This window comes from Phascolarctos cinereus, unplaced genomic scaffold (genome assembly GCF_003287225.1).
Source record: "Phascolarctos cinereus isolate Bilbo 61053 unplaced genomic scaffold, phaCin_HiC Scaffold_6;HRSCAF=336, whole genome shotgun sequence".
NCBI lineage: Eukaryota > Metazoa > Chordata > Mammalia > Diprotodontia > Phascolarctidae > Phascolarctos > Phascolarctos cinereus.
In genome coordinates this window covers 610,353-682,441 of record NW_027556069.1, presented here as the reverse complement: position 1 = coordinate 682,441, position 72,089 = coordinate 610,353, and the positions used below count along the sequence as shown (strand labels likewise).

Genomic DNA, 72,089 nt, shown 5'->3' with positions numbered 1-72,089 from the left:
TATTTATATATTCATATGATGACTGCTCATATATGTCTATAGAGGGAATAAATGAATACTTATTTGCTTACTACATAGATAATACATGACAACTCATACATGTGTAGAAAACATTCACATACAGAAGTAATCTTATTCTCTTTCTGTATATTATATGAGTGCTCATATATCCACTTGATATTCATTTATAATAACTCATGCATTCTACCTCTTAATAGATATTAGTAATCATTCTCTTCATATATGTATATATGAGTACTCATATTCTCTTTCCTTATATATAAGCGCTCATGTTCTCTCTCTCTATTCATATGTATATAGACATATATTCTTTCCATATATTCATATACATGAGTTCTCATACACCTCTGTATTCCTATGAGAATTTTATCACTTCTCTCCCTGTGAGAGACTATATGAGGACTCGTATATACGTATTGAGAGAGCCCATGAATACTCATATATATGAATATATAAAGAGATTATGAGCATTCATATATATAGGATTAAAGAGTGAATGAGTACTCATATGAAGAGATAGAATATGTGTATATGAGTATAAAAGAATATATGAGCACTCATATATATAAATAGAGAGAGGATATATGAATAATCATTTATGTGAATAATAAGAGAGAATATATAAGTACTTATATAGGAATAGCAAGGGATTATATAGGAGTATTTGTATATATGGATCAAGAAAGAAAAGACATCAGTTCTCAGATATAGACATTGACAGAGAGAATATGTATGAGAGTACTCTTCTATGTCAATATACACAGAGAATGTAAGAATACTTGTCTATAAGGAGATATGTCTGAATCCTCCACTATCCTTTTCCCTAAGATTTTACATATTAGTTAATATTCTAAATCTGTTTTCCCCATGGATAAAAGATCTATCCATTCTCTAAGTCAATCAGATGTTTCTTCGGGCACTTTTGAGAACCTCTTTTATTCCATCAGTATAATAACTAAGTTATATCAGTGAAAATTCTTTAGGAAATGTTTTATTAAGGGTGGGAATACCAAGACAAAAAAAAAGATAGCACATGTCCTCAAAGAGCTTACATCTATCGGTGGAAACAATAGATACATCTGTCAACGTATATAAAATACATATCAACATGTATCAACGTGTACAAAGTCATTGGGGGAGGGGCTCCAACCACTGGGGAGATCAGGAAAGGCCTCATGAGCACTGACCTCATTTTTTAACGAAATCAGGGTTTCTAAAAGGTAGAGGTGAGGAGGGAACACATTCCAAGTAAAGAAGACAGCTCTTTCAATGACACGGAGATACGCAACAGGATGTTTCTAGTGAAGAACACGAAAAAAGTCAATTTGCCTGGGTGGGAGAGGAGGGGGGGCTAAGGCTAGAAGGCTGGTAGCCAGGTTAGGCATGGCACCAAATGCCAAAAAGAGGAATCTGCAGTTGTTCCTAAGTTTATTGAAGAAAGGATTGATATGATCATACTTCCCCTTTGGGAATCTAACATCACTAGCACTTATATATTGCTTTATGATTTGCAAACAACTATAAATTTCTCATTTTATCATCACAACAGCTCTGGGTGGTAGGTGTTATTATTATCCCCATTTTACAAGTGTAGAAACTGCAGCAACTAAAGGGTAAGCAACTTTCTCACAGTCATAAAGTTACCTTGTTGTTCAGTAGTTTTTCAAGCTGTGTTTGACTCCTCATGACCCCATTTGGGTTTTCTTGGCAAAGGTTTGCCAATTCTTTCTCCAGATCATTTTACAGATGAGGAAACTGAGGCAAATAGGGTTAATTGACTTGCCCAGGGTCACATAGCTAGTAAGTGTCTAAGGCTGGATTTGAACTCAGGAAAATGATTCTTCCCGACTGAAGCCTGGGACTTCTGCTTCCGGGAGCCAAGATGGCAAAGTGAAAAGGTAGCCACTCTCACTCTCCCCTACCAACCTCTGAAAACCCAGAAAATATCACCTCAGGAAAAAACCCTGGAATAGCTGAACTAGAAGAAAGACGGGGAGCAGCTGTGCAGCAGCCCAGCAAACGGGTCTCCCTGTGCCTCAGGAAAAATAAGGGAAGTAGAACTACAAGGGGCCCCAGGCTGATAAGTAACCTGCGGCATTCTGAAAAGAGGTGAAGAAAACAACCTGAAGTCTTCCTAAAGTCCTTGCCTTGCTGCTTCCAGCCCAACACCAGGTGAGCTGTCTGAGCCCTGCAGCCTCCAGTTGCAAAGAAATCCTGAAGCCCAGGTGGTAGAACAGGCAAACAACAACACCTGGACCTCCGAGTGCCTCAGTGAGGGTGGGGCGGGTGGGGGGGACAGGTGGAAACCAGCTCAGAAAACCGCTAGGTGCATCAGCACTCTACCTCAAAGAAATCTCCCAGTGCATTAGCAGAAAGGACGGAGACAACACTGCAGGGGGCCCCAGGCACATAAACACCCTGCAGCACCCATCTAAAAGGAGCTGAAGAAAGCTAAAGGAAAGGAAAGGCAAGGCAGGCAACCTAGGATTGCCTGAAAGTTCCAGCCTTGCTGATTCCAGCCCAACACGAGATAAGCTGCCAGAAACCTACAGCCTCCAAATGCCAACATAAGAGGCCCCAGCACACAAAGCCAGTGACCAAGACCTAGGCTCCCAACACAAGAAGCTTGGGTCAGTGCCCTCTGATCCCCAGCAGGAGAACTCAATCTCTTTAAAGGCCAGGGAATAACAAAACATCATGAGTAAAAAGAAACGTACCATAGATTCATATTATGAGAAGAGTGAAGATCAAGACAAATTCTCAAGAGGACAACATTGTTAACAAACCCACATCTGCAACAACAAAAGGGAATATGAACTGGTCTGAAGTGCAAAAAGCCTTCTTAGAAGAGCTTGAGAAGGATTTTAAAAGTCAAATGAGAAGGTAGAAGAGTCCTTCAAAAATACAGTTGGCCAACTGGAAAAAAAAATACACTGAAGAAAACAAATCCCTAAAAACAATAATTGGCCAATTGAAGAGGGAAGGACAAAAACTAACAGAAGAGTACATAGAAGAAAACAAGTCTGACTGAAGGCTGACACTCTATTCACTCAGCCACCTAGCTGCTCTAAAGAAAAAAAAAGCTGTCTTAGGCTATATTTAAACTCAGTTGCTTTTGACTACAGGTCTGTCATTCACTCTACTGAGCCACCCAGTTGCCTTTCTAAGCTTGTGTGAATGGAGAGTAAAAGGGAAGGATGCAAGAGCTAGTGTGGAGGTAGTGATGACAAAACTAGACAACTGATGGGCCATAGGGACTGAGGGAGAATGGCCACCATGAGGTAGAGCTGGTGGCTTGGGAAGTGGGGGTGGGCTCAGGCCATGCAGATGGAGAACGGAGTTAGGGTAAATGGCTCTAGGATGGGTCAAAATAGTTTCGTGATATTACTAGTCAAGTACAGCTTGGTTATGGTTATGGTCTAAGGGATTCTCAAAAGTCTTCTCCCACACCACAATTTGAAAGTGTTGATTCTGGAGCACTCAGCTTGAGGAAGGTAGCATAAGTATTATTAACAGTATTTTGTGGAAGAGAAAATTGAATCTTGAAGATTGAGTGTCTTACCCAATGTCACAAAAGGAAGAAAAGGGAAGGGAATAAGTATTTATATGTGTTAAGTGATTTATAAATATCTCATTTTATCAAAGATTTTTTATGTTTTAAAAGTTTTTTGTTGGGGTTACAAGCAGTGTTGGAAGGACATATAACTAGAAGTCAGGGGCTGAAATTAGGAAAGGGATGGCCCCATAAGTAGCCTCTTTTGGGCCTTCTGTCAATGAAAGGGACCAACGAATGTAACAGCAAGGTGCAGGGCTTTGAGAGGATAGGCACCCTGGATTCTAGCCCTGGTGCTGCCTCTCTTTCACTCTGTGGCCTTTCACATGTTACTCCCCTCCCTTGCCTTAGTTTCACTATCTTGACTTTATGAAAGGCACCCAGAGCCCTGACCTCTCTTCCTTCTTGAAATTGCCAGACCATTTCCCTTCTTCCCTCCAAGTGAGTTGAAAAAAAAAAAAAGATTGATTTTTCAACCGACAAGAAAGGAGGAATGTTAAGTTGCATATCCAGGAACATTTTCTAAATAGGAGACCAGAAAAAAGGCTATTTGGGAAAATGACAAAAAGAGTTTCAAGATGATATTTTTAAAATGTAAGTATTTGAGATTGCTGGTTTAGGGGAAAAAAAACTACAGAAAGTTTAGGACCATTTTTTACATGGAATATGATTTTACAAATAAAATAGCAAACAAATTGATCTCTCTGGTGGAGCCAGCTCACCAGCACCAAGCAACCTTCCTGGCCCCCCTGCTCCCAGATCCAGTCACAAAAGAGCCTTAATGCATGGAATCTGTTGTAGAATGGCAACTGTAGTTAAGGTGCAGACTGTGACAATCCTAAGAAGGATTTGTGGACAATAACTTTAGCAGATGAGCCTCAGAGACAGACTTCAGATGCAATCAAACATAAAGATATTAGAAATGCTGCAGGGAAGATTCACTGGCTCATGGTTCAATCTGCCAGGGATGGACTGGCAGCGAATCATGATGTGTGTCACTTTTGCTTTGCCATCGTTACTCTTGCCTTTAACAGCCCCTGTGTGGACACAGAGAACAAAGTCTCCTGGATGGCTCTGGCTTCCCATACCGGGAAGCTTCCATGTTTTCCTTACTCAGTTAGTAATTTCTCTGCTTCTTTCCCAGAAAGGTGCCTATAAAATCACCTTTCCAAGGTATGATCTGCACAGTTAAGCAGGTATTTGAGCTCAACAATGTTGCCATTCTTTTCTTTCAACTATCCATGACACTCCATATAATACTTCACTAACTCAGCCAGTACAGCAAACTTCTCCCCACCATACAGGTCAAGAAAAGTCAGAGCTCATATCCAGGTCTTTTGATTCTGAATCAAGTGTCCTTTCTACTAGACCATGGTATTCATGCTATAGGTAACAACAGCAACAGCAACAACAATAATAAATGATAACAACTCATTTATGTAGCATTTTAAAATTCTGCAATATTTTTTACAGTCTATACGCATACATTTACAATCATTTTTACATACATTGTCTCATTTGAGTCTTAAAACAGTTCTGTAAAGGGGCAGCTAGGTGGCACAGTGGATAGAGCACTGACCCTGGATTCAGAAGGACCTGAGTTCAAATTCGGCCTCAGACACACAACTTACTAGCTGTGTGACCCTGGGCAAGTCACTTAACCCCATTGCCTAGCCAAAAACAAACAAACAAACAAACAAACAAACAAAAACAACAGTTCTGTAAGGTAGGTACTACAAGACCTTTCCATTTTACTAATAAGGAAACTGAGGTTTTAAGATATTAAGTGACTTATCCATGGTTGCACAGCTAGTAACTATCAAGAATATATGGGGTATTCAAGGAGGACTAGCACATGTGCTGTAAGGGTCTCTCATCTACCTTTGGTGCCACCCAACTCTCACCTGTGACCCCAAGAAGCTGTAACATATGCAGCAGCCACACACCAGTAAAACCTTCCTGATAGATGGGCTAAACCAGGTTGAGTGTAACCAACAGGCCTCAAATCCGTCAGTGAGTTGGGGGAATGTCTACCCCAAGTATGTGAAGACATTCCCCAGTGGAATGGGTGGATGAGAACAATTTGTTGCAGTGACCATGAAGATGGCTGAATCAGGTGCTGTGGAGCTCCTAGAGCTTGGTTACACACCAAGGTCATCTACTGCATCCCAGACTATCACCAGTCATCCTGACTTTTATCTTGCCACTGGGCTCCAATGACTCTGGAAGAGAGAGTGAGGCTAATGACTAAAGACTCCATTCAACTCTGCCTCACTTAAATTCAAATTGTATGCCCGTCGAAAGGCATCCACCGTACCATTTTACTATTTCGTTATTTTGATATTCAATAATTTTATAATTTTATTATTTTACAATTCAACTATTTTACTATTTATTATTTTACTATGTTATTATCTTACTATACTACCTACCTCAGAGTCCTGTGGCAATGGGCTAGTAATGAAGCAGTAGGTTCGGATACACTGGAAGCTGTAGTCACAACCCTGCACACAGGCAGCCCAGGTCACAGGTTCATCTCACTGGAAGCAGCAGTGGGATTCAGCAGCACCCATGGGTGTTTGAGCAGCCTTTTAAGGATCACACTGCTCACCTCCTGGTGTGAGGAATGGGCTAGAATAGGTGCCCTAAAAATTGTTTGCTTCATCCAACCCTGGCCTGCTTACTGTGGCAGGTGGGGATCCTACCCTGTGGTCAAAACACAAAAACACGTACAAAACTTTTGTGAAGATGATTCCACTCACCACATTCTTATGGACAACTAGAAAACCAGTAGACCTGAAAGACAAACAGCTCTTGTTGCAAGAGAACCCAGCAGGTATCACATCCAAATAGCAGCCCTGAGTGAAACAAGGCTGGCAAATGAAAGCCAGTTTACTGAAGTTGGAGTTGGATACATACTTTTCTGGAGTGGCCACAGTGAAGGGGAGTGCCATCAAGCTGTAGTAGGTTTTGAAATCAAAACTAGTCAACAACCTTGTATGGCTACCAAAAGAAGTGAATGGCAAGTTCATGACAATGTGATTGACACTTGCAGGAAAATGCCACACCACCATCATCAGTGCCTATGCTCCCACCATGACAAACCTTGACGAGGATAAAGAAAAATGTTATGAAGACCTAGAGACCTTTATCATCAATGTGCCAAAAGAGGACAAGCTTATCATTCTGGGCAACGTTAACTCCAGGCTCAGACTATCAGATATGGCAGGGAGTACTTGGAAGAAATAGAGTTGGAAATAGCAAGGATAATGGTCCCTTACTAATGAAGACTTGTGCATCTCATGACTTTCTCATCACCAACACTGTTTTCCATTTACCTAAATGCAATAAAACTTCATGGATACACCCTCACAGCAAGCACTGGCATTTGAAAAGGCAGGATGTGAGAGTTATGAAGGTGATGTGTGGCACAGAGTGCTGGACTGGTCAGAAACTTATCTTCTCCAAGCTAAACATTGACATAACAATTATCAGAAGACTCAACATTAACATATTAGAGTGCTTCTCTGTGTGTGAACAATTTGTTACTGACCTGGACAGAAAGCTGAGCCAACATACTGTTGGCAACAGTGTAGCAGAAAGGGAGTGGGCAGCTTTCAGAGACTTGGTGTACAAGCACAGCATTTATTCATATGGGCCAGAACACTCACAAACATTAGGATTGATCTGATGAAAATAATGGAGAAATTCAGAAGCTACTAATGAAAAATGAGAACTCTATAGGATTTACCAGCAGGGTGGCTAAACAAGCTGTGGTATATGCTTATAATGGAATATTAAAAAAAGGCAGTATTTAACTCCACCAAAATTAAAGTGCCACATATATAACCTATATCAAATTGCTTCCCGTTTTAGGAGGAGGGGAAGGGAAGAAGGGAGAGAGAAAAATCTAGAACACAAAATCTTGTGAAAATGAAGGTTAAGATTATCTTACCATACAATTGGTGGAGGGGTAGCTAGGTGGCACAGTGTATAGAGCACTGGCCCTGGATTCAGGAGTTCAAATTTGGCCTCAGACACATGACACTTACTAGCTATGTGACCCTGAGCAAGTCACTTAAACCCATTGCCTAGCCAAAAACAAAACAAAACAAAAAAAAAACCCTTACAATTGGTGGGAAAATGCTATTTAAAAAAAAAAAGTAAAGTGCAAGTAAAGCCCAGAGAGATACAGGATTCTTGGCTCAGTAAGAAGGCAGATGAAATTCAGTTTTATATTTATAGTAACAATCCAAAGCATTTTTTCATGGTAATGGTATTTACTTTCTTTTGATATTTAAGCATTTTTATTTAGTTTTAACTCCCAAATTCTATCCCTTCCTCCCTCTTCTCCCCTCTCTCAGAGATGGTATACAAACAGATACAGGTTATACATGTGGAATTGTGAAAAACATTTCCATATTAGTCATTTTGTACAAGAAGACTCCAATAAAAGGGAAAAAAAGAAAGAAAGTGAAAAATAGCATGCTTCAGTATATACTCAATCAATATCAGTTCTTTCTCTGGAGGCAGATAGCATGCATTATAATTAGTCCTCTGGGCTTTTCTTGAATCATTGTATTGCTGAGAATAGCTAAGTCATTCACATTTCTTCATTGAGCAATATTGCTGTTACTGTGTACAATGTTCTCCTGGTTCTGCTCACTTCACTGTACATCAGTTCACGTAACATGAACATTTACAGGTTTTTCTGAAATCACCCTGCTTGTCATTTCTTATAGCACAATAATATTCCATTATAATCATATACCACAGCTTGTTTAGCCATTCTCAGACTGATGGGCATCCCTTTGATTTCCAATTCTTAGCCACCACAAAAGAGCTGTTATAAATATTTTTGTACAAATAAGTCCTTTTTCCTTTTAATCCAAAGCATTTTTATTGTTCCCTGGAGGCTATTAATGTCCCAAAGACATGGTGCATCTCAACTACTTAGTGTTGATGGAGCCACACTAATCAGTGATAAGGATATGATCCTGGAAAGATGGGAAGAACACTTTCATAGTGTTTTCAACATATCATCATCATGTTGAAGCTATTGACTGTTTACCTCAGGTTAAAGTCAATCTCTCCCTAGCAGAACTTCCAACTGAAGAAGAGGCTTTGAATGCCATCAGGCTCCTTTCCTGTCTCAGAGTACCTGGTGCTGATTCTATTCCAGCTGAGATTTACAAGGTAGGGGATTCACTGCTCATATAAAAGCTGACTGAAATTTTCTAGGTTATATGGTTGGAGGAGGTTATCCCCCAGGAGTTCAAGGGTGCCTCCACTGTCCATCTCTATAAAGGTAAAGGAAATAGATTGTCCTGTGACAATCACAGAGGAGTCTCTCTCTTTGTCATTCCCAGCAGGATTCTTCCCAGAGTCCTTCTTAATAGGCTGATCCTTCACCTAGAATATGGTCATCTACCTGAGAGCCAGTGTGGCTTCAGAAAGGGCCAAGGGATGGTTGATATGGTATTTGCTGCTCCACAACTCCAGGAGAAATACCAGGAGCAGAACAGAGGTCTGTACACAACATTTATAAATCTGACCAAGGCCTTTGATACTGTCAGTTGTGAAGGCTTATGGAAAATTATGTCAAAATTTGGTTGCCCAGAGAAGTTCATCAGCATTGTACATCAGTTTCATGCTTATACAAGTTCTGGATAACGGATGATGCTCTTGCATTTTCCCAGTCACCAAAAGAATGAAGCAAAGTTGGGTGCTTGCTCCCTTGCTTTTTAGCATAATGTTTTCATCAATGTTGGAAGTCTTCAATAAGATCAAAATACAGCAGTAAGATCAGCTACTACACTGATGGTAAATTATTTAACTTGAAAAAGCTACAAGCCAAGGTAAAGGGAGGGTTGGTGAGTGACTTTTTGTTCACAGATCATTGTGCACTCAATGCAGCGTCTGAGGCTGAGATACAACAGAGTATGGATTGATTCTCTGAAGTTTGGTTTAATTTTGGCCTAACAATTAATAACAAGAAAACAGTTTCTTCACCACCCAGCATCATGCCACCCATATGTGGAACCACTGGTTACAGCAAATGGAGAAATTTTGCTTGCTGTAGAGAAGTTCACTTACCTTGGTGGTATACTTTCCAGGGATGTACACATCGATAATGAGGTTGATGCATGCATTACCAGAGCTAGCTCAGTATTTGGGAGGCTTTGAAGGAAAGTATGGGAGAGAAGAGGTATTAGACTAACTACCAAACTGACAGTCTACAGAGCTGTTGTGCTGACCTCATTGTTGTATGCCTGTGAAACCTGGGCGGTATACCAGCACCATGCCAAGAAACTGAATCACTTCCATTTGAATTGTCTTAGAAAGATTCTGAAGATCACCTGGCAGGATAAGATATCAGACACTGAGGCCCTTTCTAGAACTAAACTGCCAAGCAATCAAACTCTACTGTAGGGAGTGCAAGCTTGATGGGCTGGCCATGTAGCCTGAATGCCAAATGTACATTTACCTAAAAGACTATTTTATAATGGGGCAGCTAGGTGGTGCAGTGGATACAACACCAGCCCTGAAGTCAGGAGGACTTGAGTTCCAATCGAGTCTCAGGCCAAACACTTGATACTTACTAGCTATGTGACCCTGGGCAAGTCATTTAACCCCAACTGCCTAAAAACCAACAAAGCCTGTGGGATGCTTGACTCTATAGGCCCAGGAAAGTTACCTGAACTGGCCAGCCTTACCTATGAAGCCCTGATGCACCCTCTTTAAATAAAGCAGCTATCTTGTATCTAGAAAGAGCTCTTTTTATATCATCTATAGAACATTTTAGCTTTTAAGCAGTGAGTTATGTACAAATTACCTAAGGCAAACCAGAAAAGCTAAGGTGGGAAAGATGGAATGAGGTGCTGCGTGTGATGGCAGTTGACTGTATCATTTTCTCTGGAGTGGGATGCATGCTTGAATTCCTTCTGACATAGGTTCAGTGCCCTGGTTGGAGCTGAGGCAGTCACCTTGGTGTTGTTGGGTGAGGGGCTTTCCCGGTCTAATGGTTCACTCCATCCCCCCTGTGGTTTGGCAAGTACATGGGAGAGGGGGCGATCGTATCATTGGTGCTCAGGGTTGCCCTCATTGTCCCACCTGTCAGTGTGTTGAACTTTGTGGCCTAAAGCTGTCTGGCCACAGGCCCCATGGGTGTTAGAGAATTCCACTGCATCACTATTCTCTGGTCCCTGGCCACTGTGAGGATAACCTTAGAGGTGGGGGGGAGGATGCCATTGGAGGCCATTTCTCTTGCCCTGCAGAATGAGACAAAAAGACTAGGCCATGGCTTGTAGGTGTTGTGGTGAGGGTTCAAGGGCCTATAAGGGCAGCAGTTCAGAGTACAGAGTGCTCCAGGTACCATCTTCATCCACTTGTGGGTCCAGTTTCCACCTAGAAGTTTGAGCAGGGTGGATTTTAAGAGTTCATTATGCTTTTCAATCAGTCCAGTAGCCCAGAGCCTGTAGGGCAGGAAGAAAGAACTCAAAATCCCATTGTGCTCTGCCCATTACTGCATGGCCTGGGCTGTAAAATATGTGCCCTGGTCCAAAAGGCACAAAGTTTTCCTCTGATGGTCTAGTGATGCCATCATGGGCTGTGGGGTCCTACATAGGTGACACAGCAAAAGTCCAGTCTAGCATGATGAGGGCATACGTAATGGCTCTGGCCCAAGAGGGCAAAGGTCCTATAAAGTTTACTTGCCAAATCTGGTGAGGCAGCTGCCACTTGACAATGATGCCCCAGAGGTGGAATATAGAACATACCTGGCATTCTCTGGCGGCCTGGTCAGTAGGTACTGTGGGGGCTGCTACACCTGACCTCCCCAAATGGCCTGTAAGGCCAGCAGTCTCTAAATGTGCCCATTCCACAAGTCCTGTTTCCATATGGGGCATGTCCTGTGTAGTAACAGGGGTGGTCTGGGCTTCTGGCTGTGTGAGATTGTCATAGACATGACTGACCCAGATGGGGTGGCTTTTTGCATGTGCTAGAATGGCCTTCCAAGTTTCAGTATCTCATACTGATTGGCCTTAGATCTGCCAGTCATCCTGGGCCCACTTGCCAGAACAGACTGCAGGTACAGTGGTGGCCACCCAGGAAGCAGTATAGATGGAGAAGGAGTTCCTCCTCTCTTGCTTCAGTGAGTCCTCATGACTAGGTGGATAGCCTTTAGCTCTGCCCACTGGGTGCTATGTCCTCTGCCAGCAGCCTTCAAGGAAGTGATGCTTGCAGGGTGGAAAGCCACAGCTACCTAGTAGAGATTCTCACCACTGCTGGAGACACTGTTACATGTGAAATAAGCCTCACCTTCATCAGTGTTTGCTAGCTGATCCCACTGTGGGTCAGGCAATGGTGGATGGGGCCTGTCTTGTGGGAAAAGTGGCCCTAACAGGGCTTATCTTACCTGCTCACTTAGATTTCTGACTCCCTGAGGGCTCCAGCTTAGCAAATACCATTTCTATTTTAACAAGATGGCTGACCCCAGCTTCCTGGGGGTATTTTCCCTAACCCAGAGCAGTATGGGTAATTCAGTCCTCAAAGGGACAGGGCCTATGACTGTCAAGGGCTCTGTGTCTATCAGAGCCCAGTAGACAGCCAACATCTGTCTCTCCAGGGGCAGATGCCTGGTGGCAGTGTCTAGAAGTTTCTTGCTCCAGAGCTCCATTGGCAGTCTCTGGCTACTCTGGGGAGTCCAGAGATTCTAGGAAGTCTGGGTGGATGTGGCTGAGCCTCTTCCTGGAAGTCATCACCCAGGGGCACTAAGGGCAATACTTGACTGACTGCCAGCTTGACTGTACACAGAGCCTTCTGTTGCTCTGGGTCCCACTGAAAGGTGAATGACTTCCACGTTATTGCATAGGTGGGCACGAGTAGGGCTGTGAGGTGGGGAATATGTTGTCTCCCAAACCCAAACATGTCTACTTTAACATCAATGGGGGCCTTGAGAGAGAGTGATGTCCTTGCCTTATGGGTCCATGTATATCCTAGGAATTTCAAATACTGGAAAAGGCTTGTATTTGGGGCTGGGAGTGGGTGGCTATTGCCCAGTCATGATGGGGCAGCTGTCCAACTGTAGTTGTGAGGTAGGCTTGGACAGGGTCAGAGGCAAAGCCTCTGATCATGTCATCCTCATAGTAGAATCTGCAGTGTCTCTGGGAAATCCTCCAGGGCCTGTTCACACAATCTGTGGGCAACGGCAGGACTGTTCAGATATACCATGGGTAGCCTGTGGAAAGCATACTGTGCCCCCTGAAACATAGAAGCAAATTAGGCTTAGAAGTTGGAGGATTTTACACAGAGTAAAACATATTGGCTAAGTCAAATACTGCAAACCACAAGCCACCAAGGGACTGAATGTCCTCTGTTACGGCTATCACCTTAGAGCATGGGGCTTCAGTTGTATTCAGATTTCTGGAGTACCCAGTTAGTCTCCATTCATCCTTGCCTGTTTTCCTGGATGGGCCAGAGTGGCATTGAATGGGGAGACTATGGGAACAATCCCACCTCCTTCAGTAAGTAAATCCTTTATAAGTGGACTCAGGTTTTCTGTCCCTAGCCTAAGCTTATGCTATGAGGCCTTAGCAATTCTCTTGGGTCAGGCTAATGACCCTGGTGCAGGCTCAAAGGATTCATTCCTTGCTCAGTTTTCTGAGCAAAACTGGGCCTGGTATATTCCAAAGATTTGACAGAGGCCAGAATCCATTTGCACCAGCAGAGTGGTTCCAATAAAGAAAACAGCGAAGCTGGCCAACGGCAGGCCACTTCCTTGTGAAGTGGGCTCACCTCCCTTGCCTTTGTGTCATTAGTGACATCATGAAATCAGCTGCATTGGTTGCTGGGGTAACCCAGGAGGTAATGAGGACCTGAGAATCCCTAGATGTCCCCTAGCAAGAGGGTGTGGCAAGAGATTTCCTACCAAGAGAGGCCCAAGCAAGTGGGTTAGGGCTTTCTTCTTCTGGAGATCTAGAAGAGAATCCTGTGGCTAGAGGAGGAGGGGGATGGAAGGAGGGGGATGTTAGGGGAAGGGGTAAGGCCCCAACTAGCACAGTGGACAAAGCAGTGGCCTGAAGTCAGGAAGACTCATCTTCTTCAATTCAAATATGGCCTCAGACACTTACTTGTTTGCCTCAGTTTCCTCATCTGTGAAATGAGTTGGAGAAGGAAATGACAAACCACTCCAGTTTTATTTTGTTTTGTTTTGCCAAGAAAACCTCAAATGAAATCACAAAGAGTCAGACACGACTGAAAAACGATTGAACAAAAGAAAATTCCTCAACAGCTTAGGCTGTGGAATTGGGGAGGCTACCACACAAGTGACTTCTCGGAAGCTGGGGGGAAGGAACCTAGGCTGGCTAGGCTCAGCAGTTCCTTGTAGAAAGGAGAGGAGAGTGAGAGGTAGAGAGAGGGGAAGGCCAGCACAAAGCGGAGGAAACTCAGGCACCTACAAACACAGAGAGAAAAGGGGCAAGTGTCTGGTGACTCCACCCCTGTTCCCCTCAGGAAGAAGTTCTCCACCCCAAGACTCTCTTGGCCAACATGGCAAGGGCAGGGAAGGGCTGGAAACACTAGGGTTTGGGGGGTAGGTGGGGACTGCTCCTTTTTGAAATTCCTTGCAACAACTTTAACCTTTACGTATACTTCAAAGGGGAGGAGCTAATAGCTCCTCAGCTGTGGTTTTGCCCTTCCTGGGGAATGTGAGCCCTGGGGCTCTCACAGAACCCAGAGGGCAGATACCTCTGAATAGGCACAAAATAAAGAGTGGAATGGTGAACCCTGGCCTTCTATACACCTCTTGGCAGAAATTCCAAATGGTGTGAACCACTCTGCAACTTAGCCAGTTTCCCTTAAAAGCACCCTGTTCACCTCACCAATTGAACGGATAATTAAATTATGAAAGTGGGCTAGCATGGCCAGTTCTTTGGGTCCTCACTGGGAAAAACAGGATGGCAATGACACTTTTAATAAGGCACAGAGACAAGTGGTGAAAAGTGGGCAGGGGTACAGAAGCAGATGGCTGGCTTGAGATGGGGAATGGGATGGTATCCCCAGGTATCCTGGGAAGAGGATGGGGAAGTGGGAGAGGCAGAGAGTAACTATGGGTTTGAGTTGGGAGTACTTGGCACCATGGACCCCAATCATGATGGAAGAGGGCTGGGGAGGAGTTTAAGGGCTCCTTTTTATAGGGTTTTTTGTAGAGACAAACTAACTCCTGTTTGTGCCACCTTGGGGTTAGTTCATTAACACATCCAAATCATCTCAAAGTTATCGGTAAACTCCAAAGTCTTCATCCCAAAGTTATCAGCATCTTTTTGATTTTCTGCTGGTCTGGAACTGTGGAAGTCTCAGTTTTCTCCAGAATTTACATGCTATAGGCCAGAAACCTTGACAAGTAGTGCCTAGATGGCTTTTCCTGATTCCACACATATTACCAGGATGCTAATTTTAGTTAATATTTCATATGTGAATTATGCTCTTTTGGCCTTTGGGATAGTCTATAGGTGACTTCCAGGTTCCACTTTGCAAGCTTATTTCCTGCTAAAACTTACTGTACTGATTAGAAAGGGGTGGTGGTTGTCAGGGGGACCAGAACAAGATAAGATTTTAACACACAATGCATGGAGCATTTATTATTAGGGACCTACTGTGTGCCAAATATGGGGACACACAGACTGAAAAGAATCCCTGTCCTGGAGGAATTTAAGTTCTATACATAACATTAGCCCTGATAATCATTTGAGATCAATTGATCCTTAATAAGGGCCAAAAACCTGAATTAATCTTTTTCTCTCTGAGTGAACTAAAACACCCCTTCCTGCCTTAGCAAATTCCAGGACCAGACAGAACTGATTAACATTCTTCCTGTTTGTTATCACTAAGCCCAGGATGTCTGGGACCAGATACTCTCTTGAATAATGGGACTTTTCTTATCTTGAGTTTCTATTGACACTTTGACATTCTCCTATTTTATTGTATTTACAACCTAGTCAATTAGGGAAAATCCTTTCCCATGCTATATGTTAAACAAACATATGGAGGCTGTATTTTTTTTTTTTTTGTAAACGCAGACATCTTGAGTCTGAACTGTATAAAACCTCTCTCATTTTGCTTAATCTTGAAGTCAGAATCATGTTCTGGCTTCCATGTTGACATGATTCACTAGCTAAAAGGGAATAAACTATATAATCATGTATCACCTAATTTGTTTGCCTTCTTTAACCAAACTTTCAGGTCGACAGCCCTACTGACCTGAAAGTTGGTTTAAAAGGCAACACCTAGGTGATCAGTAAATTAATATTGTTTATTCCCTTAAGTTAGCTGCATGAATGTGGAGCCAGAGCTTTAACTCTGACTGCCTCAAGCAATTTTGGGAGGACATTTAAACCCTGACTCAGAATGTCTGTTACTCAAAAAAAATGTAGCCTCCATATGATTTTAACGTTTAGCAGGAGAAAGGAAGTTTCTTAGTTGAATAGGTTGTAAATACGATAAGACAAGAGAAGTAAAAAGGTGTCAATTGGAATTACACTCCCAGGCTATCAGTATTTACCCTATGTAACATATGTCCATAGGATACCAAGATAAGAAAAGTCTCACTATTCAAGAGAGTGTCTGGTCCTAGGTATCCTGTCCTTGGTGATCACAAACAGTTGATGACTCAGGAAGGAGCATTTTTAGTTTACTCAGAGAGAAAAGATTAATTCAAGTTTTTGGCCCTTATTGGGGCTCAATTGCTCTTAAAATGATTATCAGCCCCTAGACAATTCCCAAGCTAGTTTAATTTAGGAGCTCCAAGTCACTTTGGTGACTAAATGGAGGATGGACTGGAGTAGAGAGAGACTTGAGGAAGGCAGACCCCTCTCTCCAGCACCCATTGTACTAATCCAGGTGTGAGGTGATGAGGGCCTGCACCACAGGGGTAGTAGTGTGAGAGGAGAGAAAGGAGAGTATTTGAGGGATGCTAGGCAACAGCTTGGATATCGGGGAAGGGGGTGAGAGAGAGAGAGAGAAAGTGAGGAATGACTCCTAGGTTATGAGCCTGGGAGATTGGGAGGATGGTGATGCCCTCAACAATAAAAGGGAAATTGGGAGGGGGGTGGTTTAGGGGGGAAGAGAATTGAATTCAGTTTTGGAAACGTTGAATTTTAAGATGCCTACAGCATCGAGGTGATTATGAAATCCAGGGGAGCTGAATGAGATCACCAAGTGAATGTCATTACCTACCCCCCAAAAAAAAACCCAGTTATTAAACATTTCCCAGCTCACCCTGAGTAGTAGTGAGTGTCAGAGTCAGGATTCCTCTAGTTCAGATCCTCTTTACTCCACAAACAGATAGGATTACAGCCAAGAATCACCTACACAGCAAAACTGAGTATAGTCCTTCAGGGGAAAAAATGTTCATTCAGTGAAATAGAGGACTTTTAAGCATTTTTGATGAAAAGACCAGAGCTGAATAGAAAATTTGACTTTCAAATACAAGACTCAAATGGAACATGAAGAGGTAAACAGGAAAGAGAAATCTTAAGAGACTTATTAAGGTTGAACTGTTTACATTTCTGCATGAAAAGATCCTGAATCCTGAAATTCACTTCTATTAGAATTACCAGATGACTTTCATGAGTAGGCTATATAATTAAAAAGTCACAAGGTCAATCAGAGATAGTGGGCAAATTGAACATGAAGAATAAGAGACAAATTTTGATCTATTAGCTCCAAGAAATCTTTAGAAAGTGTTGTTGCCACCTTATTGTACTCTTGCCAAATAATAAATTTAATATGTCTAATTGGCCTACATCAAACTTTCTATCATATCACAAACCATCAAACAAAGGGACATAAGCAAAACATATTGCAAACTCTAATGAGCTAACATTATCATCAGCAAAAAAATATTACTAACAGAATAAAAATTCTGCTGCCCTTGCTTTTGGCTTTGGTTGAAGCATGTTGTTCAGTCATGTCTGACCCTTGGTGACCCCATTTTGGGGTTTTCTTGGCAAAGATATTGGAGTAGTTTGCCATTTCCTTCTCCAGCTCATTTTATAGATGAGGAAACTGAGGCAAATGGCGTTAAGTGACTTGCCCAGTTAGTAAGTGTCTGAGGTTGGATTTGAACTCAGTTCTTCCTGACTCCAGGCCCTGGGTGCTGCATCCATTGAGCCACCTAGATGCCCAGAAGCAATATAGAAAATAAAAGAAGTCAATGGTGCCAGTTTCACTGCTTCTACGACCTACCGTGCTCCTTTTAATATAAAGGCATTCTGAAAGATGCATAACATTATGTATAATGTGAAAAGGATGCTAGACCACTTTAGTTGCCTTAAAGTTGTCTCTGTGAGCTGCATGCTTCGATATAGTAAAGAATTAGCTGTGAGGTTTTGTTTGATGCCCTAGAAGAGTACAAAACAATACTTACAAGTTTATCCAAAAACATTTTTTGATGTTGCTGTCTTTAAATCAATTCTCCATAATTCATATAAATGAAGGAAAATATAGTAAAGAAGGATGAGAAGTTGGGCTACATGATCTCCAATATCCCTCATAGTTTCTCTGACCCTAGGTAACATTTTTTTCCTTTTTTATTACTAAAATTAAAATATACAAAAAGAAAAAAATTATAAACTTAAATATTGAAATAATAAGAAAAGAAAAAACATGTCATGTACACAGCAGAATGCAAGAAAAATTAGAAAACAATGTGAAATATCTCATTGGAAAAACAACTGCCTTGGAAAATAGATCCAGGAGAGAGAATTTAAAAATTATTAGACTATCTGAAAGCCATGATCGAAAAAAGAGCCTAGATATCATCTTTCAAGAAATTATCAAGGAAAACTGCCCTGATATTTTAGAACTAGAGGGCAAAATAGAAATTGAAAGAATCCACCAATCTCCTCTTGAAAGAGATCCCCAAAGGAAAACTCCTAGGAATATTGTAGCCAAATTCCAGAGTTCCCAGGTCAAGGAGAAAATATTACAGGCAGCCAGAAAGAAACAATTCAAGTATTGTGGAAACACAATTAGGATAACACAAGATTTAGCAGCTTCTATATTAAAGGACCTCAGGGCATGGAATATAATATTCTGGAGGGCAAAAGAGATAGGATTACAGCTAAGAATCACCTACCCAGCAAAACTGAGTATAATCCTTCAGGGGAAAAAATGGTCATTCAGTGAAATAGAGGACTTTCAAGCATTCTTGATGAAAAGACCAGAGCTGAATAGAAAATTTGACTTTCAAATACAAGACTCAAGTGGAACATGAAGAGGTAAACAGGAAAGAGAAATCATAAGAGACTTATTAAGGTTGAACTGTTTACATTTCTGCATGAAAAGATGACATTTATAACTCATGAGACCTTTGCCAGTATTAGGGTAGTTGGAGGGAAAAATTATATGCATGTATATCTATATCTATATCTATAGAGATAGATAGGTAGATAGATAGATAGATAGATAGATAGATAGATAGATAGATAGATAGATAGATAGATGGAATTGGGCACAGGGTGAGTTGAAGATTAAGGGGTCATATCTGGAGAATAAAATTAAGGGATGAGAGAGGATTAAACTAGGAGAAGGAGAAAGGGAGAGGTAGAAGAGGGTAAATTATCTCAAAAAAACCAGAAAAGTCTCTTACAGTGGAGGGGAAATGGAGGAAGGTGACAGGGAATGAGTGAATCTTATTCTCATAGGATTTGGCTTAAGGAGGGAATAACATACACATTCAATGGGGTATGGAAATCTGTCTTACCCTACAGGAAAATGGGGGGGGGAGGGAAAAGAGAGCAGAGGGATTATAGAGAGGAGGGAAGATTGGGAAAGGGGGTAATCAGAAGCAAATACTTCTGAGGAGGGACAGGATCAAAAGAAAGAATAGAATAAATGGGGAGAGGGAAGGATAAGATTAAGGGAAATAGAGTTAGTTTTTCACAACATGTCTGCTATGGAAGTGTTTTGCATAACTGCACATGTATAACCTACATTGAGTTGCTTGCTTTCTCAATAAGGGTGGGTGGAGAGGGAGGAAGGGAGAAAATTTGGAACCCAAAGTTTTAAAAACACAAATTTTAAAAAAGTGTTTTCACATGCAACTGGGAAATAAGAAATATAGGAAATGGGGTACAGAAATCTATCCTGCCCTACAGGAAAATAGAAGAAGGGGATAAGAGAAGGAGAGATATAAGAGAGGACAGACTAGGGGAATGGATATTCAGAATGCATGCCATCTTGGGGTGGGGGGAGGGGTGAGATGGGGTGAAAATTTGGAACTCAAAATCTTGTGGAAGTAAATGTTGAAAACTAAAAATAAATAAGTTTATAGCAAAAAAAAAATGATGCTATGTGAATGACTGTAGATCCTGTTTCAGAATTTGGAAGAAGTTTAATCCTTACTTTGACTCACATAATATTCTATGTACCCATTTGGCAAAGAAAGCCATGAAGAAAACAGATGATGAAACATTCACAGAAGAGTGGACTTTGGATCAACTCTCAGTCTCTTATATCAGGGAAACAGCCAAAGTCCAAGCAAAAGAAATTCAGGTGCTGTTTGGACTCCTTCAGGTGCTGAAGCTTTAGACATATTTTCTTTTAAAGCACATTTTTTTAATGATAAAATGATGTTCCTATAAATGACCATTTATAATAATCTTCCCCTTGAATGATCTAAAGAGTTGAATACTAGTATGCAAAGAAAAATCAAATTCCACAAATATTTAGCAAGCAACAACCATGTGCAAGAGAGATTGTGCTATGAGCTGAAAACAAGCCCAGTTCTTACCCTGAAAGAACATACCACCTAAACAGGGGAGCTCTACCCTATTCACAGAAAAGTATGACACAAAGTGGAATGTAATGAGAGCAATGGAGAAATACAGACAAACCTTATGAAAACTTAAGTATGGAAGAAAAGGCTAAGGGTGTGTTCAGGTTAGCAGCTACTTGGTTAGTTATATCAGCCTTCCAAAAATGAGACTGCAAACTGTGGCTCATGCATTCCTGAGCTGATAAGTTTAAAATCGTCAACCAATTTTTTTTCATTGTGCATCTACTGTTTACTCATTCCTCTCTGGCGTTTAAAATGTTCGAGAGACATAGTTTCTGGGTAATTAGTCATTTTATTAATAATGCCAGCATTTTCAATAAAAGGGCCAGTGGCACCCTCAAATACCAAAGGCAATCATGATGGCAGGCTCATGGTTTATATGCCTTTTAGAAGAGGAGTGCTCTTTAGGGTAGCAATCAACTCCAATTGGTTAACAATTAATGAGGTGGAGTTTACAAAGAGAAGGGAGCTCACTCCAACGGAGGGCTGAGAGTGACATCACATCACTCTTGGCCAGAGAGACTATCCCTATACCCAGACCACCTCCAGCATTGCCCAATCTAGACAAAGAATCTATATCCCCCATCCAATCCTGAGCTAGTTGGATATTAATGATACCCAGAGTGAGGATCTTCAATCTTCTGTGGAATTCTGGCTCAAGAAAATTAAATGCAAGTTTTAGCCAGGGCTTGAAGGAATCCAAGGAAGCCTGGAGGCAGAGATGAGGAGGGAAAGCATGGCAGGACAGCCAGTGAACAGGCCTGGAGTCAAGAGATAGAAGTGTTTTCCTCAAAGAACAGCGTTAGAGATTTGCTTTGAACAAGGACATTCAGGTTGAAGAAATTGTAATGTAGGAGGAGCCAAGAGGACCTAGGGTCAGGTCCTATCTCTGACGTATCCTGGCTGTGTGACCCTGGGGCTCCAGGCAATTCTCTGAAGACTCTCAATTTCAGGGAAGGCACTGACCTGTGCCTGGCACATAGTAGGCACTTAAATGCACTCTGACTGACAGCAAGTCCCCTATGCTATGAAATCACAGGTCCAGTCCCTATCCTTGTTCCTAACTCTAGGACAAAGCTGTCCCTACAACTAGAATGCTTTCCTTCCTTTTGCGTCTGGGAACCAACCCATTGCTCCCTTTCAGGGTTCAGCTCAATTGGCACCTCCTTCAAGAGACCTTCCACTTATGTGTATAACCAGGCAGGAGACATTTACCTTCTCTGACACTCTTGCAGCTCTCCAGATCTCTAAATAATAGACTAGCTTTGATCTACTTTGGAGACTCTACCATTGGGAGAATTCCTATACCAATCAATTCACAGGCTATGAGTCTCAGTTTCCTTATCTGTAAAATAGGAATAATACTATGTTATAGGATTGCTGTAGCATCAGATGAGTCAACACATGGAAATGCTTTAAAAATCTTAAAATATTAAATAAATGCTAGCCGTTATTGCTATTATTATTATCATCTTCATCATTATTTTGACCTGTGCTCAAAAAGGCCATAAAGGATATTGATGATGAAATGTATGATGGAAAAAGTCACATGTTAGGGGCAGCTAAGTGGCTCAGTGGATAGAGCACCAGCCCTGAAGTCAGAAGGACCTGAGTTCAAATATGGCCTCAGACCAAACACTTGACACTTCCTAGCTGTGTGACCCTGGGCAAGTCACTTAACTCCAATTGCCTAAAAAAAAAATTTTTTTTAAGTCATGTGTTATGAGTGAGGGATAACAAGTGGCCAGCTCAAGTGGATCCATTTTATTTTGAAATAGAAAAATATGTAGAGAAAGCAGGCTCCAGCACTTTGGATAGATCATTTGTGGAATACTATGCCTTGTCTTAATCATTCCAAGTGCATGGGGATAGCCAATATTTTCGGTGAATTATTTCATTACAGAGTATTTACTAAACAGTTTGGATGTACCTAATATTATGTTTTGTAAGGGAAGAATGCTAATCAAAGTGAGTTATCAGATGGACTCAGACAACCAATAGGCTGCCATCCTTCCTGGCATGCGCTAGGGCTCTGACTCCCTCTTGAGTAGGTTGAAGAGTGAGATGGCTGACACCAGTGCTGGTGGAGTGGGATCCAAGACCAGGAAGGCCCTGGTGGTACAGTGCATTGATCTGGCCTGAGAGAAACTGAGCTCAGCCCAACTGCATTTTATGCCACAGGTGGAGCTCTCCCAGTGGCAGAAAATGCTTCCACAGTAGCAAGCCAGAACATCCTGACCGACCTGAGCATCGGGGGTCCAGGTGTTGGCCATTTATGGCTATACATTCTACTCAGTGGCCCAGGAGTGGTTCCTAAACGATTTGGAATACAAGGCCAAAGCTGTTAAAGTGAAAGCTGAGGGAGGGGCAGCCCCTAAACCCCCAAGTGGGTGCTCAAACTCTCTCCACTCTAGATGGAACTTCTTCAAAATGAGGATGGCTGCCTCCACCTTCTGCACTTCCCTTCCCCTCCAAGAAAAAGACTCCTACTGGGATAAGGAGTGTTTTGGCCAGCCTGACCTTGGGATGTTGTTTGCTTATGGAGTCCCACTGTACTTTGGAAATTGTGTATCCAACCAGTTAGATGGGAATACATATTCCTTCTCCTTCCCCACTCCAAAAAAGAAAGAAAAGAAGGAAGAAAGAAAGAAAGAAAGAAAGAAAGAAAGAAAGAAAGAAAGAAAAAATTGAGCCTTTGTCAACAATAGGGAGGAGGCATAACTACATCACCCCCAGCTTTTTCAGTAGCATTTTATTCATGTCTTCATACTGCTTCCTACCATAGAGATTTAAAGCCATTGTTGAGGGGCAAGTATGATACCTCTTCTCTTTGTTGAAACCTGATATGGCAATGATGGTGGTCAAGTTGAGGGCTGATTCACAATAAAGTGAATCATCTGTTCTAGAGCAAAATAAAAATAAAAGGACTCTTGGTCCCTCCCTAAGTCAGGAGCCTTCACTGAAGAGTCTTTTCCTAGAGGCAGTATAATCGTGACCCTAAAAGTTACCAGTGTATCCATCCATCTATCCACCCATTTGATGGGGGTATGGGCCCAAGCCAAGACCTTTGCCCCCAAAAATAATTTGGATAAGGGCCCCCCAAAATCCTTAAACTTTGAACTCACATATGTGGTCAAGGAAGTCTAGCAGTCTCCTGATTATTATTCCTATCAACTGGCCTTATTGCCTAGGCCCGATCTCCCCTTGATACTGTGAGAGATGATCTCTCAGAAGTGAAGTCTCCTCAGGGAATCAATGGTTCTTATTAATATTTCTTGATGCTTTCAAAACCCTCCCCCACTCATACCCTGTTGTTTTTTCTTTTTTTAAATGCTTAGCAGAAAGAATAAGCCTGGCCCCCAACCTGAACTGTTTTCCCTTGCAAAAACTTCCCTCCATTTCTTGTCTCTGGGCAAACTTGTGTAACTACCTTTGTTCTAGATTTCTGTGAAAAGATTGTGCCCCCTGAAAGCCCAGCCAATGGGATAAGGGGAAGGGGGTTAGGGAGGAGAAGCTCGCCTTAGGGCACAAATAAGCCTTTACTTCTGTAAGGAACTAGTACTCTCCTGGCCCACAATGGTGACTAGGGGGGTACCCTCTCTCATGAGAAAGCAATAAACTCCTTTCTACTTTCAAGGTATCTAAGTCTTTGTTTTTATTTTTGAGTAAGTGGTCTCTGTCTCACACAATACTCTAATGAAGCCTAGTATATTTCCTATCTTTGATCTTGTCCAGACCCCATTCAACCTCTTCCTTCCCTATCTTCCAGTTCTTTGTTACCTTAATAAAGCCTAGCCCTTCATTGTCTATCCTCAGGTGACCCCATTCAACCTCCCAGACACTCCCGTTGGGATTCTCCCTAAATTCCTCTGTTTACCCCAAATTACTTGGCTGTATATAAGATCCATCCTGGCCCCCATTTAAATACTGAGACTTCCTCATGCCTGCTTGTCCTTACAGGCTTCACAAATGGTCAGATTCCTTAAGAGTCTGACCTGTATGGTTCATCTCTAATAAAACCTTGTTTTTGGCTGAAAGAAGACTTGGGTCAAATTCATTAAGGCAGAACTCATGTGTCATGATTTTGAGGTCTCAACTCCCTTAGCATCTACACCTCAACACATCCATCCATCCATCCATCCATCCATCCATCCATACATCCATCCATCTGCCTTTCGTGTTCATTGCAGTTATATATGTATAGCACTCCTTTGCTCTTCAGATTACCTGACTCTTTTCCTAGCTGAGAAGTTGAGCTGAGGTGTTGAGGCTCCTGGTATAGGACACCAGGTAGACCAGAGAGTCTAGGGCTTAGGAAGTTGCATTGCTTGAGTGTAGACCTTAAGTGACCTTGCAGACAGGTTTAAAAAGAGGAGATATTGATAATCCTGAAATTTGTCAATAATATGAATACTGGAAAAAATCACCATTTCCATCTTTTCAGTCTTCTTCCAAGCAACATAGCGAAGGAACAAAAATAGAGCACCCTTCTAGAGGAAAGGCTGACCAAAGACAAGCACAGACCAATCTTATTCTTAAGCAGGAGATGCAACCATGGGAGGCCTTCAAGCCAATGTTAGCATGAACAAGGTAATTATTTAGTTGGTGTTAGAGGGAAAATAATTTCAGCATTCTCTCCACTTGGCTTTCTGAACTGTATGAATGGATAGATCTTTTGGATTAAAAATTTTCCTATGAAAAAGCATTGAGAATGCTTAAAAAACCAGACAAACAAACAATATGCCATTTCCACACTACAATTAAATTTAAAGTGAGTCTTTGAAAAATTAAAACCAATGAATGTTCTTTCTGATTTTTGAAAAACGTTATTCAAGTTTCACCAATATCTAGTATGTAAAAGTAAATGAGCTATCAGAGCAAGAAATTGAGAAGTCCATTTTCTGAATTGATGAAGAAGATTAAGAATTGCTTATTTGTACTAGTAGTAAAGGTTGTTTTTTAAAATTTAGGAATTGTTAGCCATGATCAACCTTAGTTTCAATATAATGTAGCCATACACCCTTAAACAATAGGGACATGAATAATTGTATGTTTCTATTCAGACTGCTGACTGATCCATTTAAAGTAATACCACTACTTTTTCTCTTGCTAAGTGTGATCAAAGAGACAACAGCAAGTAGAGAACCTGGTAGAACACCAAACTTGGACAAATATGTTCATGCCAGCAAAATGTGATTTCATTGTCTGACTCTCCGTAATCATAAGCTGGAGCAGAAGGTGAAGAAACCTCTGATCAGTTAAACATACCTAGAGTACAGGGACAGTTTAGCGATTTGGGTACAATAGATAGGATTACACCCCAAAATCTTTGACTTGAAAAATTGTCTTTGGAAAATGTGTCCTTTGACCAATTCTGGCTGTGTGACCCTGGGCCAGTCCCTCAACCTTTTGGTGCACTAGGCCCACTCTCTAATACCATAAGTTACAGAGCAGGGGTTGATCTATATCTGTAAAGAGAATGTCCTCACTGGGAATTCATCAGGCCAAATGAAACCATAGGATTGGTCAAAAGGCAAAAATAATTTTGTTTCCCCTCTTCACTTGTGGCCATTTGATTCAATCCACAGGAAAGTAGCCAATGTTAATTTTCAGATACATGGAACAGTATGTTACTCATATCCTAATAATATTTCAAAATAAACCATTGTAAGGAAGCAAAACTCATGAGCAGAACTTTTATTGACCTCCAGAAGCTCTTTTCTTGAGGGTAAGTACTCATTCACATTAGAATGGGCAGGAGAAGGAATTAGACTGTTTTATTTTTGATATTCACTCATTTTGAACACATATTGGAGATTGACAAGATTTTTGGACACTGGATCTCCAAACTTTTGTTACCTGCAAAAGTAGCAACAGCAGCCACAGGAGAAGCCACCCTTGTGCTTTCCCCAAGAAGTTAAGTGGATTTAAGGTTTGTTTGTTTTTGTTTTTTAAAGGATATGTTTAGGGAAGTGGCCTGATACCCAGATATAATAGCAAGGAACTTAAAAGTCAGAGGGGCACCTAGATGGCACAGTAGATAGAGTGTCAAGCCTGGAGTCAGGAAACTCTAAATTCAAATCCGGCCTCAGACACTTACAAGCTGTGTGACCTTGGATAAGTCACTTGACCCTGTTTGCTTCAGTTTGATTATCTGTAAAATGAGCTGAAGAAGGAAATGGCAAACCACTCCAGTATCTCTGTCAAGAAACCCCCAAATGGAATCACAAAGAGTCTGATACAACTGAAAAAGACTCAGTAACAACAAATAAGAGTCAGAGGCCCTGAATTCAAATCCTGGCTGTGCCCAGGACTCTAGTTATTATAGATAACCTTTGCTCTGAGCCCCAGTTTCCTCCTCCATAAAGTGGAGATAGCATTACTTGTTCAACTCAACTTCCAGAGTTATTGTGAAGATCCATTAAGATAATGTGGACAAAGCCAGTGCCAATGATAAAATTTCAAGCACTATATGAATGTAAGGTCTTGTTTTTACCTTGACAGATGATTCAAGGAAGGATTATAGAGGATGCCAGGGGAAGCAATGTCCAATGAACCTGGAAAGACAGATTGGAGCCAAGTTGTGAAGGAAAGCCAAACAGGACAGTTTATGGATGATCCTAGAGGCAACAGGGAGCTACTGGATTGGTTGGATTGGGGAGTGACACAGTCAGATCTATACTCAAAGCAAATGACTGTGGTGACAGCGTGCAGCAATATCGACTGGAATGGTGGGAAGCTTAAGGCAAGGAGGGCAACCAGGCAATAATGCAATAATCTAGACAACTGGACTAAAGCAGCATCTAGTGTAAGTGGAGGGAAGGAGTTGGATGGTACACATGTTTGTGAAGGGAGAGATAGCTCAAATTTAGGTTGGAGAGAGCAAGGTTTGGCATCTGCTTAGATAGGTAAGGTAAAGGCAAATGAGGACTTGGCCGTAACACCTAGTATACAAACCTCAGACACAGGAAGGATAGTGCTGCCTTTGGTAGAAATTGGGAAGTTTGGGCAAATAGAAGGCTTGGGGGAAAAGCTAATGAGTTCAGTTTTCAACCCATGGAATTGAAGCTATCTCCAGCACATCTAATTAGAAGTATTCAATAGGCAATTGGTAATTAGGACTGAAGTGAAAAGGAATGATTGATGCTATATGTGTAGATCTGGGAGTCACCTGTGGGAAATGATAGCTCAGCCCGTGGGAGCTGATGAGGTTACAAGTGTGGAGTTGGGGTTCTTAATCATTTTGCTTGTCATAGACCTTTTTGGCAGCCTGGTGAAGCCTTCTCAGAACATTGTTTTTAAATACATTGAAGAATTAGAATACAGAACTAAAAAAATACATGAGATTTGTCAACCTGAAAGTTGGTTAAAAAGATCAGCTAGGTGGTAAGTAAATCCATATTGTTTATTCCCTTAAGTTAGCCAGATGTGCATGGAGCCAGAGCTCGAACTCTGACTGAATCCAGCAGTTTTAGGGGGATATTTAAACCTTAACTCAGGATGTCTGTGTTACTCAGATTTATGGCCTCCATATATGTTTAACCATAGCATGAGAAAGGAATTTTCTTAATTGAATAGGTTGTAAATACAATAATATAGGAGAATGTTAAATGCCAGATTGAAGATATCTGTATTATTTTTTACCATTAACATATGTCCATAGGATACCAAGATAAGAAAAGTCTCATTATTCAAGGTAGTGTCTGGGTTAAAGGTGCCTCATTGGTCATGAACATAAGAACGCTCTTGGTCAGCTTCAGCTATTGACACAGGAAGGGGCATTCTCAGTTCACTCAGGAAGAAAAGACCAATTTAGGTTTTTGGCCCTTAGTGGGGCTCAATTGATCTTAAATTATTATCAGATTACAAAGGAAAACATAAGACAGTTGATTGAATGAATGGTAGAATCTAGTGAAGATTTTTTAAAGAAAGAGGGAATCTGGGCATGTTTAAATGTAGTAGGGAAGGAACCAGCTGATAAGGAGAAGCTGAAGATGTGAGGGAAGGGAAGCAAGGGATGGAGGGTAAAATCTACTGGAGAAGATCAAACATACATGTAAAGTGCTTGGTCTTGGCAAGAAGAATCACCTCTTTTTCAGAGATTTGGGGAGAGGAGGAGAATGCGGTAGACGTCAACAGGTTTAGAGATGACAAAAATGGGAGAAAAGGTGCTCGTGTCTAATGGCTTAAATTTTTCCAGAACCATAAGAGATAAGGTCCTCAGCTGAGAGAGTAGGGGGAGAAGATATAGGGGGCTTGAGGAAGGAAGAGATGTTTAAAATAGTTTTTCTGGGGAGTGAGATAGTGACTTATTCAGAGAAGGTTCAAAGGATTTCCTTGCTGCAGTGAGGGCCCAGTTGAAGTGGGGTAACATGAATTTACATGGTATCCACAGAGGTGGAGTTCCCTCCAATTTATTCAGCAGCTCCTGAATGAGATAGAGGCAGGGAGGGAAGAGGTAGATGCTGGGAGTCATCCAAGGCTGAGGTTGGGTAGAAGAAAAGCAGTGGTAGGACAAGGGGGCAAAGTGTTCAAGAGCAGGGGACAGTGTAGACTTGATGTAGCTCCTTACTGGATTGAGGTTGGAGAGGGAAAGTGAGGAGAGTGCAGTCATAGGAGGGATAATGGCCTGAGAAAGTTGTGAGAGCCAGTGAGGGTGAAGAACGAGGGGAGGAAGTGTGAAGCATAGGGAGAGGTGGAATAATAGGAGTTCCCCCCACAAATGGGGCCACACCAGCATGAAGCCAAGGTGCATCTTGGATGAAAAGATGAGAAAGGGATAGGCAGGCTTTCACAGATCATGTTGTATGCCACATCTTGATAACTGAATGAAAAGCGGAAGGAATACAAGATCCCAGTGTGCTTATTGATTGTTGACTGTCGAATAACATTCAGTTGAATAAAGCAAAATCTCCCACCTTCATGTGGAGTTCATTCATGAGTCCCTAATAGAGACAGTGAGATCTGTTTAATGAACTTCTTTTGCTAGGGCTAGGAAGCAAGAAATGAAACAGGGACCCCAAGGTGTTTGCCACTCTCCAGGAGTCTGTCCAAATGGAAGGTGATGATCCTCCTGTTGCCAGTCAGCTGGCACCTCTGGAGGGAAACCAGCTGTTGATTCTTCTGAGACAGACTAGAAATCTGTCAAGGGTCCAGCATTCCTGGAATCTTTTGGCTTTGGTCTGCATGTACCCACAAGATTGAACTCATAAAACAAGTAAGCAGCTTTGCTCTAGAGAAAGAAACATCAGTTACTTGGTTCAGATCCAGGACAACACACAAGTGCAGGAGAACAGACCCACCAGAAGGAGAAGGAAGAGAAGAAGGATCAGAACCACCAGACCCAGACTCAGGAGACATGAAACACCAAAGGATAGGGCCCACAGGCTCCTGTTCCCTCCGCAGACGCTAATTTGAGGCTCTTCATCATTGCTGGGCCCTTTCCCCACTTGCCGTTCCACACCCTCTGTAGTCCAGTCATATTTGTCATATTGGTGTACTTGCTGTTCCTTACACACAGCAGTTCCCCCATGTCTCTGCCTGTGCACTGGCTGTCCTTGCAACCCCCAACCCCCGCTTGTGACTTTTCTCCCTACCTCTGCAGGCTTAAAATCAATTTCCCAGAGTTTGCACTGGCTTTCTCCCTGCCCATTTACCTCCACCTTTCCTGGTACAGCCTCCACACTCGTTCTGGTCATCTCTTTGTACAGATTCTGACCTGGCTGGAAAGCCTTATTTCTGTTTCTCTTGTGTATTCTTTATTATTAGTCTTCCTAGGGTACTTTTTGAAATATTTCCTGGGTTTGATGTGGCACATCCACATTTATGTCTGACCTGTCAGATTTCCAGATTAACCACAAGTCCTTCTAGAGCAGTCTTAAAAAAAAATACATTTTCACATGACCTAAATTTGCTCCTGTATCCATCCTCCTCTTCCCTCCCTGTGAACTATCTCATAGAACAAGGAACAGTTTTAAGGAAAAAATTAATGAAACTAATCAATACATGCCCCTTCAAAAATTTCAAAACGTATGTACTAAAAAACATACTATTTCACCCCTGGGGACCTCTCACTTCTGCAAAGTGAGGGAGAAGGTTGTTCCCCTATTATTTCTTCTTCTTCTTCTTCTTCTTCTCTTCTTCTTCTTCTTCTTCTTCTTCTTCTTCTTCTTCTTCTTCTTCTTCTTCTTCTTCTTCTTCTTCTTCTTCTTCCTCTTCTTCTTCTTCTTTTGTTAGGCAATGGGGATTAAGTGATTTGCCCAGGGTCACACAGCCAGTAAGTGTTATGTGCCTGAGGTCAGATTTGAACTCAAGTCCTGAATCCAGGGCCAGTGCTCTACCCACTGAACCACCTAGCTATTCTTTTTCTTATTCTTATTCTATTTCTTCTTTGGAGCCATGCTGGGACTTTGTAATTTTGCAATGTTCATTATTCTTTATTGAGTGGGAGTTTTCTTTCCGTATACATTGCTGTCATCATGGTGTATGTTGTTTTCTTGCTTACTTCACTCTACATCAGTTCATGTAAGATTTTCCATCCCTTCCATTCACCATTCCTCATAGCACAATAATATTCCATTATATCCATTCACCACAATTTGGCTAGCTATTCCCCAGTTGACTCACATCTTCTGTTTCCAGTTTTTTGCTACCACAGCAAATAAATAAGTAGTATTTTGGTGTAAATGGAATCTTTCTTTTTCTCCATGACAAACGAAAACTATATTATGCTGAAAGGAACCATAGACATCAAATCAATAAGAGTAAGAAACATATGTTTCAAATGCTTTAGCACCCAAATTCATGAAAGGAAACATCTGAGTTTCAAGAAGATACAGACAGTATCAATATCTCTCAGTTTTGGATAAGTCTAACACGAAGATAAACAGAAGGGAACATACAGAAAACGTTAACCCTTAGCTAATCTGATTAAAAAGAAGAAAGTAGAAAGTCAAATCAATAAAATAGCAAATGAGCAGGGTGAAATCACAACATATCCAGAAGAAATAAAAATAATAATCAGAACATATTATATACAGTTAAATGCTAACAAAACCAAGAACAGAAAAGAAATAGAGGAATACTTTTAAAAGTAAAATAACAACAACAACACTATTTGAAGCCCAGATAGAGGCTTTAAATAACCAAATCTCGGAAAAGGAAATTATCTAGCTATAAGGAAGTCCTAAAGAAAAAAAAATCTTGGTATTGATGAATTTAATTCAGAGGGGAATTCTACCAAACGTTTAGAGAACAGTGAATGCCCATTCTTCACAAATTATTCTCAAAAATTGAGAAAGAAAGTACGTCCCAAAAAGCCTCTTATAAGACAAATACAGTCCTAATACCGAAACTGGGGAAAGAAGAAACAGAATCAAAATCAATATAATTAATGAACATTTGCTCAAAAATTTTAAACAAAACCATATCATATGAACTACAGCAATGTATTATGAGCAAGCAGAATATATTCCAGTGATGCAAGGATGGTTCAACATAAGGAAAACAATCAATGTAATCATATTAAGAAGCCAAATCATTCAAAACCACACGATCATCTCAATAGATGCAGAAAAAGCTTATGACAACCTACAACACTCTTTTACACTAAACACCCTACAAAGTATAGGCATAGATAGATCTTTTTTAATATGATAAAAGATATATGTCTAAAATGAAAAGCAAGCATCACAAGCAATGAGAGTAAACTAGGACTTTCTCCAATAAATACAAGAATGAAGCAAGGATGCTCATTCTCCTCACTATTATTTGATATAATTCTGGAAATGCTAGCAATAGCAATAAGACAAAAGAGAGAAATTTAAAGGAATTAAAGAAAGGCAAAGAGGTGATAAAACTATCTCTGTTTGCTGATGATACGATAGTTTACTTGGAAAATCCTAGGGAATCAGCAAAGATACTAATCAATGCAATTGCTTCAGCAAAGTTGCAGTCTACAAAATAAATCCTCAAAAATCAACAGTATTGTTATATAACAATAACAAAATACAAGAAGTAAAAATAGAAAGGGAAATCACATTCCAAATAATGACAAAATGCATAATATATGTGCAGGCCCACCTCCCAAAGCACACTAAAAATTGGTACAGATTCCATTACAAAGTGTTCCTTAAAGAAACAAACAATTAAATAGCTGGAGGAATATTCTGTGTTCAGGGCTAGGTCGTGCTGACAGAATAAAAATGACAATACTACCAAATTTAATTTATACTTTTACTCCTATAGCAGTCCCTAAGGGGATGCTTTACAAAACTCGATAAAATAAAAAGAAAATTAATACAGAAGCACAAAAGATCTGAAATTTCAAGGGGAATGATGAAAAGAAGTAGGTATGAAGAGACCTCAAACTAAATTCTAAAGCAGCAGTCAGTCATCAAAATCCATCTGGTATTGCTTAAAAACTAAAGAGACAGGTCAATGGAACAGATTAGACAAGGGAGATTCAGAAATAATAGAAGTCAACAATCCATTGTTTGACTAAGTGGGAAATATAAATTACCTAGTGAAACAACTCCTTATTTGATGAAAACTGCTATACAAAACCAGAGAGCAGCATGGAGAAATTAGGCTTAAACTATCAATTTGTACCAGGGGCACTTAGGTAGTGTATTAGATAGAAAGCCCTAAAGTCAGGAAGACCTGAGTTCAAATCCAGCCTCAGACTAATAGCTGTGTGACCCTGGGTAAATCACTGAACCCTGTTTGCTTCAGTTTCTTCATCTGTAAAATGAGCTGGAGAAAGAAATAGAAAACCACTCCAGTATTTTTGCCAAATGGGGTTATGAAGAGCTGGACATAACTGAAACAACGGAAGAACAATGGCTTATACCACATTCTACAATGCATTGTAAATGGACACAAGACTTTAATACTAAAGATTAATTTTTTTTTTAAAAGAGAAGAGAAATGAGACACTTCATCTCTTGGCTCTGGACATTTTCTCTCACTGTCTGCCATGCCTGGAATGCTGTCTCTTATCTATTCTGACTACTAACCTTACTGACTTCCTTTAAGTTCAAACTGAAGTCCCACCTTCCCACCTTCCCCTATCCCTCTGAATTCCAGTGCCTTTCCTCTGTTCATTATTTCCTATTTCTTCTGTCTATAGCTTGCACTCTCTCTCTCTCTCTCTCTCTCTCTCTCTCTCTCTCTACATATATATATATATATATATGTATGTATATATATACATACATATATATGTATGTATATATGTATATGTATATATATATATATATATGTATGTATATATATACATACATATATATGTATGTATATATGTATATGTATATATATATATATGTTTTCATGTTGTCGCCACCATTACATTATAAGCTTCTTGAGGGCAGGAACTGTCTTTTGCCTCTTTTTGTATCCTCAGCACTTAGCCTGGAACATGGTAGGTGCTTAATAAGTATTGATTGATTGATGAAGATAATTTGAGGCAGGCTACAAACTCCTTTTTATAGCACTTTATAGAGCTTTCCATATTTTCTTGTGATTCTTTCATCTTTCCATATAAATGCTTGTTGACTTGACTTCCCCCTATGAGTGGGGCCATAGGAGTCTGCTATTTTAGGCTAGGAATTCAAATAAATTCTATTCCTGTTTCCCCAGCATGCACATATTTGGCTATGGGAGGGGGAGTTGGTGCAGGTGGTGAGGAGGAAGGAATCAAGATTCAAAAGTACATACTGTGTTGTATGACATACTCACAATGTGTCCTAACAATTTTCAAGGACTGTGTAAGGACACAAAGTGCCAGTGATATCCAATGTGGGATCCATCAGTCAGAATCCATTTCTGAAGAGTGTACTATGTGTTTCATAGATAGAAAGACAAAAGTGAAATGACCCCTGACCTCAAGGAACTTAGATTCTAAGTTGGAGTGAGATTGGTGGAGATTGGTGAATCAATCACACATATTTACACACACACACACACACACACACACACACACACACACACACGATTCAAATAAGGCCCCTAGGATTGATAGTAGTCAGCCTTTGGGTCCCAAAGGGATATGATCCAGGTCAAAGTCTACTCACTTCCCTTCCGGTCTGAACTGTGCAAATTCCAGACACAGCTTGGGGCCAAGTGTCTTGTCCCTGGTTGGGAGTTTCAGGAGAATGCTGCTGGACTCAGCTGCTGTTAGCTGGCTAGGAGGCTCTACAGGTGCATAGCAACTTGACTACAGGCTCCCCTTTGACCTGGTTATTCCACTGCAGGCTACAACCAACTCTGCGGGTTATTATTTGCTTCTGAACTCGCTCAATGCTTGGTACACAATGACCACCCCAATGTGCAGATCTCCCCAAACTGTCTGACCCAGAATAGGCTCATGGCTGACAGAGCTCCTAACTGGTACCCGTTCCTGCACCTTGTACTAATTCAGGGATCCCCTGGCAACTCTTTCTGCCCCAACCATGCACAGTTCACATATACAACAAATTTACCATTACATATGCTAACCAGCATGACAGAATTAGATTTATACTTCTCAGTGCTACATCAAACTTTAAGCATGCAAACATTAGTTTATATTATTTATTTAAAAAACTATATTTTCAGTTCCACATTATCTCCTTCCCATCCCTCCCCCACCACTGAAAAGACAAGAAATATAATACCTATGATACATATGAAATCATGCAGAATGTATTTCCACATTAGCCATGTTGTATGTGTGTTTGGGGGGGGGGGTGGAAAGCAAGAAAAATTAAGTGAAAAATGTGTTAATCTGCACAAAAAGTTCATCAGTTCTCTCTCTCTAGAGGTGGATAGCATTTTTCATCACGAGTCCTTTGGAACTGTCTTGGATCATTGTATTGCTGAGAATATCTAAATCATTCACAGTTAGTTATTGTCACAATATTGCTGTTGTTGTGTGCAACATTCCATTTCTTCTCACTTAATTTTGCATCAGTATATATAAATCTTCCCAGGTTTCTCTGAAACCATTACCTTCAGCATGTCTTACAGTACAATAATAACCCATTACAATCACATGCCAAACGTATTCGGCCGTTCCCCCAATTCATGAGCATCCCCTTAGTTTCTAATTCTTGGCCACCATAAAAAGAGCTACTATAAATATTTTTGTACATGTGGGTCCTTTTCCTATTTGTATGATCTCTTTGGGTTACAGACCTAGTGGTGGTATTGCTGGGTCAAAGGGTATGCACAGTTTTATAACCCTTTGAGCATAGCTCCAAATTGCTCTCCAGCATGGCTGCATCAGTTCGCGACTCCACCGACAATGCATTAGTGTCCCTATTTTCTACATCCTTGACAGCAGTTGTCATTTTCCTTTTTCTGTCATGTTAGCCAATCTGATAAGTATAAGGTGGAGCCTCCAATTTGTCTTAATTGGCATTTCTCTAATTATTACAGATTTAGAGCATTTTTTCATATAATTATCGAGAGCTTTGATTCCTTCTGAAAACTGCTGTTTTACATCCTTTGAGTATTTATCAATTGGGGAATGACATCACGAAATGGCCTAATAAGAAATTCAGTGAGTTATATCGGAGGCAACAAATGTATTCACAGTACATTTCCCTTCTGGCTGTTGGCTGTCCCCAAAGCCATCTATGTCCCCATAGTCAACTAGGATGACCTATTAGTAGTAGTATAATCTCACTAATACAATTCAAATAGCAACATCACATACAAACATCAATATTACATTTAGCTTTGACATATTTTTAAATGTGTTCTTACTATGATATGGTCTCTCATGGCAAGTCCTCTGCAAATCAAGCCAGGAGGTGACATAAGAGAACATGTTACAAAGTCTCTTCCTCTCTTCCTATTCAAACTGACGCCCTGCAATTTTTTCTCTGATGATCACTATCACGTACTTTATCATTTGTCTTTCTTCAGGCTACTCATGTTTGAAGTCTTTGCCTGCCTATAGAATCTCTTGGTGATGCGTAAGTTGTGTCTTGGTGAGGTTTTCTTGTGTCTCTGGCAAACAAAAAGGTTGTAACCTCTCTACTTCCAGTAAGTAGCAGTCCTTACTCTCATGCTGGCAGTGTTTTGTATCCTTGCGCACCCTGCTTGCTGTGACTGTGATTTACAGGAATGGTGGGATAGCAAACAACCGACCAGAAGGTGAAGCCATTCTTGGTTGGAAGGGGCTGCATGAAAGTACCGTGAGGTGCTGCCCAGGACAGGGTGTGCAATGAGATATGCAAGGAGGAACAGCAGTAGGGGTCAGGAAGGCACCAATGATGAAATCACAGTGCTTACTCATCTGTTAAAAAAAAATGGAAAATTTTTATATGTAACTTGTTTTCAAAATGCTTGAAACCAGGCCTATCTATTATCCAGACTGCATTCTGTTTTCCTGCCCCAGTGGTCTCCACTAGAATGAGATGCTGTTCAGGGGAGCGGGGGTGTTGTACTCCACCACATCCTGGCTCTCTCTGTGAGGATTTGTAGCTTCTTTTCCTAATCAATGGCTGGGCCATCTCTAGTCATCCTGATGAATATCTGGCCACTGGACCCAGATGACTCTGGAGGAGAAAATAAGGCTGGTGACCTTGCACAGCCCTCCCTCACTCAAATCCAGTTCAATTGCAAGTCATGTCATCATTTCCCTGTTGTCATGGCACTCTTAGAGAATGAAGGACAGACACAACAACAACAAATCAATGGGAGGTGGTGCAATAATTTTAAACTCAACTATCAATCCAGGATGAATTCTTCTAGACCTATTATTCAACTAGCTCACTGCTGTTCTAATTACTGCATTCTAGTTGGTAGCTTTTGCATCCTCTAAGATTTTGTTCACTTGAGTCTTAAGCATCTTTCTATCATCCTTACACCCTGTGGATTGTAAGGTAAGTGGAACTTCTATATAATGGCCTGAGCCTTCGCACAGTCCTTGACTATATGGGCTACAAACTGTGATCTATGACTGCTCTTAATCATTGCTAACTGGCCATAACCAATTAACAATGCTATCCCTTAAAGAGGCGAGTCTGTGTTTGCTCATGTACTGGGGAGAACAAAACCTAGCCCTGTGCATATACAGAGTGAAATATATATGTATATATATTTTTAAGTTTACTAGTGAGCAGGCTAAGATAATCTATCTGCCATATTGTCCCAGAAACCCAGTTGTTGGTGATGGATTCAGATAACAGTTTCAATAAAGGTCTAAACTTCTAGCAAATGGGCTATGCATTGAACAACTACTTTTCCTATCTTTTAGCCCCAGTTTATCATCAATCCAAGATTTGGTGGGATGGGAGACCCCTCCACAAGGAATTTAACTTCTCTGATAGCTTATAGGACATGTCAATGGAATGGGTTGCTACCTTCACATGAAGATGGCTTATCTGTTTCCTCAATACTGGCTATCAGTTTTAAGCCATTTGCACTTCAGTACTGAGTGGAAAGAAGATCCATCATGTCTGTTGGGGTTGATTTTGACCCATGGTAATACAGGAATCAATGTTTTTACTATTACTGGCAGGCCTTGGGTCAGCCCCTTGGTCTCCATGATAATATAATATACTAACAGGTACAATTTTTCCCACAATAGTGTATCTCATCTGATAACCAGTAGTTATCTTTTGGCCCCAAATCCTACTGGTATGTAAGCCTTTACATTATCTCCCTTTGGCTTGATCCCCAAACACCTTCATAACTGACTTCTAGTCTTTAATAAGAGGTTGAAGAAACTGGAAAGGGGGCTTGTATGCTGCATTGCCTCCTTCACTTATGCTAATGTATGCTATTGTTTTGGTCTTCATTCACAATATCTCCATTTCCTTCTATCTTTTAATTGGTGCCATCGTTATACCTAAATGTGGAATGCATTTTCTCCAGAAACAAGCAATCCACCTAGTCTTTTTTTTTTTCCCTGTGCTTCCCTTTTCTCCTTTTGGGGTTTTAAGGCTATTTTGTCCTACTTCTGGTTGAGAAATAGATACTCCCTCTTCCCTAAGATACTTTGCCAGGAATTTAATTGAAAATAATGATAATATTGATGATGCAATAATAATCATCATCATAATATTTGTATAGCACTATGTGCCAGGCAATGTGTGAGGTATTTAAAATTATTGAATGTTCTATATCATTTGTGCTCTATTAGTTAATCCTTTCTGTGACCTTTTGCTTATCATGTCCCCTAACTAATATGTCATCTATAAACTACTGTCCAAAGCTGGTACCTGAGTCCATTTTCTCTAGATCTTCACAGCATAGGTTACAGAAGAACAGTGGTTTTTACATTTCAACAATTCTTAGCTCACAGGCCATACAAAAACAGGTAGTAGGCCAGATTGGGTCTGCAGGGCCACAGTACACCAATCCTTGGTTTAGGTTATCATTTAGGCAATACAAACATTTACCCCAATAGGAATAAACCACCAGCCTGATTTCCTAGGGCTTGCTAGTAAGTATGTCTTGAACTTGTACTCAATGACAAGGTTCCTTCTCTCTGTCCAGCTAGAAGTCATCTATCTCCTGACAAGGTAGTTGGCTGGTAAGTCTGCAAATCCCTGTCAGTCGATCAACACTGTCTTCAAGCAAACATGATGTGGGTGCTTGAGTCTCAAATGTGAGGAACACAGAAGCCAGGCTAAGTCTCAATCCAAGAGCAGGCTAAAGACTAGGGCCACCCATGGGTTCCTCATAGGTTTAGCTATGGGCACTAGCTGGTTACACACAAATTCAGACTGATCAATGAGGAACTAAGTTGTTTACCAATTAATTTCATTGATAACTGAAGATACAGGTGTGGGGATTATAACTGCCCAACCTAAAAGAAAAACCACTGAGGCAGAGTTCTGAGTCAACGAAACTTTATTAAAAGGTCCACGGACAACTCTAATGAAGTGGACCCCAGACCTTCCTCACAATCTGGGGTGCTCTGTTCTTCTAGGACCTTGTTTTTATACAGTTTGATATACAAATACGGAAAACAGGCATGGCAAAATACAGAGTCTCATTGGTTGATAGATCTTGCTCTTGAGAGCCAAAAATAACATATCAGCAGTGAGGGGTATCACAGGTTGGGTGAAGCATGGGACATCTCCACTAAGTGGTCACCTGCTCATGTTGGACAAGAGAATGAACTGAAGTTACAAAAATAAGTTGAGGGACTTTCCAAAGCATTAAGGCATCCTACCCATGCTGAGTTTGGACACCGGATTTGAGCATAACAGGGTGGAAATATCTTTGTCAGCATTCTTATAATTGTACAAGTGAGTGTCATAGCTTGGTAAACAAGTAGTGAACATTATATTAAAGTTTAAGGCCCACTATAAGAAGCTATCTATCCCATGTGAATTATGTAAAATATCAAACTGATTAAATGACTGGAATAAAGTAGGGGTCCAAATGAATTATTTCTCACATTCCCCCCTCTTCAATCCATAGAAAGACCTCAGTCTTTCTTTGGATCATTACAATCTAAATGCATGGAGGGCAGTTCTCCATGGGCGACGCAAAACCAGAAGGGGGCAGTCCCCTTACTGAGGCACAGAGGTGACATTAGAGAAGAGGGAAATGGGCACAATTTATAACATGCTGATTATGTTCCATGTGATTAAACATTAACTCATAGTATATTAAATATACAACAAATGTCTGAGGTGACTGTCTCACTAACCAAGAACCAGAAGGAACAAGTACTTCTTAGTAAAACATGTCTTATAAGAAATGAAAATCGGGGGGACCACAGAGCATTTGTTCAAGCTCAGCAGTGCGAGCATCATTTTCCCTACATACAAATTCTGGAAATCTTTTGAATTTATGAAAACAATTCAAGCAATTTTGACAAACAGCCACACTATTATGGTGATGAGATCCCTGCAGACAAAACTAAGAGTGGAGGAAAATAAGGAACAAGTTGAGTTCCATGAACAAAGGAATTATCAATCATTGCTGTCACTGGTGGAGGAAAGGCTGAAGTAGGAAACTAAAAAGGAGGATTTGAGGTTCCAGTCACTGCAGGCTCAGGAACAGGTGGATTAGGAGGGATGATAATGATAGTGTCATGCTTACGCAAACAGAAAACAGAGTGCCAGAGGGTACTGATGGTGGAAGACAGATTCAACACCTCTTATTTCATGACATTCTGCAAAAGTTACAGTTTTCTAGGCTTTGAGGTGCATACCCTTAAGGTAAAACCTTTTCAGGAGACATGCAGTATAACTGAGGTGAGTAGCAAGATTTATAGGACAATTATTGTTGAAGGGGCATATGGGGCTATCTGGCTTCTTTGAAGCAGGTTTTTAAAAAGTTTCCACAACTATCACAACACAGAGCCCCAGCCCCATAGCAATAGCCTATAGTAAACCCACCACAAATTACATGAAGAAAAATCAACTGTTGTGGTACAACTTGCTTCTTCTTATCTCATGTTCAGTCTCTGAAACAGCCTCTGCTGTAGTCCTGTGGTCCTCTGGAAATATTTCCTCTTAGGAATACTGGAATGAATGGGGCTTCAGAGCAGCTTCTAGTAGATTTACTTCTCCAGTTCAGATCAGTTGCAGAGATCCCCTTCTCTTTTAAAAACCTCTGACAAAACTGATCTTAATACAATGACGAGGTCAGGTTGTGAGTTAGTTTAAACCTTAATAGCACTAATATGAACATCACTAGACCAGAGAATTTACATTTTTTGGTTGGCAAATTCAAATAAGAACTAAAAATTTAAAAAAATTCTGAACCCAAATTTTATGTTTGGCATAATTACCTAATGTTACCTAATCTCTATTACCTAACATTACCTATACTATACCTATAATATAATTAATCTTATCACAACTATATTAAAACCAACTGAGAAATTTTCATTCTAGCTATTTTATTTTAGTTGCTTTCCTCCCTTAGGATCTATTAATAGAACACCTTTTTTATAAGATGAAGACCCATCATGCACAACTGAATTCATTTAAAAGTTGTTAAAATAATTTCAATTGTAACAAAAAGAATTGAGATGAAAGATATAAATACATCGAGTAGTCAAATTCAAGACAATGAAGGTCAAATAAGTTATTTATAATAAAACACATTTGCCTTTCAAGACATGCTCAATGTCCAGGTGGCAATAATAAACCTAAATAAAATTGGCTTTTCTCATTTTTGTAACACTAGATATTCTAACATTCTTTTCCTCAAACCAAAACTAAAAATGTTTGTTTTAGGCTTAAAGTTAATAGAATAACAGTTTGGTTCCACAAACAATTCCATCAATACCCAATTTATTCTCACATTGATTTTAAGAAGGACTAAAATTTTAAGCTAAATAGTTCAAATCCTATACCTGTATCTTATTATAAAAGCTCAGATATGTTCCAGTATCAACCTAGTTTAAAATAGACCTATAAAAAGAATCATTATATTACGAATACACAATCCACCTGAAACTTCAAAGAATTTTAACTGTTGCATCATGAGGGCTTGAATTGGAAAATGAGTCTTTATTTCTCTTAATATTATTAGAGAGATATTTCAAACAATTTTTACATGTAAAATTCTTAATCCAACTTTGAAATTGTGTCATATTTTTCACTAAGTGACATCTCCCACTAATCGTATTATCACAATGAAAGAATGTTACAAGGTGATCTCTTATAAATTAAATAATCCACCAATTTTAAGGTTTCATGGTCTCTATTATTTTTTATTCAAATGGCAATTCACAATGATCCTTCACTATGCTAGCATATATTACTTAATCAAAAACACCAACAGGATTCATCTTCTTTTACATTTTGCCTTTATCAATGGAATTTGCTATGTGAGGAGAAAGGCAGGGACTTAGCAGCATTAGTTCTGTTTGATTTCAGGCATGAGTCATAGGCAGCCAATTACATGACAGGATATCATGGCCAGGTTCAGAATTAACCAGGTGGGGAAATGTCTTATTTACCAAGATGGGGATAGGTCAAGAGAATCCTACCTTCACCTTCGCAAGGTCGTTCTCTCAACTTTCCCAGGTACAGACATCCACCTGTAGTAGTCTTCAGACTTCAGGGGCCCCTGGCATTTCCCTTTAGTGAGGAACCAATAGCTTTATGAAGAGTCAGACACTTATACCTGGATTCAAGACTTAGAATAACAGCAAGTTAAAGTCCCAAGAGACTCTTCCTCAAGCAGCAAAATTTCACTAACTATCTAGTTCTGGGCTAGATAACTGTTGTTTTTTCTCATATCTTAGCCTCAAAAATCTCATCTAGAAATTTTCATTTATTCATAAATTCCATCTGTTTACAATTATAATTTACAAATTTCAGCTATTCATCTATTCACAACCATCATTTCCTTCTTGGTCTACAGATAAAGCCAAAGGGCGAACATCAGACCACTTCTAGAACACAATGAGACCCCCATCACAGTCCATGTAGACAAGTGGATCCTATCAATTTCCTTGGGGAAAACTATGATATCAGAGCAGTCACCCAGACCCAAGAGACCTGTTTAACCTTGTATTGTTGTTTCTACTTCTTCACCACAAGTTCATACACAGTGAATAGTTGGTTCAAAGTAATAGCATCAAAAGATACAATTACATGAGTTTCCAAATTATCCCAATGACACTTTGGATGGGAGAGGCCCTGGTTCCTCAAATGGCAGTCCTGTAGAGTTTCATAATACTCTGTCAGCAGGGCTCAGCCCAAGGAACCTCATAGACAAAGATCCCCTAACAGGATTTTATCATGCTTTTGTCCCAACAGTAACTCATTTACTATTATCATTATTTTCTAGTTAAAAAAAGCAATAAAACATGCTCTAATAATCATATAACAGATATATTTATAATGTAACAGTATTCAGATTGAAAAGAGGAATAAACCTGTTTTAACAGCTTCTCTTAGCCTTCTTGTACTTAAAACATCACAAATCAGGTGATAATAATTTAGTTAAATACCTTTCAAACTTATCATTTCATAGAAAGTATTTTATCTTATTACCCCTGGCATTTTCATGCTAATTGTAGTAGTTTATGTAGTACCTACCACATGTCAGGCTTTCTCTATGTCTTGAAAGTTGTTTAAGTCTGTTTTTAGTAACAACTCAAAATGTTTAGTATATAATTTCTCTATTTTGTTAACATTCCATGCCAATTAGAAAAAGTACCTATAAATGAGATAGAATTGTGTTCAATGGTATTCCTACAAGATCTGAACGCTGGAGTGTTCATCCTTTTCACCAGCCAGAAACTGTGTTAAGTACTTCATAATCATGTGTTTCTCCCAACAACCCTGGGAGATAGCTGTAAATATTTATTATCCCCTTGTGCACAACAAGACTGATTAAAATCTTCTAATTTATTACATCAAAATTCTTAACTCAATCAATTACTGATTTATAATGACTACTGACAGTACTTAAATGTCAATTGTTTACAAGGGTCCATTGTTTTTAGTCAGCTCACGTTAAAAAATTCATGGTGATGCTCCCAACTTCCTATTACTTTTTTTTTTTAATTCTTTGAATTACCCAAAGAGCTAAACCAATTTCTTTCAGTTTTCTACATTACTAATCTTTCAGCATAACTACTTAAACCAGAGCAAGGAAACAATCCTTTTCCTATCAATCAGCTAAAATTTGTTAAATGTATTTGTTAAATTTCTACTTGTTTTGTGATGTTATATTGATTGGGGAAAAGAGACATGTAGCAATTGTCAAAGGGGCATTGCTTTAAAAAATGTCTAAACCTTTTTTATTTCAGTGGGATTAAGAACCTCTCTGAAGTCTCCTTTTCCAAACTTTAGAATCCTTTACTTTCAAACCTTGAATTTAATTCTATCTTCAGTAATTTTTTCCTTAACTTACTATAGTCTTATTTAGACAATTTGGGACTAAACAATTGATTTCAACATGAGTTTTACTGTGTTATAATTTACCTAAACAATTGATTTAAACTGCAGCAGTATCATTAAATTTCACCTATTTTCAGTTGCTTTCAGTTTTCTTTTGGGGGGGGCACTTTGGGATTCACCTTCAATCTGGGAGCCCTAATCGGGACTTGCTTGGTGTTCTCAGGTGGGTTGTTTAAAAGGAGTAAACAATAGAAGGGTAGATGAACCCCAATTCTGCCCACTTTTATTTTTTTCTGAAGATGGTCTAAAATTTCCTTATTCTACCTTCTAATAATAAAAATTCCTTCCTGCAATAAACTTATCTCAACTTTAAGTACAGCTTTTAAGTGTACCTTTATTCTACACTAAAATTAAAACCAATTTCACAGACTGATTCCCCAAAACTTCAGACTTAGAGTTTGACTAACTGAAACTTCTTCGGGCTTAGCAAATGTGTTTTTTTTTAAATTCTGAGTTGTGGAACTATTTAATCTTACAAGAGTCCTAATCTAATTTCTCCCACACTATTTCCAATTTTTTTTCTTATTTTAACACTTCCCTGAATTTCTATTTCACAGAATCTCTCCTGAACATATCTCATGGCTAATAAGAAAGTTCTTAAAATCCAAATTACAGCTTTAAATCAATCCCTAGTTATTGTAAAGGTCCCATTAATGAATAATTGATCCATAAAATTTTTATTTTCATTAAACTCTACAGAGTTTGCTAGTATCCCATAAGTTTATCAAAATACTTTATAGGGGCAGCTAGGTGGCACAATGGATGGAACTGGCCCTGGAGTCAGGAGGACCTGAGTTCAGATTCAACCTCCAACACATAATACTTCCTAGCTGTGTGACTCTGGGCAAGTCACTTAACCCCAACTGCCTCACATACAAAAAAAGTACTTCATAAAGACATCCAAATTATAATTTAGAAATGAAAAAATCAATTATTCTCTTTTTACAAATTTGGTTTCCAATCAGTTTTTGTATCTTAGTTTCCAATTAATTTCTGTATCTGTCTTTCAACGCAGCCATCTCTAACACGGCCAGTGTTGGGAATGGAGAAAAAAGAGATTTGAAAGATATTTGTCCTCTTTTAAGGATTTTTTTTTTGGAAAGTTTATTTGTTTTGTTTTGTTTTTACAGCCTGTTTCTTTCGGTTGAATGTGCCAAAAGAAACAGCATAGGTAAAACACATAGGTTAGCTCTGGGTTAGCACAAAGCACAAACAGTATAGCACAGACAAAACAGACACTTATTTCCCATTCTCTTAAAGATCTTCCTCATTGTAGAAGGCCCCTTTCTATTTGAAGTAAAGAACCTACTATTAGAGAATAGAATAAATGGGGGGTAGGATAGGATGAAGGGAAACATACTTAGCTTTTCACAACAGGACTACTATGGAAGTGTTTTGCATGACTACACATCTGTAGCCTGTATAGAGATGCTTGCCTTTTCAATGAGGGTGGGTGGGGAGGGAGGAAGGAAGAAAATTTGTAACCCAAAGTTTTAAAAACATATGTTAAAAATAAAAAGTAATAATAATAAAAAAAAAGAACAAAGGACATACAACAACAACAACGAGAGGGGATGAAGGCCTGAACTAGAGTGGTGGTTGTGTGAGTAGAGAGAAGAGAAGTAGAGAAGAGATGGAATAAAATTAGAAACAACACAATTTGGCAACAGATCAGGTATGTGGAGGTAATTGAGAATGAAATGTCAAGGATGGCACTAAGCTTGCAAGCCTGGGTAACTGAAAGAATAGTGGTGTTCTTGACAATAATAAGGAAGTTTAAAGAGGTAAGGGTTTTCGGTAGAGAAAGATAAGTTCTATTTTGGAAATGCTGAGTCTGACTATGTCACTCTTCTGTTCAAAAAGTTCCCATGGTTCCCAATTGTCTTCAGGATCAAATATAAAGTAGTCTTTTTGGCATTTAAAATTCTTAAAAAAAAAAAAAAAAGAACCCGCTATTCCTAAACTTAGTTTTATCATCTACAAAATGAATACACACACAGAATATATAATGATACAACATTAAATCAGGTCTGAACCTCTCCTGTGTTTTCTCTAGGAGAATTTGAAGTCCAGATCTTACCTGTCTCCTCTTATCAAGTATAGAACTCATGACCATCTTGTGGCTGGAGTCCTGCTGTCCGCTTAAGATAATTTTTCTGTTTCCTAATTATGTTAATGCTTTTAGAATCTCACCAAAAAAGTGTAATTTAGTAACAACACAAAACTGCTTTAGTCTAATTTGTCAATTGGGTTCGCCCATTTAAAATGCACTTTTTATTTAGAATAAGTCTGTAATAGATAGAAGAGCTGGTTAAAGTTCCTTTCCTCTAGACTTTTTGCCAACATATAATCACAGGAAGAAAAACTGAGAATGATGAATTTAGCAATATCAATAGTTCATTTGGGGGCAGCTAGGTGGAGCAGTGAATAGAGCTCTGGCCTTGGAGTCAGGAGGACCTGAGGTGAAATCCAGCCTCAGACACTTAACACTTACTAGCTGTGTGACCCTGGGCAAGTCACTTAACCCTGATCGCCTCACCAAAAAAGCCAAAAGAAAATTTATTTGTTCTAAGCTGATTTTGGAAGACTGTTCAATAAAACTGCCTTTTCAAGTGATCAAAAGTTCTATGCTTTTGCCAAAATGATCCCCTAAACTCTTTGTATTCTCAAACCAAACTTTACACAGCTTAATAGTGCTTTCTTTAGTCATTTCCAGACAGAGTGTCCACCCCTGCTCCAATGAGAATCCTGTAGGATGCACTTCTCTTCTTATGCCTGACCTCAGCTCTCCTGGGGGCAACCCCAACCAGGTGTGGCACTCCTCAGAGAAATTTCTCCTGAGAGAATTGGACTAGATTTCTGAGGTACCTGCCTTTTGGCTTATTCCATCTGAGAAGTTTCCCACTGAAGATGCTAGAGATGGCCCCCCCTTTGATTATGGATTGTGGGAGGCAATCTTCTATCCTCCTGAGTTCCATCGATATGGAAGTTCCTTTCCTACAGCAAATTCTCCAAAACTTCCAGTTTTTAATTTCTGGGCTTAACCTCTAGGGTCCTAAGACCTGTCAACTAGGGCCTAAAGGTCCTTTATAAGTGAATATTCAGCAACATAACGAGCTTTCCTTTAAAACTTCCTTGAAACTTGGCTCTGATTGTCAGTGACTGACTTAATCCTAAGAATTTAAGTGATAATAACCTTACTCACTAAATGAAAGGAAGCCTTCTCCTTTCCTCATCTTTGTAAAACTAAAATGTGCCTTCTTCTCAGGTCAGAAGAGGTTAGGATTGACAACTTGCTATTAGGTGGGAAATCTCTCCCTAAGGCTATCGGGTCTGACCTGAATTATTGCTCACTTGAATGGGGAATCACTCCCCTAAATGCTACCCATCACAAGGGATGGGTTCAGCACCCCTGAGCCACTGAAATGAGTTTCCCTTCAATCAGTTTGAGAGATTTCTCTACTGATGACAAAAATGATTTAATCACTCCTTGATAAAAAAAAAAAAATTAAAGGCAAAAAAAAATCTATTTTAAGTCTGATAACAAGAAGCTTTAAAATTAGCTAGGTGGCTAGGGGCTGAAAATGAGGAACTAGCAATTCCATTGCTGAATCTCTAACAAAATCAAAGCAAAGAAAATGGAGGAAAAAGAAAAAAAAAAGGAGCCTATGTTTAAAAAGTTTAAATCATGGCCGCATAATTTTTACAAAAAAAGAATTTGAGTGCTCCAGAGCTTATGAATATAGACAGATCAGTCACAAATTTGAACAGTCCTTCTTAGCCCAATTGGGAATCCTTCTTAAAGAAAATAAATTTAGGGTAAATCAAGGCAGACTCACCAATTTTCAGCTTAGAGAGATTTATCTCAGGCTCAGAGAATTTGGATACTGACAGCAAAAGGAGTCCAACCTCCCAGGGCCAGTGCCCATGGGGGAGCCACCAGTGAAAATTCATCTGATCCCTTACAGAAGCTGGCCTAAAGAGACAGAGGTCCATGCATCACTGTCTTTTTTTGGGTGCCAACAATGTGAGGATTATAATTGCCCAACCTACAAGAAAAACCACTGAGGCAGAGCTCTGAGCCAACAGCACTTTATTAAAAGGGCAATGGTCCCCTCTAATGAAGTGGACCTCTGATCTTCCTCAGGATCTGAGATGGCCTCTTCTTCCAGGACTTTGTTTTCATAGGGTTTGACACTCAAATACGCAAAAAAAAAAAAAAAAATTGGTAAAATCCAGAACGTTATTGGTTGATAGATCTCGTTCTGGAAGACCAAAAATGACAGTGGAAATATTTACACTACAGACACTTTGAGCAAAACAAAAACAAAAACAAAAATGCCACAGCAGACAGTTCAATCACATTTAAGTAAAAATTCAATCTTCTTCTTGTGAACTGAGTGCTTGGAAAGGCAGGATTATTTTGTTTCTTTCAAGGTCTGGTATTTGGAGTATTTCAATTAATGGACTTGGAGGAAGAGAGCTCATGTGCTGTGGAGTGAGCAGGATGAGCTGGGGGTATTGCTGGTAATGTGCTATCCTGAGGATCATGTCCATGGCAATTTTTCTATGGTTCCTGTCCATGTAAATATCAAATGCATCCAGACATCTGAAGGGTGATTCTGTGATAGACCATAAAGCAAGAATGAATAAAAAGTTTGAAAAAGAATGTCTCTCTCCTGAGAAAGCTTGCATGTCACTGAAAGCACTGCCTTCTGCAGGCTGGACTGTTATAGAAAGGGTCTCATTCTCATGATCCAAGTGCATCTCCCCACAGAAGGACCACTGAGATAGTAAGCTGCAAAAGTACAATTTGCATCTTAAAGAAAGACTCTTTCTATGATTCTGGTATATTACATAGCTCTGGGTTGATAATTCATCCAGTGTTTTAATACGCTTTTTCAAATTCTTCACTTGACCATTTAAATCAAGACAACTTTCTTTTACTTCTTGGTACTGCTTCCTTATTTCTTCTTGGCTTCCATGAGTGTAGTTTTCTGATCGTATAGTCTTTTTTAACACATTAATTTCCCCATCAAGAACAAAGGCAGTTCTTGTAACTTCTTTACGCTCAGAGCAGATGTTTTTGGCCAGAGCAGTTTCCCTCTCAAGTTCTCTCTTTTTCATGGCCACCTCTTCTTTTTTCATTTGGAGATAATTCAGGTGTTGCTCAAGCCTATTTTCATAATGTTGCACAGACTGGTGTTGGATGTTCACTTCTAAAGCAGCCTGGTTTTCTTCTTCCATAAAGGATTCTATGCATTCTGAAACTTGATTACATTTTATCTTAAACTCCTCATATTCCTGTTCAGCATCTATTTTCAATTGCTTTAAATTCTCTAACTCTTCCTTTCGAGTTTTCATCTCTTCTTCAATCTCTTTCATCTCTGCTTTAATTTCTTGAGCTTCCTCTTCTAGAACTGAGAGACCTATTGACTGATTTTTATCTTCATCCTCAAGGTCTTTTATTTCTGAACTGATACTCACTACACTGATCTTTATTTCTTTTAAATGTCGATAATGACTATTAATAGTTTCTTGATTCGTCCTGACATCCTTTTCAAGTGAAGACTCTTGCTGCTGAAAGGCTAACAACTGTGCCATTTTATGTTCTACTTCTTTCTCCAAATTACTTATTTCTATTTCCATATCACCCAAGTAAGTTGGTCTTGATTCTTCGCATGAGTAATAGCGTTTCTCAAATACTTCATCACCACAGGCAGTTAAAACTTTGGTACAGTTCTTGGGGGGTTCCTGACTTTGCATCACTATACGGGCCAAAGAGTTACTTTTAATAAGCAGCACCGACTCTATGCCCCTCATGTCAATCAAAGTATTGACCACCACTGTATTGTCTATTTCTAAAGCTGTGAGAACTGTTGGAAATTCTGGGTGATAGGCCATTCTGTCTGTGACATCATACAACTCACACTCAAATGCTGACACGATTATCTGTGGTTGTGGAGAGCCTAATGGATAAAACCTTTTCATCAGTTCTTGAAGGATTTGCTCATCTTTGTGGTTGTCACAAAAAAAGGCAAGAAGAAGGCCACTTAAGCAAGACTCAATAGCCAAAGCAAATTCGGGGTCTCGGAGACGAATGCAAGCTCCTAGTGGGCCTATAGGTTTAAAAGTAAAGTTCCCTTGTCTATGGGCATCATCTACTGCTTCAAGAAGGGCTGGAATCTGTGTTCCAAATCGTTTTAGTGGCTCATATCTACACTGTTTCCATTGGTTTAGCTGCTGTTGTTCCTCATGCAGTATTTGCTGCACATACGACTCTTCTTTGCTAATTTGAGAATGTTCTTCACCATCTTTTTCTATAGCTTGATGGAGATATTTTATGTCTTGAACAAGTGAATCTTCTTGATCCTTAAAGTACTTTAATTTTTCCTTCAACATGGACATTTTTTCCTGTTTTTTCAACTCTGCTAGTTCCAGACTGTTTTTGAGGTCTTCAATTTTGTTATGAAGCTGTTCTGCAACTTTATGTAATTCATTCAATTCATTTTGGGAAGAATTATATGAAGCCTCCACCTGACTATAGGCCTTGTCTGTTCTCTTGGCATCTTCTTTGGCCTTCATGCATTTGGGCTCTAATGCAGTGGCTTCTTTATTTAACTTTTGCATGTTCTCATGAATGTTTCTATACTTCCTCTCTGATGCATCAAATTTGGCCTTTGAGGCCTCCAGTTTCTGATTTAATACCACAGTATGCTGGTCTCCAACATTTATATTATTAATCATATCATCAAGGTCTCTTTCAGTTTCACTCACCAGTGCCCAAGCCATTTCATGTTTTAAGTCTTCTAATTTCTCCCTCAAGGCAGCCATCTTCTGAAGATGGTCCTCTATTGCTATGCCCTGACACTTGAGCTTCTCAAGCTGTTCTTTTTTTAGGTCTACCTCAAGTTGGCTTCTGGCTTTTTGCTCCAAAATTTCTGAGTACTCTTTGCGCCTCTGTTCAAGTCCAGTTACTTTCAGAAAGAATTTGTATCTATCACCATCATGTCTGGTTTGCAACAATTGCCTGCCCATGTCTTGTGGTAAAATAGACACTGGATTATCTACCTGTATTTTAAAATGATCAAGAATGGCTGTAAGTTCTGCTTTCTGAGAAGAAACCAGGTTTCCTGCTTGGTCTTTTAGTTCATAACTGGTAGTACCATTTATATTGATACATTGCTGCACAGTTATTGAGGCCCCATACAGGTCAGATTTGAAAGCATGTTCCCCTCTGTTCCGTAGTGTGATGGAGATATTGGCTGAAACCTCTCCATCTTTCACAAACTTTCTCAAAGGCGATCCTAATGATTTTCCACCAAGACCAATGACTACAGCTTTCAGCAATGCACTCTTGCCCCTGTGTCCCACCACAAAGTTAACATTGGACCCAAATTTCACTGGTCCGAGCGTGGCATGGCACATAAAGTTCTCCAGCTGGATACTCTCAATGATGCCAACTTCCACTGAGGTGGAATGAGAAGCAGCACTTTCATGAGAAACACTCTGGAAGAGAACCCTCTCCTTGTCCTCATCTGAATCACCTCTTGGCCCTAGCCTTGCCCTTTGCTGCTCCTCTGCAGCTGAGGCCATATGGGCCTCCTGCCTTTGAGCCACTGGCCTGCCTGGATGAGAAGATCCTTCTAATTGTTTCTGCTTCTTTCCCTTTTCCTCCCCCTCCTCCTCCTCCCTCTTTTCCTCCCTTCGTCCTCCTCCTCCACCCCCTCCCCTGTGCTTCCTCCCAAGGAGGCTCAATCCGAGGGTGACTATGCAGCCCTAGAGGTCTCCTTTTAGACCTTTAGAGCCACGGCCAGGCCCACCTTCCCGCTCTACTAAGCAGACAGGGACAAGATGGAACGTCCCTCACATCCGCAGAGGCCTGAGACCGCCAACACCCAGTAGTGGCTGCGGCAGGATACTCTGTACGCCGCCACCCCCTTACCATCAAGTTGAGTCCACGAGCGGCCTCTTCAACCCACCTCTGAGGCTGGGTCCTCCTCACCATTCAGCCTGAAACCACTCACAGCCAAAAGGCCCAGACCCCAAATCTGGGGTAGACACACTCCCACTGGCTTCCTGCCACTGCAGCAGCTATGGCCGCTGCCACTACTGCGCCTGCTCAGAGGTGGCTGCCCGCCCACGGAGAAGGGGGTGGGGCCAGCGCACCGGAGTACACCTGCGCACTGAGACCTCTCTGCTGAGGCCTCCCCCCTGTTCCTTCCCAAATTTTCTATTGGGTAAGGAGGAAAAGGTGGATCTCTAGTCTCTCTATCTGTCTATCCTGAGCCCCAGCTGCTCTCTTGCATCCCTCCTACCTTTCTTTTCCTCTCAGTGACCTTCTCAACACCCTGATCATCCCTTCAACCAAGTAGCCAGGGACAGTTGAGATGCTTCCTCTGGCTTCTCATCTAAGGCATATTTAAGGCCTGAAGTACATTTTCACTTACCATGGGACAGGCTTTGGTCAGGGAAGTTTATTTGAACAGAAGGGAGGCTTTCTGTTAACCAAAAGTTGCAGAAGAAATGGCCTTGAGCCCCCATTCATAGCCATTAATAAAAAGAAATTAAATATCCACAATTCCCTTTACAAAGCTATAGTTACACAGCTTCCAAATGGGTATTCCCTCCTAAAGCACAGCTCTGAACTTGTCACTTTGCTGCTCAATCATCTTTATCGGCCACTCTTGCCTCTATGATAAAATACAAATGGTTCTGTTTGGCTATTTAAAACCCTTCATAGTCTCCTATCATCAAGGTGGGCAATCCTTGTGGGAAGGGGGTCCATCATCCCTGCCACCACCAATACCAACTGCAAGCCAAATGACACCAACAGGACTGTTAAGAGGACTAAATGAGAAGAGGAATGTGGTTTGAAAATCAAAACGCTGCAACAGGCTCTCATCCTTTTCAGTCATTTGTGCCACCAAAGCCTACCAGAACTGCCGACTTACAAGAGGCAACATGAAGGAAAGACAAGGGATGCTCAATCTCTGTTAATGACAATCCCCTCACCAGCAGCACCACAGCCTGGAAGAAGGCAGCCCAAGCCACCTCCTCAATGGGTTTCCTATTGTGTTCACATTTGGAGAGTAGATCCTCAGTCATATATGATTGCCAAAAGGGGGTTGTGGAGGACTCTTCCCTTTCTAAGCTTCAGTTTCCTCTCCTGTAAAATGAGAGGGTCAGACTAGATGGTCTCAAAACCCTTCTAGCTCTGCCATGGTGTAATGCTAAATCTTTTCCACTCTCTTGCTTTCAGTTCTGTCATCTGTAATGAGGGAGTTTGGACTTGTTCTCTAAAAGATCAGATTCGAACTTTGACAGGTCACACATAGACTGTCTACCAAATGTTATATTTGTTCTTTTCCAGCCAAGATTAAGACTTTATCTTCCCCACCCTCACACCTTTATTCAATATATCTGTTAGAAGTTTCCAGATGCTGAGATTATGTGATTTAGAACTGAAAGGACCAAAGTCCCACTCTCTCAATTTATAAATACAGAAAGTAAGCCCCAAAATTGTTAAAGTCACTTACCCAAAGTCACCCTGCCAGTAAGTGGCAAAGCTGGAATTTGAATTCAAGTCCTTTGCCTTTTATTTCACTGGCAGAATGACCACTGGAATTGAAATACAGCACAGTAGTTTAAGACATCTAACCACACTGCTATTTCCTTGACATCTGATTTTAGTAAAGTCACCTCAACAGGGGGAAGAATGAGATCATAGGTTTTGGGTAGGAGAAACTGCCTAACTTGTCAGGTTAAGACTGGTTCTTTAATTCCTTTATCCTTTCATTGACTTTCCCTATTTTCTGTTCTTTGTTCTATTTGTCTATTTGTTCTATTGTCACTGGTGACCAAAGGAGGAGATAAGAGATTCCTATGTGGTTTCAAGAGCCTGGGGCCAATAGAATTTGTGATTTAGAAGAACAGAATCCTAAAGATATAATTTAGACCCTACAGGATATCTACCTTGGACATATATGAGAAGGAGAGAGGAAGGCCTAGGGCATGCAGAACCATTCCCATCTATGCCAAGTCCTTCAGTATCTCCCAGACCCACTGGTGGAATAGAGACTCAGTAACTTTCAGTCCTTCTCTTCCTTTCTCTGTAAATCAAAGAGGGGTGTGTGTGTGTGTGTGTGTGTGTGTGTGTGTGTGTGTGTGTATGGTGGGGGGGAGGGTCTCCCATGTCTTGTTTAGGCTGAGAGTTGAGGTCACTTGTGAGAGTTGAATGGGACCAAATCATTCCTATATGAGATGCAGACAAATTGTGGGCTGGGTCTGGTTATGTCTTGGGAGAGAGATGATTTCCCTGTGAACAAACATTTAGGTGGGATAGTGGGACTCCTTGGTGGATGTGAGCCTTTCATTCCTCAGGATTTATGGGCAGTGGGATGAGAGGCTTTTAGCTATGCTTTTAATGGTTATCCATTTTTGTATAAAACTGTCCCAGGCTCTGGCCCCCATCTCTTGTTATCCAAAAGAGTTGGGGACAGGGGAGGGGAGCTAGGCTTGGGGAGAAGAGGAAGAGTAGAGGGGCAGCCAACTGTTCCAAGTGGGTTGCCTTTGAAGGGAGTGGTGGTGGTGGCAGCAGTTCAAAGCTGTGCTCCCCTCCTGTACTCCAGATTTGACTGGGTTTATCAGAAAGGAGGAACTGATAGACTGATGGGGGTTGGGTGAGGAGCAGTCCAACAAGTGGGCAGAAACCTATCAGAAGCTCAGGAGCCTGAGGAGAGGCTCCAATCACAAGCAAATAGTGGGGAAATGGGCCCCATTGGGTTCCTACTGGATCTTGTTTTTGTAGCCTCCTGGGCTCTGAATGTGGTTCACTAGGAAGCCAGACCTGAAGGATACATGGCCTCTATTCCAGCCTTTGGGGTTAAACCACCTGCAGAATTTCCTGGCTGGCTGGGGCTGCACTTACAGAAAAGGTTAGTACTATGGCTTTCTCAGCAGATTATTGGTTGGTGGGGGATACTACAAGTTTGTGGAGGTGGGGGGGGGTGTGAAAAGACTTGAAGGTTTTCAGAGATGGAGGGCTATAAGAGATCTCACAAAACATCTTGTCTGCCAGGCTTCTGGGTAGTCTCCCTTCTCTCTGCCAGCCAAGGTTCATGTGCCCAATGAAGATCCCTCAGAAAGTACTCTCCAGCAGCAGGTTTCCACCATTCTCTATGGGCAGGTAGGGGCTGCCCTGGTGACACTGGGATTAAGTGAAGAGCAAGAAAACCCCTGGACTTTGGGCCAGCTTGTGCTACACAGGTATCAGGGTGAACCTCAGCAAGTCCCATGACCTCTCTAAACGTGTTTCTGTAGTCCTCTCTACTTCAGTATTCCCCTGGGGCTTAGAGGTGGAGGTCCTTAAATAAGCTCAGGTGCTGAGAATAACAGTAACAATGGGAGTCAGGCCAGTGCAAAGTTTTATTGTAGGCAATGGGGAAGAAGAGGAAAGAGAGAGAGGAAAAGGGGAGCCAATATACAATTCAGGCATGCACACTAAAATAGAGTATAACTCATGTAAGGGCAGCACTGCATTGGGAAGCACAGAGACATAAGTCCATTAATCAGGAAGGAGTGCTCCTGCTGGAGGGGAGGGGGTGCTCTTGCTATAGGGGGATATGTGCTCCAGAAGGCTCTTCCAAGAGTGAGGTTCTTGTACTATGATTTTGGATGGTCCCCCTCAAGCTGGCCCAGGTGCCTATCATAGGTTAGAGCAAAATATTATTTTGGGAGGGTTTATTATCAGGGAGAAAAAACTTATGGTAGACAAAATTTTATTTGGGGGACATAGCAATACTAACTTTCAAATGGCATTATTGTTAGTATTTTCCCATGAGTACGTTTTATAAGCTTACAGCTTTCCTGAAGGGGAATCTTAAGGGGATCTCAAAACCATCTGGCCTAACGTGATAACAATGGTTTCCATGCATAAAGTCTATAAACTATAGTCTCCCATAAGTGGAAACTGTCATGATGATCTCGATACCACAAGGCCTAATCTTATAACAATTCACCCTGTGGTCTTTGAGACCACTCATGACAAAATCCATCAGGGGCTAATCCTTCAGTAAAGTAGGCCTTATAGAGGGAGCAGCACATGGGGAATATTTAATTTAATTTTTCCTAACTTAACAACTGTCCAGTGGCATGAAAGTTCTGTCACTCCTGATAGCAAATGACCAAAGAGCCACAGTAGCTCTGTAACTGCTGTAAACTCTAAAAACAAAACAAAACAAAACAAAAAACAGGGAGTTCATACAGGTTATCACAATCACAGTTAACTCTAACAATAAAATAAAACAAAACAAAATAAAATAAAACCAAAGAGCTAACAGTGGTTATTAAAAAAAAAAAACAACTTTCTTTATTCCATTGGAGGAGGGAAACTAGACACACATGGTAGGGTCTGCTCTAGTAGGAGGCCTACTTTAGTGTAGGTGAATCTCAATACTTATACCAATGGCTATGCAGTGAGCTGTAGCCCTGACAGCAACAATAAGACAAGTTTGATTCATAGCAGGACTTCATGACTGGAACATGGGTACCACAGGTGCTAATGCAAGCTCAGAGACCATCTGGTGCTGGTGTGAAACAATTCCGGGATTTTGGTGTGGCTGAGATCATCCAGAGGGTGAGCCACAAAGGATTGTTGTTATGCCAAGCCCAGGGCACAGCTTGTTTGCTGAGCCTTAGCTCTGGAAAACAGGGTATCTCCTAATAGTAAAAAGAGAGGAGAGGTCTTGGTTTTCTTTTGCTAGGCAATGGGGTTAAGTGACTTGCCCAGGGTCACACAGCTAGACACACCTCAAGTGTCTGAGGCCAGATTTGAACTCAGGTCCTCCTGATTCCTGGGCCAGTACTCTATCCACTATGCCACCTAGCTGCCCCAGGAATGGTCTTGGCATGGAGATTCTGACATGTCCTATGGTGTAAGTACACCACACTACCTTAATTCCTACCACACACAACATAAAAAGAATTAGAGTTTCAACAACCCTCTGGGCACAATGGCCAGGGAGAACCCAGGAGAACAGATTGGTCAAATGGCCTGGGGACAAGACTTGTAACTAATTACAAGTTCTTGTCAAGTTACAAGGTCACTAACCTCGATGACCCAGGTCCTCATTCATGAGTTTGTGGACCTTATGGAAGGGCTTTATCCACTTGCAACAGGAAAAGTTGACGAGGGCACAAACTCCCGCTTTGGCTGCAAGCAGAGAGTCTGTGGTCAAGCAGTCTCCATAACCTGGCAGGAAATGTCTATTGCACTAGAGTGAGAGTGGAGTGCAGGCTATGCAAACAAGCAGCAGGCTGAATCAATGGCAGCAGTGGCTACTTTCAGAGCTCTCAGAAAGCTTACAAACCCCCAGAACTAGCTTCACAAAAAACCTGAATCTTGTAACAGTGCTCCCTCCACCCCAGAAGCAGAGCCCAACTTTAATATAAAGTTAAAAGTCAAGAAATAGGCAGGAAAAATGAACAAACAAGAACAACAACAACAACAAAAACATCCTAACTATGCTATGGTGATAGAGAACATCAAAGCACAAACTCAGAAGAAGTCACAACTATTACAGCCAAAGACTCAAAGAAAAACGTAAATAGATCTCAGGCCCAAAAAGAGAATAGTGATCTTCCCCCTTCCCCACTCCCTCCCCCTTAATTTGTATTCATACACTTAGCTCAGTGCCAGGGACATAGTAGGCTCTTAATAAATGTTTTTTGACTTGACCTAGCTTGATAATATATTCTAACTTCTGTCCCCCTGTTTTTATATGTCTTATCCCCCATACTTAAAAGGTCCTTCTTTTCTCCACTACTTCTAGAAATCTCTATCTCCCTTCATGAGTCAGCTAGAGTAGCACTTTTATTTTTTTAAAAGAGTCTTCTGTGGCCCTGGGATTCTCGAGTTGTTGGTGGGTGGCAGTGCAGGGCAGGCAGATCGTGGTGGGGTGGGTGGGCTCAATTTATGGGGCCCAGGGGTTCATTACCGTCCACACTGACCCGTCGTGCGTTCCTTACTTCGTTAGCCTTGCCGGGTCAGCGGTGGCAGGGTCAGCAGCGGCCAGTGAACCCCTATGCGGGGCTGTGGTGACCTCGGGCGGGGCTTGAGCCGGGGTTATGCTTGTCCCCGGCCCCGGCTGGTGGCGAGGCGGCCCCCAGCTCGGCCCCTTAGGGCTATGGGCCGGGCTCCAGGCTGCCGCGGCCCCAGCGGCGGCGCGCCGAGCCCACCCAGCCAGACCCTACAGCCTGTGGGAGAGGAGCCCCTCGAACGAGCCGGCGGTCCCTCGCAAAACCCCGCTCAAGGAGTGGACGCGGATTGTCAACCCTTTCGGCGGCTGCAGGAGCGGCTCCCGTGCGACATCGCCGTGAGACCCCTAGACCCTTACCACTACCCGGATTCCGACCGGGTGCTGGTCACGGTGAGCGGCGTGGAGGGCGGCAGCCTGGACCTGGACGGCATCCAGGTGAGGTACGACTAGGCCCTGAAGCAGATGGCCATCGTCTCGGACAGCATCTGCCACGAGGCCTCGGTGGAGGTGAAGGTCCCCATGAAGTTCGATTTGAATATCAGGACATCAGGTACTGGCTGTGTAAAGGTACAGGAAGCTGAATGTGATGATTGTAGAATAGAAACTGAACAAGGAATCAGCATTGTGCAGTCAGTTAAGAGTAAAAAATTACATATTCAAACAAAAGGAGGCAAAGTGATCTGTCGGGGAACTATTCTTGGAAATACAGACATTCATGCATCAGAAAAAAGTACTGTGACTATAGATAAACTACAGGGGAGTTCTGTTAGCATATCTACTGAAGATGGTTTGCTGAAAGCCAAGTATCTGTATACAGAGTCATCATCTCTGTCTTCTGCTGCTGGGGATATTACATTGGGAAGTATTCATGGTGACTTAACAGTACACAGCAAAATGGGTAACATCATAATAGAGTCATTAAATGGATACCTAAAAGCTTCAACACATGAGGGTGCTGTAGATGTTTATGTCAGCCAAATGGGGAATGTGGACTTGAAATCCCAGAAAGGGTCTATTATAATCAAAGTCCCATCCTCTCTCAAAGCTCATTTGCAGTTGTCAGGGAGCAAAGTTGATGTGAATCCAGAAATCACTTTACAAGAAATGAAAGAAGTTCCAAAAGACAATGGTATAACAATCAATGGTCACATGAACCAAACCAGTGAACGTGAAAAATGGATCAAGGCCAATGCACCCAGTGGCACTGTGCATCTCAGAAGCCAAAGCTGGTTTCAGTCCCTCAAACTGAAGGGTTTCTGATTGTTTGAACTCTGTTATAAATAATAATCATTGAACATCAAATCAGTGAGAAAGTATTGATGCCCTTAGTCATAGAAACATTATAAATGTTAATTTAGTAATGAATGCTGACTGGTGAATGATATTCTGTGGTCTCACATTTGTGTTTAGCTGCTGTGTGATGTTTCCAGATATATACACCTCAGCATCACTTCAAGCTGTGAATAATAATATATTTGACAGAATATGCAAAAAGTTAATCACTGGCAAAATGAAAGACAAACTACAAGCAACATTCAGCTATTTTGTTGCCTGGTATATCAATACAGGAGATATTCACTGCAAATTGATTATGGGGGATAAAGTTGTTTTATGAACTCCTTGCTTTCAAACCCTAATTCTTTTAGAACAGAATTTATTCACTTTATTCAGTTTATACATAAAACCAGCCAGATCTGTTCACTAATTTATATTTTTCACAATTAAGAAAAATCCATCTTTTACGAAGATGGATTTATAAGAGGAACATTTTAATTTTTAATAAAGTTTCAAAAGTACTGTGACTTTAAAAAAAAAAGTCTTCTGTGTATTTATGGCACTTTCTTTTTAATGGACCTTTTATGATTCCTTCACTTTTTAGTGTCTGTCCCCAATCACCGGGTATTTTACAAACACGTACACAAGCATGCACATACTCACATACCATATTCATATAGAAATTTGAAAAATATAACATTCATACATACATACATAATACATATATATATGCATATATATCCTCCTGTTTGTTTCATTAGCTTTACAAAAAATAAAAATAAATGAAACAAAAAACAAAATCCTTTTTGCATGCCCTAAAAATTGAGAGAAATACGCCTGAGAGGCAGAGGAAAATAGCTCAATCATTCTGCTTTTCTGGCCTAAACTGGGCATATTTTTAAAAATATTGTAGATAACATCCCTAAGAAGCCCCCCTGGACTTCAGCTCAGAGCTGCTTCTTGTCTTTGATCCCCACTTCCAAAGCCCAATGCGCATGCGAGTGCACACACACACACACACACACACACACACACACACGGAATTGCATTTCAAGTTATTCCACTCTCTTTTGCCACCGATGTATTTCACAAAGTTATTTACATATTTTACCTTTTTACAACAGTGTAACAGAAATGTGGAGGTGGGGCATCCCAGGACAGACAGTGGATTGTATTTGATGCCTATGAATGGATTTGGGGGAGGGGGAAGGAGACAGAGAGAGGAAACAAAATAAAACCTCCACCCACTTTGGTTTCCATGGAAACATTGGATGTGTTGAAAAGAAGAAAGAAAAAAAAGAGTTGGAAAGTCTGCCTCTGACACTGAAAAGAGTGACCCAGCTTTATTCATGGGGAGAAATGGTGCTGTGTAGAGAACCTTTGATGAAAGATATTTCGTGGTGTGTGTGTGTGTGTGTGTGTGTGTGTGTGTGTGTGTGTGTGTGTGAAAAATGCCCAGTGATTAGAGATAACAGAGAGGAAGGTTTTGGGTTGCAGGAAGAAAGGAAAGGGAGAAAGGGGAAAAAAGAACCTATCTTGTTACCATGGAGGGAATTTTAATTTTGCTACTTCGTCTTCAAAGTTTCTACCAGGTTATGTTTAAAAGGCTTCTTCTTTGCCTGCACAGACCTCATACCATTGACTATGCCCTTAGTTTTCCCCAAGTACATTCCCTTCAGCAGACTTAAGATTTCATTTTTCATGACCCTTACAGGTGTCCAATGTGGGCTGTGTGGAGAGGCATTTCACAAGTTGGTCTGCAGCCACAGAATTCCTGTGAAGGGTTAGCTATATATCTTAATGCATAACCACACTGAATCTTTCAATCTAATCTATTTCTTTCTGTTAGTTATCTCTATATTTTGTGTACCTCACCTCCCCCACCCCGGCTTTTTTGAGAAATTTAATAGATATTTTCCCATTTGACTGTTTCCCTTCTCATCCCAGACACATTAATTTTACTTGAGCAGAAACTTTTCAGTTCCCTGTAATCAGTTACCTATTTTATCTTTTCTAATTGCCTCTAATTCTTGTGTGGTTAAGAACACATCTACACACACTACTGAAAGGTATATGATCATTTTTCTCCTCAAATTTTAATCTATTGTCTTTCATATTAAGGTCATACACATATTTTGAATTTATTGTGCAATATGGTGCTAAACCTAGTTTCTATGAGACTATTTCTGGTTTTCCCAGATGTGGATTTTTTTAGACCAAATTGGTTATTTATTACTAAGTAATTTATGTTTTCTGATTTATTGAAAACTGGTTTATTGAATTCCTTTGTTTCTTATTTTCCCTTGTCTAATCTTTTTAATTTATCTATTACTTTATCTTTTTAAACCCCAAACAGATGGTTTTGATGACTCCTGCTTCATAAGATACTTTGAGGTCTGAAATTACTGTACCTCTGCATTCTTTCCTTTTTTATTATTTGACTTGATATTCTCAATCTTTTGTTTCTCCAAATGAATTTTATTATCTTATTGACTTCTGTAAAGTATCCCTTTGCTACCTTGATTAGCATAGTATTAAAATGGTAATTAATTTTGATAATACTGTCATTTTTATTATGTTGTCATGAGCACTGAATATTCTTTCAGTGGTTTCAGTTATTTGAGAACTTTCTAACTGAATCTGTGTAAATTTATTTTGTGTTTTGGTAGACTGATCCCTAAGTATGTTGTGCTTTTTAAAAAATTATTTTATATTGTATTTCACTTTCTATTATTGACTCTGGAGTTTTTTAAAAATATTTTCATTATTGTTATTTATAAACACTGTATATATATATATATATATATATATATATATATATATATATATATATGTTTTAGTTCACCCCTTTCCTGAAGCTATTAATTTTCTCATTTGGTATGTTTGCTTATTCCCTAGGATTTTCTTAGTAAATCATCAGATCATCAACAAATGAAGATACTTTTATCTCCTCTTTGCCTCTTTACATCTTTACGTCTTTAATTTGCTTCTGTTGTTTTAATGAGATTGCTAGCATTTCCAGAATGATATCAAATAACACCAGGGAAAGGAAGCATCTTTGCTTTACTCCTATATCTTTTCAGAAAGCTTCTGGTTAATCCCTGTTGTTTATGATGCTTATTTTTGGTTTTGCATAGATATTTTTCTTGAGATTATGCCTATACTTTGTAGAGATTTCTTTTTAGTATAAATGAGTGTCATACTTTGCCAAAGGCCTTTTCTGTATCTATTGAGATAATCATGAAGTTTGAGATATTTCTGTTTTTAATAGGATGAATTATGTTGCTTGTTTTCCCAATATATCTCTGTCTAAATCCAGGTTGCTCTTAATGAATGATTTCTTGGGTCAAATTCCCTTTCATAAAATTTTATTTAAGCTTTTTTGGATTTATGGTTGTTAATTTGTTGCATTTCTAATTTTAAAAGGCATATTTAGTTCATTTTGTTGGTGTTCAGTCATTTCCGTCATGTCCAACTCTTTATGTTCAGTAATTTTCTCTTTTTCTATTTCACTAATATATGTATGTTTTCAGCAATATATTTTTTTTTTCCTGAGGACTGGTATAACTGCATACCAGAAACTTTTATGTGTTGTTCCATCATTATCTCATTTTCTTTCATGGAACTTTAAATTATTTCTGTCATTTGTTCTTTGATCTACTCATAGTCAAATCTCACTTTTGGGTTTGTTTTTCTTTTTTTTTTTTTGCAGGGGGAGGCATGCTCCTTGAACTGAAAATTATTTTTATTGCATTATGATTTTTAAAGGATATGTTTCCAATTTCTGCTTTTTTCCTATGTGTGCAATACTTTTGTGCCTTAGTACAAAGTCAAGTATAAAAGTTCCATATAGTAATGAAAAACACTACTAGTCTCATTTAGAACATGTCATATATCTTTTAGCTCTAGTTTCATCAACAAGATGTTCAATTCCACATTTTTTTCTTTTGTTTATATTTCTGTTACATTTGTCTAAAATGGTAACTTTACATTACAGGAGCTGATTGGACTTCTCACTGGCTGTGCTTAACAACTACTTTGTAAAATTCCCCCAGATTTAACATCACCTCTTGAAATCCTTGTATGGCTGAGCTTCCACACACTATTGTGTCAGTCAAAATATGATATGTATTTCATAAATTTCCTTCCAGGTTGAGATCAGCCATTTTCTTGTGTTTGTTTCACCAAATTTTGCTCTTGCGATTGGACAACAATAATTGGTTACCAGGGACCAGGTACAGTGTAGGGTAAAGCCTGCTCAATGATACCTCCCCTGCTATTAAGTGCTCACTGGTATCATCTCACCTGTGATAGGATTTAGAATGGAAGAGGCCATTTTAATGGTGATGACAGTCTGAATTCTGAAGGACCTCATTACTTGCTTCATTTCATAAACTGGGGATTTTATTTGGCTCTGTTTTGCCTCTCTTAACAGTAACTGAGTTGCTGCATGTGCTAAAATCCAATTAAATAGGCTTTGGGATGGGTCAGAGTGTGATATACTAGGATTTGGATGGGAAATGGCTGGCACAAACTGACACTAGAAGTAGCCAAAACACCATGTCATTTTCCTCAAAAACAATTAATTGTTCCATGAGCATTTCTTCAGCACCTACTGTGTGCCAGGAGCTGGAAAGACAAAGACAAAGTGTAATAGCTCCTGCCCCAAAGGAACTCACATCCTATTACTGCAGAGAGCATGTACATATATGTGTCTACACACACCATCAACCAAAGACAAGGAAATGGGGATGGGTGAGTGAGCTAATAGCTCAAAGACATCGGGCAGGTCCTCATTTAAGAGGAGGTGGCATGTTACCTGAACTTTGGCAGAAATGAAGGGTTCTAAGAGGTAGAAGTGAGGCTGGAATGTCTTCCGGGCTTGGGGCACAGCCTTTGTAAAGCCTTGTGGATAGGAAATAAGGTGTCACGTGTAAAGAACGAGAAGACAGATGAGTTTGGACCATAGAGTCCATGAAGGGGAATAGAATATGAAAGGCTAGAAAGGCAGGTTGTGGTCAGGTTATGAATGGTGTTCAGTGACAAAGAGAGGAATCTATATTTGATCTTAGAGTTGCTACAGGGGCCCAGGAGTTTATTGAACAGGGGAGTGGTGTGAGCAGATATGGAGTATAAGACATCTTGTGCAGCAGAATGGAGGATGGATTGCAGAGAGGAAACATTAGGCAGGGTGACCAGTCAGGAGCCTATGGCAATTGCAGGTGAGAAAACATGAGATTGTATGAGGTTGTGAGCCAGTTAACAAGCGGTTTTTAAGTACTTACTATGTTCCAGGTACTGGGCTAATCATTGGGAATATAAATACAAGTAGAAAGAAAGACAGTCCGTATTCTAAAGGAACTTCCATTCTCATGTGAGAAGATATGGTTGGTTGGTTGTTGTCCTTTGTTCTTGAAAAGGACCAAAATGACATCATTATGCTAAAATCAAGGTACAGTGTGTCAGACTGTGGCTGGTCAGACCAATATGAACTCAGAATGCTCCATCAAACAGGTTGGGCACAAATAGTCCTTGTGAACATCTGGGATGGATTCTCTAAATTTATGTATCTCATATTTCTTTTGAGCTACTTCAATTCTTTTGCTCATAGAGCATAGCCCTTTCTCTGATGAGGGCATGCCATGCTGGGTGGTCTTGTGCTGGTGTTTCCCATATCATACAATCAATTCCAAAGTTCTTAAAAGAGACCTTGAGAATGACCTTGATTCACTTTTTCTGACCACCATGTAAATGTTTGCCCTATGTGAGGTCTCCATTGTTTTTATAGGGAAATGAACATTTGGCATACAAACAACGTTGCCAGCCCATCAGAACTGTAGAATGTGAATGCTTGGCAGTTTAGTTCAAGAAAGGACCTCAGTGTCTGGTACCTTATCCTGCCAGGTGATCTTCAGAATCTTCCTAAGACAATTCAAATGGAAGCAATTCAGTTTCCTGGCATGGTGCTAGTATACTCCCCAGGTTTCACAAGCATACAATGAGGTGAGCACAATGGCTCTGTAGACCTTCAGTTTGGTAGTCAGTTGAATACCTCTTTCTCCCACATTTTCCTTTGGAGCCTCCCAAACACTGCGCTAACCCTGGCAATGCTTGTGTCAACCTCCTTATCAATATGTACATCCCTGTAAAGTATACTACTAAGGTAAGTGAATTTATCTGCAGCATTCAAAACTTCTCCATTTGCTGTAACTCATGGTTCCAGATATGGATGGTGTGGTGGTGGCTGATGGAGCACTTTTGTTTTCTTGGTGTTAATTGTTAGGCCAAAATTAACACAAGTAGCAGAGAATTGATCCATACTTTGTTGCATTTCACCTTCAGAGGCTACATTGAGTGCACAATCATCTGCAAACAGAAATTCATGCACCAACATTCCCTCCACTTTGGTCTTGGCTTGTATAGCCTTTTCAAGTTGAAGAATTTACCATCAATGTAGTAGCTGACCTTGATGCCATGTTCATCTTCATTGAAGGCGTTTGACAACATGGCTGAAAACATCATGCTAAAAAGCATGGGAGCAGGCACACAGCCTTGTTTTACTCCATTGGTGACTGGGAAAGCACAAGGGCATTGTCCATTATCCAGTGCGCATTAAAGGAAGTGTAAAAGCTGGAGGTGGGTGGAGGGTGGCACAGTACAAAAAGTCTAGAGAGGAAAGAGATATAGCTGGCTAAGGTGCCCTCCATAAACTGAGGTTCTGGGAAGAGCCATCAAATCAGAGAGAGAAGCCACAGGGAAACAGGGTGCTTCTAAGGGAGAATTTCCAGGGCTAGAGGGAAGCCTTGGGATGAACATCTGGGACATGATAGAAGAAGTCTAGAGTGAATAGAAGTGGAGAAAAGAGGGTGAATGAGAGGTTTTAGTGGTAGTGATGACAAACCCTGGAAACTAATTAGATGTGGGGGCTGAGAAGTGCTGAGGATCATTAGAGATGATAGATGGATGGATAGATAAATAGATAGGCAACAATCAACAAGTATTTATTAATCATCTATGTGCCAGACACTGGGTGAGTGTGGGTCTGCACAGAAAAGCAAAAGACAGTCTCTACTCTCAGGAAGCCTACACTCTAATATCTGAGACAATATATAAACTCTGTACAAATGAGATAATATACAAGAAAATTGGAGCTAATTGACAAAGAGAAGGCACTAGCATTGAGGAAGATCAGCAAAAACTTCTTGTAGAAAATAGGATTTTAGCTGCAACTTGAAGGAAGTCAGGAAAGCTAGGAGGTAGAGATGAGGATGGAGAATATTCGAGGTATGGGGAACAGGAAGTAGAAATGCCCAGGGTCTAGAGATGAAATGTCTAGTCTAAGCAAGATCAGAGTGGCCAGTTCCATTGCATCTAAAAGTCCATGGGAGAGGGGCATGATATAAGAAGTAGGAAGACTGAAATAGAGAGAGACAGATAAGGATAGAGACAGAGAGAAACAGAGAGAGAGACAGAAAGAAATGGATAGAACATTCATTAAGCACTTACTAAGTGCCAGCTTAGGACTGAGCCTAAAAATACAAGGAAGCAAGACATTCCCCACCCACAATGAGTGTACCACCTACAGGGGAAGAGAACATATAAATGGGACCTAGAAGAGGTGGAGAAGGTCATGATTTAGAGCTAGTAGCCCTCATCCCGTTCTGAATAATGAAAAGGTACATGAAATATATGGATATCTGTCTGCTAAAACCCACAAAATTTCTGCTTAGATTAAATTAAAAAGTTGCCTTTAATGAAACAAAAAACAACTTTAATATCTGGAGGATTATTCAATGACTGGGCCATACCAATTTAATAAAAATGGCATTACTCCCAGAATTAATTAACTGATTGAATGCTATAGCAATTACACAAAAATATTTTACAGAACTCATTAAAATTTTTAAGAAAATTAATTTGGAGAAACAAAAAAAGTATAGACTATCGAGGGAAATGAAACAATGTCTCAAATGAAGGGGGAACTGAATGTTCAAAATTCAAACTCTATTATGAAACAGCAGTCATCAAAAACATTTTGTATTAGTTAAAAATAGAGAAATGGATGAATGGAGCAGACTAGACAAGTGAGAATTAGAAACGATGATATTTCATAACCCTGTACTTGATAAACTTGAAAATATAAATTACTTAAGAATAAGCTCTCTTCTTGATAAAAACTGCTGGGGTAACTAGAAAGAACTCAGGAAGAAGTGAGGCTTAGACCAACAGTTTACACAATATTTCACAATAAGTTCTAAATGGATATTTGGGTGTCCAGTTGGAGGGAAACTTCTTCTCATGCTTGTTGTAGATTAAAATGTCACCGGTGAAGTCTTAATAGTCGTTAGACTATTTCTCCCTGAATCAATCTTCTTCTTTCCCTTATATCTAAGACCTCCCCCACCTTGTTTCTTAACCCTCTCCTGCTCTAGTACAACCTGGAGATTGGGTTTATTTAAAGTCATGGAAAATCCAAAAGGGAGAACAATTAGATGTCAGTTGGGAGGGACCCTACACCTCATAGTTAGACCTCAGTTTGGCTTAGATATATCACACTCTCTACTCTCTCCCCCTAATAATTCTCTTTCATATACCCTCCCATTTTGCAAAATGGTCTCACAAGAAACATTGATTCACCTATAGGCAGGATGTTGCCCCAGACTGTCTATAATGCCCCAGGCTCACCTCTTCACTGCTATCTCCACCAGACTTTGATCTTCACCCCTGTGTACATTTAGAGTGAATCTTCTTACTGGTCTCTCTGCTGTCCCTCTGTTGCTGCTGCTATTCTTGCTGCTGGAAGTATTCACTCCTCTTGTATTTCCTTTGTCTGAGGTGTATGAGAAGCAACTAATCTCTTCAGGTCTGGTTTTCAGTCTAAGAAGGCTTCAATCACTTCTCTGTTATTGAACACATATCTTTTGTAATTATGGGGAGTCTCAGATTTGCAGGGTAGGTCTGCCTCCTGAGCGCCATTGCTTTTTAGAACACACACATTTTCTGGTGAGTGTGCAGGATAGCCTTGTATTATTCAAATTACCATTCCTCTGTATTTGAAGATATTTTTCCTTATCACTAGCAGAACTTGCTTTTTAATTTAAGTGAATTTTTAAATTATTGACTACATATTTTAGAATTTGCAGCCTTAGGGTTTTTCTTTTTTTTCTGGAGGTGATACGTGAATTTTTTCAATTGGCATTTGATTTTCTGTGTCCAGAAGTTCTGGGTGATTCTCTTGTTTTACTTCTTGAATTATGATGTTCATGTTTTTGTCTTTTCCTGGTCTTCTGGGAAACTTGTGATCCTTACATTGTCTCTACACATCCTATCTTGGAGATTTGTAGATTTTGCTTGCATAGTCAGCATTTTTATAGTGTTATTGTTTCTTTGTTTTTCTTCTTGTACTAAATTTTCTTTCCCTTCTGTGTATTTGCATTCATGATTTATTTTATTATTTTTAATTAATTACCTAGCATGCTGCAGGCATGCCCATTCCTAGTCTCTCTACCCCTGATGTGTGGAAAAGCCTCTGGTCTGGTATTTGGAGTCAGCAAGCATGGCTCCCTGCCCATTTCCCTACTTGGCTCTCTTTCTTTCTGTGCCTGGGCTGAATCAGCATTGACTACTTTTTACAGGGTGGTTTGGGGAGTGGGAGGGGAGGGGGGGTAGGTAATGTGTAGAGGGTTATCTGGTCAGAGTCTCTGCAAATTTGAGGGTCCTAAACCTTGAATTAACCCAGGCAGAATGCAGCACACTTTCAGTGCCCTTGTCCTCTACCTTTTTTCTTCTCAAATAAGTGTAAAGAATCTATGTCTGCTTGTTGAAGGTGATAGGGTAGGGGAGAAGGTAAAGTCTCTGTAGCAGTAAGGGATCCCTATATGGACTCCTAATGGGAACCCCCAAGCCCATTCCTGTACCCCTACTGGGAATGTGGAGGATGACTGGGGAGGAGGGCTAAGGGAGTGTGTTAGGGACTACGACTGTTCTCTTCTTTCAATTCATCTGGATTCTATCTAACTTGAATTCTCTGTTTTGTTTGTTTGCTTTGTCCTGAATGGAGGGTTGAGAGGGATCAGGATTCTGCCAAAGTCTCTTCAGGAAGAGAAAATCTCAACAAGGGCTCTAGCAGGAGTCCATCAGACTTATGAGTCTTTGTTAAGAAAGTATTCAGTGTCCATGTAGGTAGTGTCAGGTGGTCTCAACCACGAGTTGCTATTGTCACTGATATATTTCTAAGGAATCCTGCTCCTCCTCATTCTAACTCCTTATCAGACCTATGTTATAACCCCTGAGCCATAAGAGATGGCCTTCTTCCCCACTTTACTCTGAACAACCAGGTGGGCACAGACCTAAGTCACTAGGTGTTGCAAAATAACAGGAGATCTGCACACATAACCATAAATGTGGGGAGAGAGAGAGAGAGAGAGAGAGAGAGAGAGAGAGAGAGAGAGAGTGTGTGTGTGTGTGTGTGTGTGTGTGTGTCAAGGCCAGAGAAAGATTAATAGAAAAGCTAACTGACATATTGGGTGACCTAAGGAATGGATGGTGAAGAGGAAATTTGAGATAGCAGATGTAGATCATACATATGTACATTCATACCTTTTACAATGAAAAGGTGGCAGTGACTGAGAGGAGAGGGAGAAACAGCTTTGTTCACAATGGAGTGCCACAGATAGAGGAAGATGGAGAACATGGTCTAATGGTAAGACCACTGGAATTGGAGTCAGAAGCACCAGATTGGAATCCTTGTTCAACTACTGAGTACAATAATTACAACAGTGGCCTCACCTACATCTGACTTTGAATACACCAGGATTAATGATTTTGACAAGCCTTGAGCACCTAGACAACCTGCATGCCTGATTTGACACTGGTAAAGTCTTAGTCAAACTCATGATATTTGTTTTATGATTTTCCTTCAAAATTAAAAATCACTATTTAAATGATCAGTCACTTCTCTTGTATTTATTTCCTCTAAAATTTGCTCTTATTGATGGGCAATAGGTACATTGCAGGCTGAAATCAGTTCAATACTGTCTCCGATGCTATTGGGTCTATTGGATCACTGCTTAGTCATGGTGGAGGAGCTTGCATAGCTCAATGAAACTATGAGTTATGCTGTGCAGGGTTACCCAAGATGGACAGTTCATCATGGAGAGTTCTGACAAAAGGTAATCCACTGGAGAAGGAAATGGCAAACCACCTCAGCATCTTCATCAAGAAAACACCATGGACAAAATTAAAATGATAAAAGATATGACACCTGAACATGATATTACTAGAAAGAGCATCAGTAGGGACAATAACAACTAGCTCCAAAAAGAATTAAGTGGAGTGGTTTGCCATTTCCTTCTCCAGCTTACTTTACAGATGAGGAAACTGAGGCAAACAGGGTTAAGTGACTTGTCCAGGGTCATACAGATAATAAGTGTCTGAGGCTGGATTTGAGGTTGGGTCCATCTGATTCCAAGCCCAGTGTTCTTCACTGTGCCACCTAACCGCACTGAGAAAAGCAGTACCGGGGTATAATCTCAAAAATGGCAGAATGACATCTGTTTGAGTAGAAAACAAACTATTCAACAGAAAACAGAGTAATAATACAGTAATACAATTCTATGCTCCAACCACTGATGCCAAAGAGGCCAAAGTTGATCCATTTTATGACAACCTACAACATCTTCTAGAAATAACACCAAAATAAGATGTCACATTTGTCAGGGAGGATTCAAATGCTAAAATAGGAAATCAGCAAATAATTGGAATAATAGGCAAGTTTGTTCTTGGAATACAAAATGAAAGAGGGCAAAGACTAATAAAGTTTTGTCAAGATAATTTGCTGGTCATAGCAAACTCTCTTTTCCAACAACCAAAAAGGTACAGATGGACATTATCAGATGGTCAATATAGAAATCAGAGTCAGTATATAATTTGCAATGGAAGGCGGAGAAGCTCTACACAGTCATTTAAAACAAGATCTGGCACTGATTGTGGCTTAGATCATGAGCTTCTTATTGCAAAATTTAGACTTAAATTGAAAAAAATAGGGAAAACCATAAGACCACATAGATATGACCCAAATAACATCTGTTATGAATATGAGCTGGGGGTGATGAATAGATTTAAGGGATTAGATCTGATAGACAGAGTACATAAAGAACTATGGACAGTGGTTTGCAGTGTTGTTCAGGTGGCAGCAACAACAACAACAACAACAAAACATTCCAAAGAAAAAGAAAAGCAAGAAAGCAAAATGGCTGCCTGATGAAGCTTTACAAATAGCTGAGGAAAGGAGGAAAGCCAAAGGTCAAGGAGAAAGGGAAAGATATGCCTAACTGAATGCTGAACTCCAGAAAATAGTAAAGAGATAAGAAGGTTTTCTTAAATGAACAGTGTAAAGAAATAGGAGAAAATAATAGAATGGGAAAGACAAGAGATCTCTTCAAGAAAATTAAGTGATATCAAGGGAAAGTTCCATACAAAAATGCTAA

At 40.3% G+C, this 72,089-nt stretch overlaps 1 protein-coding gene and 1 pseudogene across 1 annotated transcript; one reads left to right on the top strand and one right to left on the bottom strand.

Annotated features, from left to right (window-relative positions):
- Window positions 1–48,552: 48,552 nt before the first annotated feature.
- On the bottom strand, window positions 48,553–53,205 carry LOC110202220 (structural maintenance of chromosomes protein 6 pseudogene; annotated as a pseudogene).
- Window positions 53,206–58,382: 5,177 nt separating this feature from the next.
- Window positions 58,383–59,761, top strand: LOC110202232 (protein FAM185A-like). The gene is given in 2 exon segments (XM_078156825.1): window positions 58,383–58,628; window positions 58,631–59,761. Coding segments are annotated over 2 exon segments (1,170 nt in total). The 5' UTR covers window positions 58,383–58,414; the 3' UTR covers window positions 59,587–59,761.
- The last annotated feature ends 12,328 nt before the right edge of the window (window positions 59,762–72,089 follow it).